Source organism: Oncorhynchus clarkii, chromosome 19, assembly GCF_045791955.1.
Source record: "Oncorhynchus clarkii lewisi isolate Uvic-CL-2024 chromosome 19, UVic_Ocla_1.0, whole genome shotgun sequence".
Taxonomy (NCBI): Eukaryota; Metazoa; Chordata; class Actinopteri; order Salmoniformes; family Salmonidae; genus Oncorhynchus; species Oncorhynchus clarkii.
The window spans coordinates 5073150-5142876 of NC_092165.1; the positions used below are offsets into that span (position 1 = coordinate 5073150).

The 69727-nt window shown below is 42.2% G+C and overlaps 2 protein-coding genes across 2 annotated transcripts in view; one reads left to right on the top strand and one right to left on the bottom strand.

Moving 5' to 3' along the window:
• Positions 1-6311, top strand: part of LOC139374629 (CD209 antigen-like protein C) — a 7517-nt gene extending 1206 nt beyond the window's left edge. The window contains exons 2-6 of the mRNA XM_071115662.1: positions 1497-1580; positions 1664-1936; positions 5119-5258; positions 5335-5444; positions 5907-6311. Of these exons, the coding sequence (XP_070971763.1) occupies positions 1497-1580; positions 1664-1936; positions 5119-5258; positions 5335-5444; positions 5907-6039 (740 nt within the window). The 3' untranslated portion in view covers positions 6040-6311. The remainder of the gene's footprint in view (positions 1-1496; positions 1581-1663; positions 1937-5118; positions 5259-5334; positions 5445-5906) is intronic.
• Positions 6312-16289: 9978 nt separating this feature from the next.
• On the bottom strand, positions 16290-59313 carry LOC139375512 (interferon-induced very large GTPase 1-like). Its single transcript, XM_071117344.1, is given in 10 exon segments — positions 16290-17284; positions 17287-20916; positions 22111-22380; positions 32501-32755; positions 43049-43318; positions 46423-46692; positions 47442-47708; positions 58555-58597; positions 58697-58994; positions 59264-59313. Coding segments are annotated over 10 exon segments (6348 nt in total).
• Between the last annotated feature and the right edge of the window lie 10414 nt (positions 59314-69727).

Below are 69727 nucleotides of genomic sequence, written 5' to 3' on the forward strand. Positions count from 1 at the left end.
TACCTACAGTACCCTCTGTTAATATTGAGACTACCTGCCTCTACCCTACCTACAGTATCCTCTGTTAATATTGAGGCTACCTGCCTCTACCCTACCTACAGTACTCTCTGTTAATATTGAGACTACCTGTCTCTACCCTACCTACAGTATCCTCTGTTAATATTGAGGCTACCTGCCTCTACCCTACCTACAGTACCCTCTGTTAATATTGAGACTACCTGCCTCTACCCTACCTACAGTACCCTCTGTTAATATTGAGGCTACCTGCCTCTACCTTACCCCTACCTACAGTACCCTCTGTTAATATTGAGTCTACCTGTCTCTACCTTACCTACAGTGCCCTCTGTCAATATTGAGACTAGCAGCCTCTACCTTACCCCTACCTACAGTGTCCTCTTAATATTGAGACTAGCAGCCTCTACCTTACCCCTACCTACAGGCACTCTGTTAATATTGAGTCTACCTTACCACTACATACTGGCCCAACACTCTAACCTAGAGGCTACCTGTCTCTACCTTACCCCTACCTACAGTGCCCTCTGTTAATATTGAGACTACCTGCCTCTACCTTACCCCTACCTACAGTACCCTCTGTTAATATTGAGGCTACCTGTCTCTACCTTACCCCTACCTACAGGCCCTCTGTTAATATTGAGACTACCTGTCTCTACCTTACCCCTACCTACAGTATCCTCTGTTAATATTGAGCCTACCTGTCTCTACCTTACCCCTACCTACAGTACCCTCTTAATATTGAGACTACCTGTCTCTACCTTACCCCTACCTACAGTATCCTCTGTTAATATTGAGACTAGCAGCCTCTACCTTACCACTACCTACAGTACCCTCTGTTAATATTGAGACTACCTGCCTCTACCCTACCTACAGTACCCTCTGTTAATATTGAGACTACCTGCCTCTACCCTACCTACAGTACCCTCTGTTAATATTGAGACTAGCAGCCTCTACCTTACCCCTACCTACAGGCCCTCCGTAGTTATTGGGACAGTGAAGCATGTTTTCTTCTTATGGCTCAATACTCCAAAAGTTTGGATTTTAAATCATGACTATGGGGTTAAAGTGCAAATCGTCAGGTTTAATTTGAAGGTATTGTCATCCATTTCAGGTTAGAAATAACAGCGTAATGAGTAATAAAGTTGTGAAAAGTTTAGTATTCTCAGAAAATCAGTCCCGGGATAGAAATCTACGTTTTTACAGTGCATTTATTTTAGGGGGCAGGAGAATTAACGGGGAGGAAACTCAAATTAACTTTGAGCTCTTTAATTCAAATTCTTTCATTGCAAACAGTAACAATTATTTTCTATGCCACGAGAGGTAGCGGATCCGACCAAATAGGTTGTGGAATCCATCAGTCCAAAACTGAGGTGCTGGTCCTGTTCCTGCAGAATCCAGCTCAAATAAAACAATGATACAATAAAACACATTACCACATTACCACATTACCAAAGATCTGACTTTAATAACTTGTTATTCAGAACATTTTCAGTGGTGGAAGAGACCCTCCACAGTTGCTGCAGTGTTTGTTCTACTGGCTGTGATCATAGGCCTGTGGGATTCCTGTAAGTGAACATTGTTTTTTACTAAAACATTTTTGTCAATGTTGTGACAGTTACACATTTTGATTGACTTTTCCATTTTACAGATGCAACTTCAGCGCGAGACCAGCTACAGAATAGTCTAAATACCAGGACCACAGAGAGAGACCAGCTACAGACCAGTTACAACACCCCGACTAAAGAGAGAGACCAGCTACAGATCAGTTACAACACCCTGACTAAAGAGAGAGACCAGCAACAGAGTAGTCTAAATACCAGAACCACTGAAATAGACAAGTTGAAGAAGAGTCTGAACACTACAACTATGGAGCGTGACCAGCTACAGAAGGAGATAGAAAGACTGAACTGGGAGAACAAAGGTAAATGTGTACAAAGGGCCCACCTTTTTATTTGCTTCCTGATCCACAGTTTCTGTAGTTGACCTGTTATCTCACACACAAGCATATTCAAGAAGTATTGTCAATGCTATCCATGACCATTAGGACCAGAAACAAATTAAATTGACTGGAGCTGTGTTCTGCCTTTGCGCTCAACACACGCCACAGGAGATCAGAGGTCATCAGAACTACCTAGAACTCAGATTGTATTATTTTTTTAGGGGGTAGGTCATCTTTAATGTTGCAGATTGTGGCTTCCTTCAATGTGGAGCAGCAGGGTAGCCTAGTGGTTAGGGTGTTGGGCCAGTAACCGAAAGGTTGGAAGATCGAATCCCCAAGCTAGCAAGGTAGAAATCTGTCGTTCTGCCCCTGAACAAGGCAGTTAAACCACCGTTCCTAGGCCGACATTGAAAATAAGAATTTGTTCTTAACTGACTTGCCTAGTTAAATAATTATATATAAAAACATGTAATTGTCTGCACCATTTCCAATCCCCCATTTATATATTTTCTGTAAAGGGTTTTTCTTTATTTGTACTATTTTCTACATCGTAGAATAATAGTGAAGACATCAAAACTATGAAATAACACATATGGAATCATGTAGTAACCAAAAAAGTGTTAAACAAATCTAAATATATTTTATATTTGAGATTCTTCAAATAGCAACCCTTTGTCTTGATGACAGCTTTGCACACTTGGCATTCTCTCAACCAGCTTCATGAGGTAGTCACCTGGAATGCATTTCAGTTAACAGGTGTGCCTTGTTAAAAGTGAATTTGTGGAATTTCTTTCCTTAATGTGTTTGAGCCAATCAGTTGTGTTGTGACAAGGTAGGGGTGGTATACAGGAGATAGCCCTATTTGGTAAAATACCAAGTCCACATTATGGCAAGAACAGCTCAAATAAGCAAAGAGAAACCACATTCCATCATTACTTGAAAGAATCTCAAATATAAAATATATTTTGATTTGTTCAATAGCATGTGTTATTTCATAGTTTTGATGTCTTCACTGTTATTCTACAATGTAGAAAATAGTCAAACTAAAGAAAAACCCTTGAATGAGTAGGTGTGTCCAAACTTTTGACTGGTAGTATATATATTTAAAAATATATATTTTACTTATTAATTCCACTAACCCTACCGTTCCCTAATTGTTGTAAACCAACTGAAAACAACACTGAGGCTTCTACTTCCAGCTTGTGCTGGAACCTTTCTAGTCTCACAGATTCCACATATTGTAACAAAGTAAAAACGTTTTGCTAGGAGTATTATTATAATATTGATCGATTGACTATGGCTTTTTAAATCACCCAGCAGTGCTATCTGCAGAGTTAGCTCGGGGAAAATGTTGCAATTCTTCAGTCATTCCTGAACCTGCGACCAAAAACAAGCTACATATGGACAGTACCAAAAGAATTGATCTAATGATTCTTTCTCTAAGCAGCTAAATCTGTGGAGCTGGGATGGTTGTATCCCCCCATATACAATGCATTCAGAAAGTATTCAGACCCCTTCACTTTTTCCACATTTTATTAAGTTACAGCCTTATTCTAAATTGGATTTTAGAATGGCTATCCTCATCAATCTACACACAATACCCCACAATGACAAAGCAAAACAGTTTTTTGGGGGGTGTGCAAATGTAATAAAAAACAGATACCTTGTTTACTTAACCTCTGAAGTGTCGGACCTTTTTCTTGTTAAATGTTTGCCTAAAATGACATTCCCAAATCTAACTGCCTGTAGCTCAGGACCTGAACAAGGATATGCATATTCTTGATACCGTTTGCAAGGAAACACTTTGAAGTTTGTGGAAATGTGAAATTAATGTAGGATAATATAACACATTAGATCTGGTAAAAGAGAATACTAAAAAAATATGTTTGTTTTTTCCATCTTTTATAATGCAAAGAAAGGCAAATATATGACTACGGAATTTAGATTGTGTCCACTAGATGGCAGCAGTATATGTGCAAAGTTTTAGACTAATCCAATGAACCATTGCATTTCTGTTCAAAATGTTGTATCAAGACTGCCCAAATGTGCCTAATTGGTTTATGAATACATTTAAGTTCATAACTGTTCACTCTCTTTAAACAATAGCATGGTATTATTCAGGACCTCAGACTGGGGGCGAAGGTTCACCTTCCAACAGGACAACGACCCTAAGCACACAGCCTAGAAAACGCAGGAGTGGCTACGGGACAAGTCTCTGAATGTCCTTGAGTGGCCCAGCCAGAGCACGGACTTAAACCCGATCCAACATCTCTGGAGAGACCTGACAATAGCTTTGCAGCGACACTCCCCATCCAACCTGACAGAGCTTGAGAGGATCTGCAGAGAAGAATGGAAGAAACTCTCCAAATACAGGTGTGCCAAGCTTGTAGCGTCATACCCAGGAAGACCTCAAGGCTGTAATCACTGCCGAATGTGCTTCAGCAAAGTACTGAGTAAACTGTCTTAATACTTATGTAAATGTAATAATTCCGTTTTTTATTTTTAATACATTTGCAAAAATGTTTTTTTAAACTGTTTTTGCTTTGTCATTATGGGGTATTGTGTGTGGATTGATGACGGGGGATTTATTTTTTACATTTAACACTTTCTGAAAGCACTGTATATAACCTTCTATTGGTTGCAAGAATGGTGTGTAATAATTTTAACCTTTTTTTAATCCAGGGTCGTTTTGTGTATCAGTTCATAAACCATGTACCATGGAATAGGTACATGGAAAATCTCTTCCCCAACGTTGGTTTTCATTTAGAGTAGAACAGACATTTCCATATATTTTTGTTAGCTGCATGTGTAACAACTCTACCAGTCCTATTTCTAGAACGTAGAAAGATTATAACGCTTTACATAAAAAATAAAGTTATTCTTAAATCAATTAGTGTATTTGAGTTTAACCATAATATTTGGAATAAACTGAAATTGCAACCAACTTTTTATGGCTTGTTTTAAAAATAACAATATTTTTGAGATTTTTTTTCATTTTAAAATAACCAAAAGTGAGAGGTTGTAATCTGAATAAAGGGAAAAATGTCATTTTTGAACATGGGGTGAGACATTTATTACTAATCTGATGGAGAACCACTTCAGATTTAAGTATAACTTTAGTATGACTGAAGCCTTTAGTGAGAGGTTTAATGTGAAACTTCTAGGGTCCTGTCCTGAAGGATGGAGAAGGTTTGGCTGCAGCTGTTACTACCTCTCTACTGAGAAGAAATCCTGGGAGGAGAGTAGACAGGACTGTCTGGAGAGAGGAGCAGATCTGGTGATCATTAACAGTGAAGAGGAACAGGTGAGAGACAGAGAGAGATACTTTATTTATTATTCCATCATGTGTTAGTAACAATGATTTTTCTGTGTCACAACAGACATTCATCAATGGGTTTAAATCAGTCAAATATGCCTGGATTGGTCTGACTGACTCTGTTACTGAGGGGACCTGGAAATGGGTGGACGGCTCCCCACTGACCACCCCAAGGTAAGAGACTACTGATCTATAAAACACTGACCACCCCAAGGTAAGAGACTACTGATCTAATAACACTGACCACCCCAAGGTAAGAGACTACTGATCTATAATAACACTGACCACCTCAAGGTAAGAGACTACTGATCTAATAACACTGACCACAGTAGAAGGTGTAGGACTGATTATCTGTTTTGTTCATACTCTTTCTGAGAGAGTGGTCAGTCTAACTCTGTTGTTCATACTCTAGGTTCTGAGAGAGTGGTCAGCCTAACTCTGTGTTGTTCATACTCTAGGTTCTGAGAGAAAGGTCAGTCTAACTGTGTTGTTCATACTCTAGGTTCTGAGAGAGAGGTCAGTCTAACTCTGTGTTGTTCATACTCTAGGTTCTGAGAGAGTGGTCAGCCTAACTCTGTTGTTCATACTCTAGGTTCTGAGAGAGTGGTCAATCTAACTCTGTTGTTTCTACTGCAGGTATTGGTGGAGTGGAGAGCCTGGTGGTGGTACGTACCAGAACTGTGGGGAAATCTATTACATATCGTCAGGCCAAGGCGTATGGAGGGATTTGGGATGTTCATTTTCACAAGAATGGATCTGTGAGAAATAGGCTTCTCATAGGTACTTTTAATGAACTCTACTGTATGTTAATGATGGTCTGAAGACTGGTGTGATTTGAAAGAATGGTACTCTGAACTACAGGTAGGAGAGAAACAAATGTTCACATTCAGACAGACACACACACACACACAAAGACACTGATCTGAACCTGAGTCTCCCACAGGAGAAACCAACTTCTTCATTAGATAAGGAGGTAATTCCCTCTTGGGCCGAGAGCTGACACTGATTGTTGAAGTCGCAGGTGGGGCTGCCGCATCACGTGACCAGGAGCAACATGACTGACTAATGTCTGCTGCACAAGCTGACACAATCATGTATTCATACTGTGTGTCAAAAAGTGTGAATAAATAGGGGCATAACATCTGTAATCTAGAAGGATAAGACATCTCCCTGCCTCTTTAGGACAGTGAATTTTACAGTGTACATTTTAAAGGTCTACTCCTAAACTTGAAGAAAGAAGAACTGGTGTAAATAAGACATTGTGCCTTTTAAGACAGAGTGAATGTTACTGTTTACATTTTAACTCATATCTTGTTCACTTCCTGTTTGTGGAGGCAACACCAGAATGTAGGGTTGGATCATAAATAACCATCAGTTATCAAAACAGTGTCTAAGGTTTTGTTACTAAACTAACTGGGACTAATCATTGACTACAGTAAGACAGGTTGCAATGACTGTCAGTGCAATAAACCCCTGGTGACCTTTAATACAGGTAGTGATTAGATTCAACTGTTTTGAAAAGCAGATATTATTTAGCAAGTGAATGTAGTTGTTTAATGGTTGTATTATATTTCAGAGGGAGGGAGAGAATCCCAAATGATACCCTATCCCCTTTGTATTGAATTCCTTTTGGTGAGTAGTGCACTATAAAGGGAATGGGGTGTCGTTTGGGATTCTCTCACAGCCAGAGAGTTAGGCAGAATACAGGGAGAGACAGCTTACGCACGACTCACCGTGGCCCAATGGAGGCCCGTTGAGGCTCTTCAGTTGGCCATCCCAAGAGCTCAACAAAATCACAACAAGGAAAACAAAAAGACTATCCAGACCAACCTGGTTGGGAGGCTACGTTCATATAGCTTCTCTGATCAGTAATTACCTGTCAATCATCCATGCCTGAGAGCAACAGGGTTGGGAGTCTGCTTTCATATAGCTTCTCTGATCAGTAATTACCTGTCAATCATCCATGCCTGAGAGCAACAGGGTTGGGAGGCTACTTTCATATAGCTTCTCTGATCAGTAATTACCTGTCAATCATCCATGCCTGAGAGCAACAGGGTTGGGAGGCTACTTTCATATAGCTTCTCTGATCAGTAATTACCTGTCAATCATCCATGCCTGAGAGCAACAGGGTTGGGAGGCTACTTTCATATAGCTTCTCTGATCAGTAATTACCTGTCAATCATCCATGCCTGAGAGCAACAGGGTTGGGAGGCTACTTTCATATAGCTTCTCTGATCAGTAATTACCTGTCAATCATCCATGCCTGAGAGCAACAGGGTTGGGAGTCTACTTTCATATAGCTTCTCTGATCAGTAATTACCTGTCAATCATCCATGCCTGAGAGCAACAGGGTTGGGAGGCTACTTTCATATAGCTTCTCTGATCAGTAATTACCTGTCAATCATCCATGCCTGAGAGCAACATGGTTGGGAGGCTACTTTCATATAGCTTCTCTGATCAGTAATTACCTGTCAATCATCCATGCGTGAGAGCAACATGGTTGGGAGGCTACTTTCATATAGCTTCTCTGATCAGTAATTACCTGTCAATCATCCATGCCTGAGAGCAACAGGGTTGGGAGGCTACTTTCATATAGCTTCTCTGATCAGTAATTACCTGTCAATCATCCATGCCTGAGAGCAACAGGGTTGGGAGGCTACTTTCATATAGCTTCTCTGATCAGTAATTACCTGTCAATCATCCATGCCTGAGAGCAACAGGGTTGGGAGGCTACTTTCATATAGCTTCTCTGATCAGTAATTACCTGTCAATCATCCATGCCTGAGAGCAACGGGGTTGGGAGGCTACTTTCATATAGCTTCTCTGATCAGTAATTACCTGTCAATCATCCATGCCTGAGAGCAACAGGGTTGGGAGGCTACTTTCATATAGCTTCTCTGATCAGTAATTACCTGTCAATCATCCACACCTGAGAGCAACAGGGTTGGGAGGCTACTTTCATATAGCTTCTCTGATCAGTAATTACCTGTCAATCATCCATGCCTGAGAGCAACAGGGTTGGGATCAATTCCATTTAAAAAAGGAAACGCCACATGTATGTTTAACCATTTCTTAGAAAAGATTACAATGCATAGACTTGGAGGTTGGCAGTGAGCTACCCTGAAGGAGCAGAGCCTGAGTGAAGTGTCATATTAAGTTAATAATATAGAACTGTTCTGTAGAATAGACCACATGTAAGTACAGTGTGAATCCAATTGGCACAATATCTGCTGATGCGATCAAATGATGTCACCACACTCGGGTTTCTTTCATGAACTGGCTTCGCTTCATATCCATTCAGTCATTTCAAGAAATAAACAGAAATTCCTATTTAACATTGTTTCTCATAGACAACTCCAACTTCCAATTTCAACATTCTCATTACATAGACAACTCCAACTTCCAATTTCAACATTCTCATTACATAGACAACTCCAACTTCCAATGTCAACATTCTCATTACATAGACAACTCCAACTTCCAATTTCAACATTCTCATTACATAGACAACTCCAACTTCCAATTTCAACATTCTCATTACATAAACAAGCTTTGAGGAAAATGTATTTCAGTTTATTCACTGTATTGAAATGGAATGGACCCTAAACCTGGTGCGAAATCACTTTCTTAAAGGCCCAGTCCAACAAGAACTTGGCCCTGGCTGCTGCTGCCCCCTAGTGGTAGGATGTGAGATGTGGAAATAGACTTGATTCGTCCCAATCTCTCTCTCCTCCCGACAAGTTTAAAAGCATTGGATTGGTTTAGGCATAGGCCATGGAAGAAGTTTCCATACCTGGCATTTTCTTTCCAATTTTACATTTTATTTCACCTTTATTTAACCAGGTAGGCCAGTTGAGAACAAGTTCAAATTTACAACTGCGACCTGGCCAAGATAAAGCAAAGCAGTGCGACACAAACAACAACACAGAGTTACACATGGAGTAAAACAAACATACAGTCAATAACACAATAGAAAAGTCTATATGCAGTGTGCGCAAATTAGGTTTCCAAGAAGGGAAGTGAACACGTGCACACTACAGGAGAAGGGAGATATTGGCCCGCAACCTGTCGCATAATCCACATATCTACTTCCATTCCTAACATCATTACACTGCGTCTCATACTAAATGTTTATTTTTTATGACAATTACAAAATGCAGAAAAATGGTTTGAAAGCATTTCTGTTGTGAAATGTTAACTAAAAAAGTAGACTCAGCAATATGACGTAGATGCAGAAAGTAAACCGCATAGTGGGTCAATTTCAACAACAACTAAGAGTGTTTTGGTGCCCTGGATACCACACTTTAAACAGCGTGATGCGAACCTGTGCACATGCGCAAGTACTGTGTGTGACTGCGAAGTGCTGCATCTCGTTAATCTCAATATCTCCGGTGCGGCCCGTGGCATCGTCTTTTCGCGGAGTCTACCTGGATGTGTTATATTTTCCTTGTGCCAAAATGACAGGTATATTTATCCATGGTTTGAGCAGGGAGGTCTGGATTGGACTTCAGCCATACAGAGGGAGTTTGGGAGTGGGTTGATGGCACCAGTGGTGTAAAAAGTACCCTATTTTCATACTTGAGTAAAAGTAAAGATACCTTAATAGAAAATGACTCAAATAAAAGTAATCCAGTAAAATACTACTTGAGTAAAAGTAAAAAAGTAGTTGGTTTTGAATATAGTTAAGTATCAAAAGTAAATGTATAAATAGTGGGTTGATGGGACATCTCATCTTATGGAGTTGTGTTGGATATACATTTCAAGTTAAGCAGTTTGTTTTTATTTGTAATTAAACTGGCATATCAGAAATGTATGTAATCTAGTGCACTAAATATATAATAGAAGTTAGCAGGTGTTATAGTAGTAGTGAAGAATACATGTACACAATTGTGTAATGTATTGTAGTGACTAGTCCCTCATCCAGCAACTGTCAACCCAACACCTTAGTAGTTACACCAAGAGATATGAAACCATTGATGAGGTTGCTAGGTGTTGGGTTAAGGTCACTATAGTATAAACTCAGTATATACCAGGTTATGAGGTTGCTAGGTGTTGGGTTAAGGTAACTACAGTATAACCTGGTCTATACTGAGTTTATACTGTAGTGACCTTAACCCAACACCTAGCAACCTCATAACCTGGTCTATACTGAGATTATGAGATTGCTAGGTGTTGGGTTAAGGTCACTACAGTATAAACTCAGTATAGACCAGGTTATGAGGTTGCTAGGTGTTGGGTTAAGGACACTACAGTATTAACTCAGTATAGACCAGGTTATGAGATTGCTACAGTAGTTGTTGGGTTAAGGTCACTACAGTACCAGGTTATGGGGACTGTATGGTAATTAGTCAAATGTTAGGCTGAATGTACTATAAACATTGTAATGTTAAAACAAGTTAATTTAGTTAATAGCATAAACACAGTGTGCTGCAATCTGTTCATTATGTTTATTTAAACCAGTCTTGCTGTCTGTGGAACATGTCTATGGCTGAATATGGAACAGAACACTAGTGTGATTCAGGAAGGATTCTGGAATGTTAACAGAATGATTCACCCATTTTCAATGTTATTATGTTTGTGTTGAGCCCAGAGATGTGTGATGAATAGTTGAGATTAAAGAGAGTTGAACTAGTAGTAGAATTATTCTGCCTTTGAGTTGCGTTCCCATGCAAAACTAGACAGAAAGCTAACAACTAAGTCTTCAATAAAACTCCCAAGGCGTGACTTTTCTTGAATGAATATATTGAAAACGTTTATGTTGTGAAACTGCAAAATACAGAAAATAATATACTTTAGTATTCAATTCACACCGACCTACTGTAACTGTACATTATACATTTGAAGTTGCATAAATACAAGGTACCATGCATCTGGCATGATGCCAAATCATATAGTTAATTGTTACTCATATGGTAATTGCCTTTCATTACTCTAATAATGTACAACCATCTATGTAGAATAACAAAACATATTACACTATAAACAGTAACAAAACTACAGTATTGGATATTTTACAATTCGTTGCATGACGCACGAGCAAAGTAATACAGCTAACGACATATATGAAAGGCATTGCAATTTGTGAGTAAATGCAACCAACCAACATTGATATGTAAGCAACTCTATCAATAACAAGATTATAATCATTAGCTAAATGCTTGAATCGAACTTACAAACAAATATTTTCCAAGGCTGAAGCGAGACAAGAAATAACTACACTGAAAGACCTGCACCGTAGCATTGTTTGTAGCTGCTTCTATGCGTGCAAAACAAATTCTGTACTTCCTGTTTGCGTTATCTTTCTAAGTAACAGAAAGCTCCACTAGGGGGCGAATAACACCATGGAACACAATGAAAATACATCTTAACCATTGTAATAAAATAATATGTTACCTTCTAACAGGATGGCAGCACAAGAATAGTGAGGGTGTTAAACCCAGAGATGTGTGATGACTATTTCAGATTAATGAGAGTTGAACTAGTAGTAGAACAAGTGGCAGGGACACAGTTTTTTTTTTTCAAATCCTAGAATATTAGCTTTAATTATTAAACCAAGGACTACTTCTGTAAATCTGATTTCATGTCAGATTTTATTTTTTTCATCCCTGCCGGCCAAACCCTCCCCTAACCAGGACGACGCTGGGCCAATTGTGCGCCGCCCCGTGGGTCTCCCAGTCGCTGTGACAGTGCCTGGACTCGAACCCAGAATCTCTAGTGGCCTTAGGCCACTGCGCCACTCGAGAGGCCCCTACTTCTGTAATTCAAAGACACCACATATACTTGTGCTCTTTCTCAGTCGTCTACAACTCTGTTCTCTCCTTCACTGATCTGAAATAGGAGACCAGGTGAAAGTTAAGCCAGTCTAATTTTGAGCTTCCTTCCACCATATTGTTTTCAAGTTTTTCCAAGCAGTTGAATGGGAGAGACAGATTTTTAAGCAATTGGTCTGGTTACAATTCCACATATGCCATACCCACACTGCCATCTATTGGTCAATTCTGATGTTTATGATCACCAGGAAAAGAATAATGTATTAAGAATCTCAGAGTAACATTGCTGATTTGTGATCAGTTTAGCCTTTTAGATCTCATTGAATAAGACTACATGGACAGGGAGGACCTGATCCTAGATCAGCACTCTACTCTGAGACACATGATGCTCACATTGTGGGCAATTCTCTTTTGACGAAATCTCTCCTTTGACGAACATATCAAGACTGTTTCAAGGATAGCTTTTTTCCATCTACGTAACATTGCAAAAATCAGAAACTTTCTGTCCAAAAATGATGCAGGAAAATGTATCCATGCTTTTGATACTTCTAGGTTAGACTACTGCAATGCTCTACTTTCCGGCTACCCGGATAAAGCACTAAATAAACTTCAGTTAGTGCTAAATACGGCTGATAGAATCCTGACTAGAACCAAAAAATGTGATCATATTACTCCAGTGCTAGCCTCCCTACACTGGCTTCATGTTAAGGCAAGGTGTCACGCCTCTCGTCGTCAGTGGAAGAAGCGGACCAAAGCGCAGTGTTGTAAGTGTTCATGATTTATTTTCAAAAAACACTTGAACAAAATAACAAAGAGCAAAACGACAACGAACAGTTCCGTCAGGTTCAGAAACACAAAACAGAAAATAGCACCCACAAAACACAGGTGGGAAAAGGCTGCCTAAGTATGATTCCCAATCAGAGACAACGGTAGACAGCTGACAGCCCGACCAAAACATAGACATACAAAAACCTAGACATAAAGAACATAGAATGCCCACCCAAATCACACCCTGACCAAACCAAAATGAGACATAAAAAGGCTCTCTAAGGTCAGGGCGTGACACAAGGGCTGATTTCAAGGTTTTACTGCCCATTACATGGGCTTGCTCCTACCCATCTTTCCAATATGGTCCTGCCATACATACCTACACGTACACTACGGTCACTAGACGCAGGCCTCCTAATTGTCCCTAGAATTTCTAAGCAAACAGCTGGAGGCAGGGTTATCCTATAGAGCTCAATTTTTATGGAAGGGTCTGCCTACCCATGTGAAAGACGCAGACTCGGTCTCAACCTTTAAGTCTTTACTGAAGACTCATCTCTTCAGTAGGTCATATGATTGAGTGTAGTCTGGCCCAGGAGTGTGAAGGTGAATGGAAAGGCTCTGGAGCAACGAACTGCCCTTGCTGTCTCTGCCTGGCCGGTTTCCCTCTCTCCACTGGGATTCTCTGCCTCTAACCCTATTACAGGGGCTGAGTCACTGACTTACTGGTGCTCTTCCATGCCGTCCCTAGGAGGGGTGCGTCACATGAGTGGGTTGAGTCACTGACGTGATCTTCCTGTCTGGCGGAGATCTTTGTGGGCTAAACTCGGCCTTGTCTCAGGATGGTAAGTTGGTGGTTGAAGATATCCCTCTAGTGGTGTGGGGGTTGTGCTTTGGGTTATATCCTGCCTGTTTGGCCCTGTCCGGGGGTATCATCGGATGGGGCCACAGTGTCTCCTGGCCCCTCCTGTCTCAGCCTCCAGTATTTATGCTGCAGTAGTTTATGTGTCGGGGGCTAGGGTTAGTCTGTTATATCTGGAGTACTTCTCCTGTCTTATCCGGTGTCCTGTGTGAATTTAAGTATGCGCTCCCTAATTCTTTCTTTCTTTCTCTCTTTCGGAGGACCTGAGCCCTAGGACTATGCCTCAGGACTACCTGGCATGATGACTCTTTGCTGTCCACAGTCCACCTGGACGTGCTGCTGCTCCAGTTTCAACTGTTCTGCCTGCGGCTATGGAACACTGACCTGTTCACCGGACGTGCTACCTGTCCCAGACCTGCTGTTTTCAACTCTCTAGAGACAGCAGGAGCGGTAGAGATACTCTTAATGATCGGCAATGAAAAGCCAACTGACATTTACTCCTCAGGTGCTGACTTTTTGCACCCTCGACAACTACTGTGATTATTATTATTTGACCATGCTGATCATTTAGGAACATTTGAACATCTTGGCCATGTTCTGTTATAATCTCCACCCGGCACAGCCAGAAGAGGACTGGCCACCCCTCATAGCCTGGTTCCTTTCTAGGTTTCTTCTTAGGTTTTTATCCTTTCTAGGGAGTTTTTCCTAGCCACCGTGCTTCTACACCTGCATTGCTTGCTGTTTGAGGTTTTAGGCTGGGGTTTTGTACAGCACTTTGAGATATCAGCTGATGTAAGAAGGGCTTTATAAATACATTTGATTTGAATTCTGGTGTTTATTATCACCAGGGACCGAATAATGTATCAAGCGTCTCAGAAAATATTGCAGATTTAGGATCAGTTTAGCCTTTCAGATAACATTGAATAAGACTACATGGACAGGCAGGACCTGATCCTAGATCAGCACTCCTACTCTGAAATGCTTGATACATGCTTGAACAAGCAAATACTGGTGTTCTATTGATGGAAAGTATTTCTCATGACACCAAATAATTATTTTAAACCAAACAATGTTTTTCACCAAATAGTGTTTTTAACCAAATAATGTTTTAATCCAAATAATGTTTTTAATGATTTGGTTTTTATTCATTATCATCTAATAACAAGATAATACAAAATGGAAAGTTTTTTTTTACTTTCAATGTCAACAATATGTCTACAAACTACAGTAAATATACTGTGTGTGGATGTTCACTGCAATGAAAAATAACATTTGTAAGAGATCATAAACAATATCAATATTTGTTAAATACAATGAAACTTTTTTGGTCTTCATCATGCTGATAGTTTTGCCAACTGAAAGCCATTTCCTGCAGGCCTTAGAGAGTTTAATCTCACACCATCATCATCATCAACTACAAAAACAAAATAATCAACAATCTTCATCAACTGCCATATTTATAAATCACCATCATCAACAAACATCATCATCACAAATAAATGCAAACAGCATCATCAATACCATTATAATCATTAGCATCCAAAACAACAGTCACAGTGCAGGACCTCAAAACATACTATATACCTCAAGCACAACTGAATAGAATGAATTAAGTTACATTACTGATGGTCTCTAAGCATTACTTCAAAACTTACTACATACATCAAGCATACCTGAAGAGTATTAATGAAGTTACATTACTGATGGTCACTAAGCAGTACTTCAAAACATACTATATAAATCAAGCATACCTGAAGAGTATTAAGAAGTTACATTACTGATGTTCACTGATTATGAATTATACTGTATCCAAACTAACGTCTTCAAAGCAATGAAGTCATTGAACAAATCACTATTTGAAGGTGTGATCCATTAAAAACATTATCTTTTAAGTCTACTTAGCAATGATTCTTGTTGAAGTAAAAAAATTTTAAAGACCAGTAAATGTGTAAAACCTGTATATGAAACAACATATTATTCTCTAAATAAAAAATGACATCAAGAGGTAAAAGGTCAAATAACAAAAACAAAGGCCAAGCCAATCGTTCACCACTGAACCATCCAGCCCGTCATAATCATTGATCTGTGATTAAGGCATATCAAGCCATTGGTTGGATGGTAAGTACATGAGAGAAATATAATTATTATTATTGAAACTAAATGAACAATGTCAGACTAGCTTCTTAGTTACCTGTGTATTGTGTTTGTTTATTTATGGACATTATCAAGTCACAAAAATCATGTTGGTTAACCTGCTGGTGTTCATGATCACTTCTCTTACATTTTGTCTGATTTCTGAATTTGCTCAAATCTCTTTGTTAACATCATCAAGATTTGAATTTTGTATTGATTATAATATTGTATTAATTTCCCATAAAACTCAGTTTTAGCTGTTTCGTTATGGAACATCAGATCTGTAAATTGCCAAGAATTCATATCATTTATCAATGTATTTGAAAATATGACTGTCATGCTGCAGTTCTTCTTTTCAGAATTGCATTGGGTTTTGCCCATTCTGCACATTATTTCCTCATGTTTGATTCTGTGATATATCAATGTCATTAGTTATTTCTGGTTCTCATGTCTGACATCTTTAAATCGTTGAATGTCGAAAACTAGAAACTAATCTTTCATGTTGAATGAGCCCTTCAAGCCCTTCATTGCATCATCACTTGTTAATGCCTTCCAGTCCTCTGGGATATCAGCAGGAAGTGTTGAGTCTCCTCTGTCTTCAGCGATTCTCTCATTGAATGTGGCCATCACATACTTCCAGTAGTCTGAAGCCTCCATACTGGAATCTCCAGTTATGATCCAGTCAGGGTAATATGTCTGGTAGTCCTTGTAGGGGTGAGGTTTGTCTCCTGTCAGGGAGGTCCTGAATTTTTTGTCACTATTCACTTTGGAGGAACATATGTCAGTTAGTAACACATTTGTATCCGTCTTCCTCCAGCCATCGACACCCTGTGGACGGTGAATGAAGGTAAAGTGTTTGGTATGTTCCTTACTTCCTGCTTCACAGGGTGCACTGCAGAAGGGACATACTTCCCCACAGCCAAACAGACTGGTGAACATCTTGTCCTGAGGCTTGAATGGCAGAGATCCGAGTCTCTCTTTGATGTCTCCTCCCTTGTTGTACTCAGCTACCAGTGACAGCTCCATTTCTCTCACATAATTTGTTAGGTAGTCAGCAAACTGTTCTGTATTTTCAGAGTAGTTCAGAGTCATGATCAAATCCAGACCATCCTTGGGGTAGACGAGCTTCTTTCCAAGGGCACTGCAGATGTTCTGAATGAAAGTATTGATATCTTTTACAGTGCTATGTGATTTTCTGATGTTAGAAATTGTATCAGTAATTATTTTGACTATCTCTGAAAGATGTTTCTTCTCCAACTTTTCCAGACTGTTCTCCTTTGACAGTTGTTGGACAATCTGGTCAAACAGCCAGTCCTTCACAAACTTTTCATTATGGTTTATGTACCTTTTATATTTATCATATTTTCCATCTGTCAGGAGTTGTTTCAAAATGGAGAACTGGAAGGACGTCCGTGTGCTGTAATCCTCTGACCCTTCACCCGTCTTCACTTCATCAACCACATCAGGACCAATCATTTTGGTCCATAGTCCAGTACAGCTGGCTGCAAACAGAGCTTTGAGAACTCCTCAGCTTTCTTTTGGCACTGGTCTCGGTTATTAAATAAGTATTTGAAATCAGTAAGGTACTTGTTCTTAGACTGTTCCAGACATTTCCGGGGGTCGTTGACTGTAATTAAATCATCATGCTTCTTTTGAAATGTTCTCACTGCTCTGCCACAGATGTGCAGCTTCAGTTTAATCTCACATTCCTCAGAAACTTTACGTTTCTTGTTTTGTTGCAATGTTTGATCAATTATTTCAAGAAGCTCTTTGATGTAAGTATCATGGTAATCTGTTTTGCTTCCCACCTTCTGTGTTATAAACTCCTGACACTGTGTTATGATGTCATCACAGAAGTCTTGTGGTTTCTTCCTGTCATCTCTATTCCATAACCTCACGATGTCCTTAGTCTTCTGCCACAGATCCCCTGACTCTACAACAAATGGGTTCTTGCCACAGTCACCCAAACTTTTTCCATGCAACAAACTTTGGACATAACCCGACCTCGTAGATAAATGGTCTTGTAAAATGCTGAAGGCATCCTGAGCAACATGTCTTCTTGGGAGTCCTCTGAATTTGATATCAGACAGAGTTTTCTTCCACATTCTTTCAAACTCTTTTATGAGGACCTGTTCTGATAAATCAGATTTATTCTGTTTACAGGTTTGTAGCAAAGCCAGCACCATCTTCTCCATTGTATTTGCCTGAGAACTCTTGATGTCATCCAGTTGGGCCATTCCCTCTTTGATTTCAACAGCTCCATGTAAAGTGTTACTGATTGTGTTTTCTGTCTCTCGTCTCAGTGTTTTGGCACTGGACACAAAGCCTTCCCTGTATTTTTCCACCAGATTGACATGGCCATCTTGCTTTTCAAAGTATTTTACTAGATTGTCTTGGATTTCCTTTTCTCCCTCTGCAAGCTTCTTGGATGCTTCTGCCATCAAGTCTTTTAGCACATCTCTTATGGTGATCTGGTGATTAAGAACTGTCATGCCAAAATTTGAAATGTTGGTTTCAGCACCAATCATCCAGTTGTACATCTCCTTCTGGAAGGCCCGTTCCCAACCATTGTACTCAGAGCACAATCTGGCGTATGCATCTGCAACCAAGCTGTTTTTGAAACTGAAAATGAAGTTCTCAAATTTAACAGACTCCCACAAGCTTTGTGTCCACTTCATGAAATGTGTCAAATCATCATTTTTTGGGCATATTCTAAAATCTTTCATCAAGCTCTTTTTTAAATCATACACAGCCTCACTGTAGCCAGCATTGACTGGAGCCATAGGGGGAGTCCCATGCCAGAGTCCTGGGATGTAGCAGCTGCTTGTGTCTGGATCATACTCCATCACATCAGTGAACTTGGTGATATTCTCCTTCTTCTCCATTCTGGCTGCTGCCTGGGTCATTTCATTCAACTGTTCCAACAACTTATTTCTGTCCCTCATGTTGTTGTCATGAGCAGACATGTCTGACACATTCTGGTGCACAAAATGACATATCGGCTTCTTCCCCACTTCCTTCATCCTGATAAAAGCATGAACAACAATCTGTAGAATGTCTTTCATCTCTGTGGAGTTCTCCATGGACATGTTGATGATAGTGACATCACTGAGTCCTATCACCAGTGTTGCCAGTTCATTGTCATGTTCATAGCTATGATCTAGTTGGGCCAACTCTGGTGATTTCAACCCCTCTGTGTCAATCACCATGATGAAGTCACATTTCAATTCCTCCTTGAGGTCTTTGTTGACTTTAATCAGTAGCATGAAGGCCCCTCTGGTGCATCTTCCACTGCTGACAGCAAACTGGGCCCCAAACATGGTGTTGAGGAGAGTGGACTTCCCAGTGCTTTGAACCCCTAAAACTGTCACAACACGAATCTTGCTGTTAGAGTCCACAAGATTATGCAGCCGAGTCAGAACAGCTGATATCCATTTCAGAGGGATATTTGATGCATCTCCATCCACAAGCTCAATGGGGAAACCATCCAACAGCATCTGAGCACACAATCCAGGGAGATGCTCCATCTGTTTCCTTTGAGGGCTGTCTTCAGGGAGGGAGCAGGCAGCTTCATATAACTGGCCCAACTCACGTAGGAAGTGTTCAAGTCCCAGGGAACCGTCAGATATTTGCCTATCCAACTCTGTAATGTCTTTTTTATCTGCAGATTCTTTTTTCTGGAGCATTTTATACTTTTCTCGTAAACCAGACAGATTCTTCCGTGACATATTGTCCAAATATATCCGCATCCATTTGATGAAATAGGATCGCTCCACTTCTGAACTTGACATGCCAATTAGAAAATGTGTCATTGCCTCTGTCATCTCAAAGCTTTGTTGCTTTTCTCTGAGTTTTATTTCCTTTTTCTTCAGAGAGCTCCTGTAGTGTTCAATGTCTTGATCCCCTTGTTTTCTCAGCCTACACCTCTCTTTCTCCAACTGGGAAATCTCTTTCCAGACTTGCCCTTGTAAGGGTAGTTGTTTGTCTTTGAATTTAATTGTGTCTGTGATGTTGCTGGTGATTTTATCTGCCATCTTCCTGGCACTCTGACACTCATCATTGTCTTCATCAACCAGAATCCCACTCTGACGAGCAATAACATCCATTTTTTCAATTGGCAATTTGTTTTGGCAATTTTCAATTACATCACCCACAGATGACTGCAGGGTTTTTACAAATGCTGCTTCGTTCCTCCCCTTCTTTTCTATTACATGTGTTACTTTGTCTCCTGTGAAGGTTTTTCTCTGAGAGTTAACAACCAGAAATAACTCTGTGTTTATGTCTTTCAAAACCTCAGAATCAGCCTCTAATTCATCACTAAACACGTAAATTGCTGCTGATGTTTGACACAGAAAGGAAAACTGTGTTTTAAAGGACCTGATGTCTCCTCTCAGATTGGCAAAAGCCACAGGCTTGGTGAACCTGTCTATGTTTCTTTTCCCACATGGGAGGTACCAGCTGATTTCAACTAGACCATTTGAAATCTTCCGAGGTACATCACCACAGTCCATATCACGATGGACAAATGTGTCAGGATTACTTAGCAGTTTGTTCAACATATTAGACTTGGACAAGCTGCTTTCTCCTAACCTAACAAAGGACACCATGGGAATATCAGAGAGTACAATTCTCTCCTCTATGAAGGACTTGGTGTCTACTTGTGAAGAGGGTCTAAACTTCCTCACTATGTCCCTCAAGGCCCACAGCATCAAAGTGCTTTGTTCTGTGTCACAGTTGGGCAGCAGCAGAGGAACAGCAAACTGACAGATGGACATTTTCTGGACCATCTCCTGCTGCAGGAAACCATCTGAACACAGAAACAGGGCAGTGATCAGGTCTAGTGGATTAATGACATTACTAGTATCAGAGTCAGTGTCCAGGTTGTCTACACCACAATAGGAAACCTCATGGTCAGTGGTCAGACATTTAACACTCCTTGCATTCAGATTTGCCATCATTAATTTCTTCAGGAAGGCCCCTGGAAGTGACTGCATAGTGGTAAGAGGTTCATCTGATGTAGTATCAGCATTTATCTCAAGGACAGTACTTAACATCAGCTTGTTTTCATAATGATCTTCTAGTCCAGCCTTGGACAACAGCTCCTTGAGACAGGATCCTGTAAATAGAAAGGAAGATCAGGAAAAAGAAATGATCCAGGGAATTCACCATCAAATATATATATATTTTCTATGCCACTCCGACATTCCCGTCAAAACAACAGTTTGTTTTTTTTCAAATCCAATGTATTTTCCACGTAGATTCCATGTCGCAATACGCTGACAAATTAAGTTTAAATATACAGTGGGGCAAAAAAGTATTTAGTCAGCCACCAATTGTGCAAGTTCTCCCACTTAAAAAGATGAGAGAGGCCTGTAATTTTCATCATAGGTACACTTCAACTATGACAGACAAAATTAGAGAAAAAAATCTCGAAAATCACATTGTAGGATTTTTAATGAATTTATTTGCAAATTATGGTGGAAAATAAGTATTTGGTCACCTACAAACAAGCAAGATTTCTGGCTCTCACAGACCTGTAACTTCTTCTTTAAGAGGCTCCTCTGTCCTCCACTCATTACCTGTATTAATGGCACCTGTTTGAACTTGTTATCAGTATAAAAGACACCTGTCCACAACCTCAAACAGTCACACTCCAAACTCCACTATTGCCAAGACCAAAGAGCTGTCAAAGGACACCAGAAACAAAATTGTAGACCTGCACCAAGCTGGGAAGACTGAATCTGCAATAGGTAAGCAGCTTGGTTTGAAGAAATCAACTGTGGGATTATTAGGAAATGGAAGACATACAAGACCACTGATAATCTCCCTCGATCTGGGGCACCACGCAAGATCTCACCCCGTGGGGTCAAAATGATCACAAGAACGGTGAGCAAAAATCCCAGAACCACACGGGGGGACCTAGTGAATGACCTGCAGAGAGCTGGGACCAAAGTAACGAAGCCTACCATCAGTAACACACTACGCCGCCAGGGACTCAAATCCTGCAGTGCCAGACATGTCCCCCTGCTTAAGCCAGTACATGTCCAGGCTCGTCTGAAGTTTGCTAGAGAGCATTTTAATGATCCAGAAGAAGATTGGGAGAATGTCATATGGTCAGATGAAACCAAAATATAACTTTTTGGTAAAAACTCAACTTGTCGTGTTTGGAGGACAAAGAATGCTGAGTTGCATCTAAATAACACCATACCTACTGTGAAGCATGGGGGTGGAAACATCATGCTTTGGCGCTGTTTTTCTGCAAAGGGACCAGTTTTCTCCCAGACAATACTTAAGTAGGCTACTTCCTTACCTGTGGTGAGGGTTGTTGACACCAGTTGACTTTGCTTTCCATTTTCCAGCACAGTGCAGACAGTGACAGAGTACTGAGTACCACCTTGCAGGTCAGAGAGAGTGATGCTGTGTGTAGATGTGGTAGTGATGTGTGGTTCTGTCCCTGGACAGCGGTAGGAGATCTGGTAATGATGTTGGGTTTGGTTCAATCCTGGTGGCTGGTTCCAGCTAACAGCAGCTGATGTGATGTCCACTGAGTCAACAGTCAGCTGGTCTGGAGCAGGAAGTACTAGGGGAAAATATATTATTGTCAGGGCTATAGTTTAACTCCAGAAATATACTACAGGAGGAACAAGTTTAATAGTAGTCAAAGAGTAGAAAAGTTTTGTTTTGAAATGGGAAGATAAAAGCTTAAAACATAAGTTTGATTTGTAAACGAGTGAACGTTATTCATAATAATGTGGATAGGAGTGTCACGGATGTCAAATTAGATTTTCCTTTATTATTATTATGACGCCAACAATAAACAATCCAAAACAACCGTGACGCTAAAGGGCTATGTGCCACAAACAACGTTAACCTCCCACACAGAAAGGAGGTAAAAGGGCTACCTAAGTATGGTTCCCAATCAGAGACAACGATAGACAGCTGTCCCTGATTGAGAATCATACCCGGCCAAAAACAAAGAAATACAAAAACATAGAAAATAGAACATAGAATGCCCACCCAAATCACACCCTGACCAAACCCAAAATAGAGACATAAAAAGCTCTAAGGTCAGGGCGTGACAAGGAGAGAACCGTTTACCCTCAGTTATTGGACAGATCATAGAGCCATATATGCCGTTTTAGAAACTGTTCTTCTTTAAGCATTGCATGTCAATGGAGGAATCATGATATCACACAGGGCTGTGGGCCAGAAGGTTGTGGGTTCACGGATAAGAGTATGGGTGGAAAGATCTCCTTTATAGTAAAAGCATTGCATGAATCTAGCATCATATTTGCAGGCCTTAAAAAATGTGGCCTGTTAAAAAAATGTCATGCAATTCTACCTTCTTGTACATACAGCAGAATCATTTTCAGTACCACACAAATTACAGAATTGACATTCAAAGAATAGACAGATAGGCCTATCTATGTGTTCATCTTATGATATTTTTCCAATGCCAAATCAATGTGTCTTGTTTGCAAATCATTAAATCTGAGACGTCATTAGGAATCTGAGCATGGTACTTTCCAAAGTTAGGCCTACCTTTCCACCCCAGACAGAGTAGGCCTACCTTTCCACCCCAGACAGAGTAGTCCTACATTTCCACCCCAGACAGATTAGGACTACCTTTCCACCCCAGACAGAGTAGGCCTACCTTTCCACCCCAGACAGAGTAGGCCTACCTTTCCACCCCAGACAGAGTAGTTCTACCTTTCCACCCCAGACAGAGTAGTCCTACATTTCCACCCCAGACAGATTAGGACTACCTTTCCACCCCAGACAGAGTAGGCCTACCTTTCCACCCCAGACAGAGTAGGCCTACCTTTCCACCCCAGACAGAGTAGGCCTACCTTTCCACCCCAGACAGAGTAGTCCTACATTTCCACCCCAGACAGATTAGGACTACCTTTCCACCCCAGACAGAGTAGGCCTACCTTTCCACCCCAGACAGAGTAGGCCTGCCTTTCCACCCCAGACAGAGTAGTTCTACCTTTCCAACCCAGACAGAGTAGGCCTACCTTTCCACCCCAGACAGATTAGGCCTACCTTTCCACCCCAGACAGATTGGGCCTACCTTTCCACCCCAGACAGAGTAGGCCTACCTTTCCACCCCAGACAGAGTAGTCCTACCTTTCCACCCCAGACAGAGCAGGACTACCTTTCCACCCCAGACAGAGTAGTCCTACCTTTCCACCCCAGACAGAGTAGTCCTACCTTTCCACCCCAGACAGAGTAGGACTACCTTTCCACCCCAGACAGAGTAGTCCTACCTTTCCACCCCAGACAGAGTAGGCCTACTTTTCCACCCCAGACAGAGGAGGCCTACCTTTCCACCCCAGACAGAGTCGTCCTACCTTTCCACCCCAGACAGAGGAGGCCTACCTTTCCACCCCAGACAGAGTAGGTCTACCTTTCCACCCCAGAAAGAGTATGCCGACCGACAGGCAAATGTAAGCTTTAACTGCAGGCTACTCTTCTTCCATGGCTTAACCCAACGAGAGAAGGTCATAAGTGTTTCCCTAAAAACTGTCTGGGTTTAAACATATTCTATTGTACAGAAAGTGAATAGCTTAATCAATTGATAGGGAAATAATTTGATTACTTCCCTAGCAAAGTACATTTTTTGTGTCCTCGGTGATAGAAGGTTGTAGCTCTGTCTATGAATGTCAAAGTAACAAAACAATGATATCCCCTTTTGCATTGGCGTCACGTCTTTCCCGGGTATTGTACAGCTTGTTTCAAGCATAAAGCATCGCGGACCAAAGCACTGTTATAGATCACTTTATATAATCAGATCCGATTTACTGTTTTCAAAATATTACGATTTTCTTTAATAAAAGGTAGGCCTATGGAATACCCTCTCATACACCCTCAATTAGAGTCTTGGTTTTAACTTAACAGCCCTACACTGTTACAGAGGTAGACTATATGTGTGTTTATTTTGGTACTTTTTACCCCTTTTTCTCCCCAATTGGGACTTACAGCCTTGCATGCATGCGCCCGGTCGCCACAAGGAGTCGCTAGAACGCGATGGGACAAGGACATCCCAGTCGGCCAAAGCCTCCCCTAACCCGGACGACACTGGGCCAATTGTGCGCCGCCTCATAGGTCTCCCGGTCGTGACCAGCTGCAACACAGCCTGAGATCGACCCTGGTTCTGAAGTGACGCCTCTAGCACTGTGATGCAGTGCCTTAGACTGCTGCACCACTCGGGAGGCCACAGAGGTAGATCATTTAAAGAGTGCATGGTGGGTGGAGGAATTGAACGACAAATATATGGATATAGCATTCTATAGCCTAAATCAGTCTGTCAAACAGGTAGGCCTACCTCTTATTTTTTAAATAGGAAGAAAAAGGCACCAACACAAAGCCCTCTTGTTGTTAGTAAAGTCTAATTAAATGAAGACGTTGAAATGACTTATGCCTACTGGAATTTGCCTACTTTCAGCACCATGAGCTGTCCACTTCAGATTGAATTTGCAGCGGCTGCTGCATCAAGTTTCAACACCAAAATGTAAGTTACTCGAATCTGGCTTATTGGGAGGTCAGTAACTCTGATAAATACATCATGGGACAGAAACATATTGTTAAAAAAATACATCTATAAAAGTAGTTTCAAGCTATCAAAGTTGACCTTTGATCCTCCTCATATTTGCGCTCTCCTTCTCAAACTGAACAGAACATAGGCTAGTGCAGCCTAGTTTTATTTACACCATCCAAGCAGCTATCTTCGAAATATCACTTTGCTCTCTGCTTCTCTGAGCATGCAGTTTAACGTATAGCCTATAGGCTATTGATAATTTGATTGAGACCACATTAAAGAGCCTATAGGTGCACTTGATATTGCAAGCCCAGCGGAGAATCAGACATGAGGGGCAGCATCCGCCACACATTGATACTGTATATAGCCTAAAGCAACCAAAACCTAAACCCTTCCTTTAACTGAAAAAGCATGACCCCATTTTCCTCAAGGGAACCATTCTGTACATTTTGATCCGTCCTGAATGTTATAAGAAATTAAGAATTTCTGCTGTATACATTTAGTAACAGTGCTGAACAGGTTCTAAATTGTTGTCACCACAACCCCCTCCCACACAATGTTTGTAAAAATATAAATGAAAAGAATGCAGTGATTCTAATTCCTATCCACAACAAAACTGATACAATTAAAGCAATCAGAGGAAGATCAACTCCTTGACTTAATGACTCAGAGGAATGGAAGAAAACATGAATTCAGAGTTTACTAAAATGTTTATTAATTTCAGCACCAAACTGCAACGTGAGAACTGGGGAATTCGCCATCATATATTTCTCATCAGGGAAGATACTGTACCTTTACATCCCATGCTGAAACATTCATTATGATTAGTTTACAGAATCATTTTGATAACGAGTTAAGGTATAATAAACTTCGACACCAGATATAATACTTAAGTAGGGTAATTCCTTACCTGTGGTGAGGGTTGTTGACAGCAGTTGACTTTGCCATCCATTTTCCAGCACAGTGCAGACACTGACAGAGTACTGAGTAGCAGGTTTCAGGTCATGGAGAGTGATGCTGGGTGAAGATGTGATAGTGATGTGTGGTTCTGTCCCTGGACAGTGGTAGGAGATCTGGTAATGATGTTGGGTTTGGTCCAATCCTGGTGGCTGACTCCAGCTAACAGCAGCTGATGTGGTGTCCACTGAGTCAACAGTCAGCTGGTCTGGAGCAGGAAGTACTAAGAGAAAATACATTATTGTCAACGCTATAGTTTAACTCTAGAAATATACTACAGGAGAAACAGTCGAAGAGTAGGTGAAAAATAGAAAAGGTCAGCTTGCAATTCCTTTTGATATGGGAAGAAATAAGCTGAAGCAGAAGTCACACAATCTGGGATAGATATGTAAAGTTAAAAAAGTTTACACTTTATGCATTTATGATCTTCACTGTGCCACTGCAAAGATGTTACCGCCATGGCAACAAAAAAGGTCATTATACTCTCCACAATAACAAATGTTTTATGTGGTCCTTTGGATAACTGCATCCCACTGCTGGCTTGCTTCTGAAGTTAAGCAGGGTTGGTCCTGGTCAGTCCTTGGATGGGAAACCAGATGCTGCTGGAAGTGGTTTTGGAGGGCCAGTAAGAGGCAAACTTTCCTCTGGTCTAAATAAATACCCCAATGCCCCAGGGCAGTGATTGGGGACATTGCCCTGTGTAGGGTGCTGTCTTGTTCGGATGAGATGTTAACGGCTGTCCTAACTCTTTGTGGTCACTAAAGATCCCATGGTACTTATTGTAAGAGTAGAGGTGTTAACCCTGGTGTCCTGGCTAAATTCCCAATATGGCCCTCATACCATCATGGTCACCTAATCATCCCCAGCTTACAATTGGCTCATTCATCCCCCCTCCTCTCCCCCTGTAAATATTCTCCAGGTTGTTGCTGTCAATGAGATTGTGCTCTCAGTCAACTTAGCTGGTAAAATAAATAAAACCATATCAGTCCAGAGAACCCAGCACAATGTGGCTTTTCATGTAATTTTCTTCCAATTATCGGAATGTCCAGACCTGATATTTCGCCACTGCAATGAAGTGTTTAACCATTGTCTTTTCAGGACAACCAGGGCTTCAAGTAGAACACAACATTTTTTACACAAACCGTTGCATTCATGAGTGTTGTTGACAAATGTTGTCGGCCAAAGCAAAAACCCCTGATATAAATGTATTTATATGAATGCTGTTTGTACAGATAGTGTTTGCTCGTTGGGAAATGAATATCCCCCTCATCAGTGACAACTGTGTGGAATTTTGAGTTTGTGACAGCAACTATGTGAGCTCATCACAGTATTGTAGACACTATGTCCTGGGATTTCCTATAATCTTCTACGTAGAAGAACTCCTCACCTTCTAACAACTCATGTGTAGCTTGTGATTGTCATAGAGCAAAACTTTATGTGTGCTTGTTCGTGTTCGTGAGAGTCTCAGATTTTCATAGATAGCGTTTCATATTTGTAGCTCAAAACATTCGGACTCAACAAACATTTCTGTTAAATGGCCCAGCCCCAGGCTCATTCGTGATCCACCCTTGTCTCACAAACACTGCTCCCCATTCGGTCTCTGTTAGCAAGTCCAGTTTCAACTGTTCTGCCTGCGGCTAGGGAACCCTGGCCTGTTCACCGGATGTGGTGCCTTGTCCCAGACCTGCTGGTTTCGACTCTCTCTTTCACTCTACCGCACCTGCTGTCTCGACTTCAGAATGCTCGGCTATGAAAAGACAACTGACATTTTACTCCTGAGGTACTGAACTATTGTACCCTATACAACCACTAATTATTATTTGACCCTGCTGGTCATCTGCGAACGTTTGAACATCTTGAAGAACAATCTGGCCTTAATGGCCATGTACTCTTATAATCTCCAACGGGAACAGCCTGAAGAGGACTGGCTACCCCTCAGAGCCTGGTTCCTCTTTAGGTTTCTTACTAGGTTCCTGCCTTTCTAGGGAGTTTTTACTAGCCACCGTGCTTCTACATCTGCATTGGTTGCTGTTTGGGGTTTTAGGCTGGGTTTCTGTATAGCACTTTGTGACATCTGCTGATATAAAAAGGGATTTATAAGTACATTTGATTGAAATGTAATTGTTACATCCCACAGACTAATAGTTGATACCAACGGATGCAGAAGAAATAGACGAATTCAATGGTACAATCTAGAAGGATGTACACAATGGTTAAAGAGTTTAAAGTACTAAATCATGCAGGTGTGACGTTGGGACTCACTGGGTTAAAGCAAGCAGAGGCACACCTGGTCCTTGACATAATGACTCACATGAGTTGAAGAAACCACCTTTTGTGACTAGGGGGCAGTATTTTCATTTTTGGAAAAATAACGTTCCCGTAGTAAACGGGATATTTTGTCAGGACAAGATGCTAGAATATGCATATAATTGACAGATTAGGATAGAAAACACTCTAAAGTTTCCAAAACTGTAAAAAATATTGTCTGTGAGTATAACAGAACTGATGTTGCAGACGAAAGCCTGAGAAAAATCCAATCCGGAAGTGCCTCATGTTTTGATAGCGCTGCGTTCCAATGCGTCCCTATTGAGCAGTGAATGGGCTATCAACCAAATTACTTTTTCTCCGTATTCCCCAAGGTGTCTACAGCATTGTGACGTAGTTTTACGTATTTATGTTGAAGAATACAAGTAAGCGGCTACATTGCGCAAGTGGTCACCTGATGCTCCCAGAGTGATTCTCGAGTAAAATACAGAGGTAGCCATTATTCCAATCGGTCCTACTGAAAAACTAATTGTCCCGGTGGATATATTATCGAATAGATATTTAAAAAACACCTTGAGGGTTGATTATAAACAACGTTTGCATGTTTCTGTCGATATTATGGAGCTAATTTGGAATATTTTTTGCCGTTTTCGTGACTGCAATTTCCGGCCGATTTCTCAACCAAACGTGAATAACAAACGGAGCTATTTCGCCTACAAAAATAATATTTTTGGAAAAAGGAACATTGGCTATCTAACTGGGAGTCTCGTGAGTGAAAACATCCGAAGCTCATCAAAGGTAAACGATTTAATTTGATTGCTTTTCTGATTTCCGTGACCAAGTTACCTGCTGCTAGCTGGACAAAATGCTATGCTAGGCTATCGATAAACTTACACAAATGCTTGTCTAGCTTTGGCTGTAAAGCATATTTTGAAAATATGAGATGACAGGGTGATTAACAAAAGGCTAAGCTGTGTCTCAACATATTTCACTTGTGATTTTCATGAATAGGAATATTTTCTAGGAATATTTATGTCCGTTGCGTTATGCTAATTAGTGTCAGTCGATGATTACGCTCCCTCATGCGGGATGGGGAGTCACTATTAATTTAAATAATATATATATTTTTTTAAGATCATTAATTTCAGCACCAAACTGCAACGTGACAACTGGGGAATTGACCACCATATATTTCTCATCAGGGAAAATACGGTACCTTTACATCCCATGCTGATTCATTCATTATGATTAGTTTACAGAATCATTTTGATAACGAGTTAATGAGGTATAATACACGTTGACACCAGACATCATACTAGAGTAGGGTAAATCCTTACCTGTGGTGAGGGTTGATAACAGCAGTTGACTTTGCTTTCCATTTTCCAGCACAGTGCAGACACTGACAGAGTACTGAGTAGCAGGTTTCAGGTCAGAGAGAGTGATGCTGTGTGAAGATGTGGTAGTGATGTGTGGTTCTGTCCCTGGACAGTGGTAGGATATCTGGTAATGATGTTGGGTTTGGTCCAATCCTGGTGGCTGACTCCAGCTAACAGCAGCTGATGTGGTGTCCACTGAGTCAACAGTCAGCTGGTCTGGAGCAGGAAGTACTAAGAGAAAATACATTATTGTCAAGGCTATAGTTTAACTCTAGAAATATACTACAGGAGAAACAGTAGAAGAGTAGTTGAAAAATAGAAAAGGTCAGCTTGCAATTCCTTTTGATATGGGAAGAAATAAGCTGAAGCAGAAGTCACACAATCTGGGATAGATATGTAAAGTTAAAAAAGTTGACACTTTATGCATTTATGAACTTCACTGTGCAAAAATGTTACCGCCATGGCAACAAAAAAGGTCATTATACTCTCCACAATAACAAATGTTTTATATGGTCCTTTGGAAAACTGCATCCCACTGCTGGCTTGCTTCTGAAGTTAAGCAGGGTTGGTCCTGGTCAGTCCTTGGATGGGAAACCAGATGCTGCTGGAAGTGGTTTTGGAGGGCCAGTAAGAGGCAACCTTTCCTCTGGTCTAAATAAATATCCCAATGCCCCAGGGCAGTGATTGGGGACATTGCCCTGTGTAGGGTGCTGTCTTTTTCGGATGAAGTGTTAACTGCTGTCCTAACTCTTTGTGGTCACTAAAGATCCCATGGTACGTATTGTAAGAGTAGAGGTGTTAACCCCGGTGTCCTGGCTAAATTCCCAATATGGCCCTCATACCATCATGGTCACCTAATCATCCCCAGCTTACAATTGGCTCATTCATCCCCCCTCCTCTCCCCCTGTAACTATTCTCCAGGTTGTTGCTGTAAATGAGATTGTGCTCTCAGTCAACTTAGCTGGTAAAATAAATAAAACCATATCAGTCCAGAGAACCCAGCACAATGTGGCTTTTCATGTAATTTTCTTCCAATTATCGGAATGTCCAGACCTGATATTTCGCCACTGCAATGAAGTGTTTAACCATTGTCTTTTCAGGACAACCAGGGCTACAAGTAGAACACAACATTTTTACACAAACCGTTGCATCTATGAGTGTTGTTGACAAATGTTGTCGGCCAAAGCAAAAACCCCTGATATAAATGTATTTATATGAATGCTGTTTGTACAGATAGTGTTTGCTCGTTGGGAAATGAATATCCCCCTCATCAGTGACAACTGTGTGGAATTTGGAGTTTGTGACAGCAACTATGTGAGCTCATCACAGTATTGTAGACACTATGTCCTGGGATTTCCTATAATCTTCTACGTAGAAGAACTCCTCACCTTCTAACAACTCATGTGTAGCTTGTGATTGTCATAGAGAAAAACTTTATGTGTGCTTGTTCGTGTTCGTGAGGATCTCAGCTTTTCATAGATAGAGTTTCATAGTTTGTAGCTCAAAACATTCGGACTCAACAAACATTTCTGTTAAATGGCCCAGCCCCAGGCTCATTCGTGATCCACCCTTGTCTCACAAACACTGCTCCCCATTCAGTCTTTGTTAGCAAGTCCAGTTTCAACTGCGGCTAGGGAACCCTGGCCTGTTCACCGGATGTGGTGCCTTGTCCCAGAACAGCTGGTTTCGACTCTCTCTTTCACTCTACCGCACCTGCTGTCTCGACTTCAGAATGCTCGGCTATGAAAAGACAACTGACATTTTACTCCTGAGGTACTGAACTATTGCACCCTATACAACCACTGATTATTATTTGACCCTGCTGGTCATCTACGAACGTTTGAACATCTTGAAGAACAATCTGGCCTTAATGGCCATGTACTCTTATAATCTCCAACGGGAACAGCCTGAAGAGGACTGGCTACCCCTCAGAGCCTGGTTCCTCTTTAGATTTCTTACTAGGTTCCTGCCTTTCTAGGGAGATTTTACTAGCCACCGTGCTTCTACATCTGCATTGCTTGCTGTTTGGGGTTTTAGGCTGGGTTTCTATATAGCACTTTGTGACATCTGCTGATATAAAAAGGGCTTTATAAATACATTTGATTGAAATGTAATTGTTACATCACACAGACTAATAGTTGATACCAACGGATGCAGAATAAATAGACGAATCCAATGGTACAATCTAGAAGGATGTACACAATGGTTAAAAGGGTTTAAAGTACTAAATCATGCAGGTGTGACGTTGGGATTCACTGGGTTAAAGCAAGCAGAGGCACACCTGGTCCTTGACATAATGACTCACATGAGTTGACGAAACCATTAACTTAAATAATATTATTATTATTTTTAAAGATAATTAATTTCAGCACCAAACTGCGACGTGAGAACTGGGGAATTCACCATCATATATTTCTCATCAGGGAAGATATTGTACCTTTACATCCCATACTGACACATTTACTATGATTCATTTATAGAGTCCTTTTGATAACTAGTTAAGGTTTAAACAAACTTTGACACCAGAGATATCTTAATACTTAAGTAATGTAATCCCTTACCTGTGGTGAGGGTTGTTGACACCAGTTGACTTTGCTTTCCATTTTCCAGCACAGTGCAGACAGTGACAGAGTACTGAGTACCACATTGCAGGTCAGAGAGAGTGATGCTGTGTGAAGACGTGGTAGTGATGTGTGGTTCTGTCCCTGGACAGTGGTAGGAGATCTGGTAATGATGTTGGGTTTGGTCCAATCCTGGTGGCTGGTTCCAGCTAACAGCAGCTGATGTGGTGTCCACTGAGTCAACAGTTAGCTGGTCTGGAGCAGGAAGTACTAAGGGAAATACATTACTTAATAAATGAAGGGTTTCCACTATATGTATTCAGCAACTTCTCTCTGCCACTGTAACATTTTTGCCACCATGGCAATAAAACAACAAAAAACAAAGTAATTATAATTTCTCTCCACAATAACAAGTGTTTTACACTGAACTTTGAATAAACGTAACGCTATCAGTCCAGAGAAACCAGGAAAATGTGGCTTTTCATTTCATTTACCTTCATTTGTTTGCATGTCCAGCCCTTATATTTAGCCTCAAAAAGAAGTGTTTAACCATTGTCTTTTCAGGACAACCAGGGCTTCAAGTAGTACACAAAAAAACGACATAAACCGTTGCATCCATGAGTGTTGTTGACACATGTCAATACAATAAATGTGGTCTGTGGTAACAAAAACCCTGATATAAATGGATTTATATTCATGCTGTGTGTACAGAAAGTGTTTGCTTAATGGGAAAATAATACCAAATTCTTCAGTGACAATTGTGTGGAATTTGGAGTTTGGAGGATGTTGTATTTATATAATAATGCTTATGTGAGATATTTGTCATTAGAATGTCTTCTTTTGTATAATACTGTTGGCAGTTTGCAGTTATCTCTTCTCTGCTAGGGCTGAGTCACTTGGGCCCCAGAGAGGGGAGAGGTCAGGCCTGTCTTCTTATGGGAATGTGTCTGTAACTATTACATGTCCCCTCTGAGGTTGCCCTTATCTTGATTTAGTATATGACCTAAGAGGCTCACTGTCTTTTCTGATCTTGTCCAGGAGGGGGTGTATTTGATATATGCCATTGGATGAGGTAATGTTTTGTATTCTAAGTGGTACCAAGAACGAGATAAGAAACTAGTTTAGGAGATCAAACTGAACGATCATTTATAGCCAATGCTGTCTGGCTATGTGCGTCTTTGCTATAAAGGATCTCAGTTGCCAATATGTAAGCACTCTCAGAGAATTCATTTATAGACACTGAATTGATCTGAGAGTCACAGGGCTATGGTGAAGCTCATATATAATTAAAGATGGACTTCATGATAACTCTGACTTGTGTGTGGTTTGCTCTCTCATGATTTGGAAATACAGGAAATTTCCACGACATATTATAGACACTATGTTCTGGGATTTCATATGATCTTCTATAAAGACCTCCTCTCCAACTAACAACTCTTGTTTAGCTTGTGAGCATCATAGATCAAGACATGTTACTTGTGAATGTTCGTGAGTCTCAGCTTTTCATATATAGTGTGTCATTGTTTGTAGCTCAAATAATTCGGACTCAACAGATGTTTCTGAAAAAAGACCCAGCCCCAGGATCCTTCGTGATCCACCCTTGTCTCACAAACACTGGTTGATGGGTCCTCAGATCCTCAAAAGGTTCTACAACTACACCATTGAGAGCATGGTTGCCTCACTGCCTGGTTTGGCAACTGCTCGGCCTCCGACCTTCAAGGCACTACAGAGGGTAGTGCAATCGGCCCAGTACATCACTGGGACCAAGCTTCCTGCCATCCAGGACCTCTATACCAGGCGGTGTTAGAGGAAGGCCCTAAAAATTGTCAAAGACACCAGCCACCCTAGTCACAGACTGTTCTCTCTGCTACCGCACGGCAAGAGGTAACGGAGCGCCAAGTCTAGGTCCAAGAGGCTTCTAAACAGCTTCTACCCCTAAGACATAAGACTCCTGAACGTCTAGTCAAATGGCTCCCCAGACTATTTGCATTGCCCCCACCCCACACCTCCCCTCCCATCTCCACACCACTGCCACTCTCTGTTGGCATCTATGCATAGTCACTTGAATAACCCTACCTACATGTACATACTACCTCAACTAATCGATGCCCCCGCACATTGACTCTGTACCGGCACCCTCCTGTATATATTGTTATTTTTTACTGCTGCTCTTTAATTACTTGTTCATTTTATCTCTTATTCTTATCCGTTTAAAAAAAAACTGCACTGTTGGTTAAGGGCTTGTAAGTAAGCATTTCACTGTAAGGTTGTAAGGTTGTATTCGGCGCATGTGACTAATACAATTTGATTTCATTTGATTTTGACTTGATACCAACGGACGCAGAAGAAATAGACAAATCCAATGGTACAACCCAGAAGTCTGTACACAATGGTTGAAAGGGTTTAAAAGTACTAAATCAGGCCGGTATGACAATGGGACTCATTGGGGTAAAGCAAGCAGATAAACACACCATGTCCTTGACATAATGATTCACAGGAGTGGAAGAAACATTGAACTCAGATATTATTACATATATTTTAAAAAAAATATTTCAGCACCAAACTGCATTGTGAGAACCGGAGAATTTACCATCATATATTTCTCATCAGGGAAGATATTGTACCTTTACATCCCATACTGACACATCTACTATGATTTGTTTATAGAGTTCTTTTGATAACTAGTTAAGGTTTAATAAACTTTGACACCAGAGATAATATTTAGGTAATGTAATCCCTTACTTGTTTTGAGGGTTGTTGACACCAGTTGACTTTGCTTTCCATTTTCCAGCACAGTGCAGACAGTAACAGAGTACTGAGTACCACATTGCAGGTCAGAGAGAGTGATGCTGTGTGAAGATGTGGTAGTGATGTGTGGTTCTGTCCCTGGACAGTGGTAGGAGATCTGGTACTGATGTTGGGTTTGGTCCAATCCTGGTGACTGGCTCCAGCTAACAGCAGCTGATGTGGTGTCCAATGAGTCAACAGTCAGCTGGTCTGGAGCAGGAAGTACTAAGTGAAAATACATGAATTAATAAATGAAAGGTTTCCTCTATATGCATTTAGCAATTTCACTATGCCACTGCTCAATTGTTGCCACCATGGCAAAAAAACAAATAAAACAATGCTGTAATTATAATTACTCCACAATAACAAGTGTTTTACACTAAACTTTGGATAAACTTAACACATTCAGTCTAGAGAACCCAGTAAAATGTGGCTTTTCAATTTCTTGACATTCACTTGTTTGCTTGTCCAGACCTTATATTTAATCTCAAAATGAAGTGTTTAACCATTGTCTTTTCAGGACAACCTGGGCTACAAGTAGAACACAAAAAACCGCCATAAACCGTTGCATCCATGAGTGTTGTTGACAAATGTCAATACAATAAATGTGGTCTGTGGTAACAAAAACCCTGATATAAATGGATTTATATTCATGCTGTTTGTACAGAAATTGTTTTTTTAATGGGAAAATAATACCAAATTCTTCAGTGACAACTGTGTGGAATTTGGATTTTGTGACAGCAGCTATGTGAGTATTATAGACACTATGTCCTGGGATGTCCTATGATCTTCTATGAAGACCTCCTCACCTTCTAACAACTCGTGTTTAGCTTGTGAGCATCATAGAGCAAAACATGTTACTTGTGAATGTCCGTGAGAGTCTCAGCTTTTCATAGATAGTGTGTCATACTTTGTAGCTCAACAGACGTTTCTGAGAAAAGACCTGGCCCCAGGATCCTTCGTGATCCACCCTTGTCTCACAAACACTAGTTGATACCAACGGACGCAGAAGAAATAGACAAATCCAATGGTACAACCCAGAAGTCTGTACACAATGGTTAAAAGGGTTTAAAAGTACTACATCTGGCAGGTGTGACGTTGGGACGTTGGGTGTGACGTTGGGACAGAGACCAAGTCCTTGACATATTCACTCACAGGAGTGGAAGAAACAAAGAACTCAGATATTATTATTATTATTAATTCATTTCAGCACCAAACTGCATTGTGAGAACTGGGGAATTCACCATCATATATTTCTCATCAGGGAAGATACTGTACCTTTACATCCCATGCTGACACATCCATTGTGATCAATGTTCCCTCTAAGCTGTTACTGGCACAGAAGAATTGAACGCATCCCGCACAGAGATGCAAAGCACTGAGCTGAAACCTGGTCTCAGAGCATTCCGTATGAAGTAAATCTGAGACAAGCCATTTAGTATGACACGTCACGAATTTGCTAAACATAAATGTCATGAATTTGTCAAAAGTACAATATGTTACGAACTTGCAAAACAGGATACTACAAATTCCAATTAGTTGTTGCTAACGTTAGCTAGGTGGCTAAAATCAAATCAAATCAAATTATATTTGTTACACGAATACAACAGTGAAATGCTTACTTTACAAGCCCTTAACCAACAATGCAGTTTTAGGAAAAATAAGTTAAGTTAAGTAAAAAATAGATTAAAAAATACGTAAATAAATAAAATTAACAAATAATTAAAGAGCAGCAGTAAAATAACAAAAGCAAGGCTATATACAGAGGGTACCAGTACAGGGTCAATGTGCTGGGGCACCGGTTAGTCGAGGTAATTGAGGTAATATGTGCATGTAGATAGAGTTAAAGTGACTAAGCATAGATAATAAACAGAGAGTATCAGGAGCGTAAAAGGGGGGGAGTGCAAATAGTCTGGGTGGCCATTTGATTAGCTGTTCAGGGGCCTTATGGCTTGGGGGTAGAAGCTGTTAACTTTTTTGGGATAGGGGGCAGCATTTTCACTTTTGGATGAATAGCATGCCCAGAGTGAACTGCCTCCTACTCTGTCGCAGATGCTAATATATGCATATTATTATTACTATTGGATAGAAAACACTCTGAAGTTTCTAAAACAGTTTGAATGATGTCTGTGAGTATAACAGTACTCCTATGGCAGGCAAAAACCTGAGAAAAAATCCAACCAGGAAGTGGGAATTCTGAGGCTGGTTGATTTTCAACTCATCGCCTATTTAAATCCCAGTGGGATATGGATCTGTTTGCACTTCCTACGGCTTCCACTAGATGTCAACAGTCTGTAGAACGTTGAATGAAGCTCCTACTGTGATGTTGAGCCGGATGAGAGGGAAATGCGTCAGTGGTCTGGCAGAGTGCCAAGTCCTGGTTACGCGCATTCCACATGATAGCGACTTGCGTTCCGGCTACTTGGATATAAATAATGGACATTATCGATCAAAACAACAATTTATTGTGGAACTGGGATTCCTGGGAGTGCATTCTGATGAAGATCATCAAAGGTAAGTGAATATTTATAATATTTATAATGTAATTTCATATTTCTATTGATGGCGGAGAAATGTTGTTTCCATCTCTGAGCGCGTCTCAGATTGTTGCATGGTTTGCTTTTTCCGTAAAGTTTTTTTGAAATCTGACACAGCGGTTGCATTAAGAACAACTGTATCTTTAATTCTATTTAAAACATGTATCTTTCATCAAAGTTTACGATGCGTATTTATGTTATATGACGTGGCTCTCTGCAATTTCTCCGGATATTTTGGAGGCATTTCTGAACATGGCGCGAATGTCAACTGAGGTTTTTGGATATAAATATTAACTTAATCGAACAAAACATATATGTATTGTGTAACATGATGTCCTATGAGTGTCATCTGATGAAGATCATCAAAGGTTAGTGATTCATTTTATCTCTATTTCTGCTTTTTGTGACTCCTGTCTTGGCTGGAAAAATAGCTGTGTTTTTTTGACTTGGTGGTGATCTAACATAATCATATGTTGTGCTTTCGCTGTAAATCATTTTTGAAATCGGACACGATGGGTAGATTAACAAGATGTGTATCTTTCATTTGCTGTATTGTACTTTTTAATGTGTGAAAGTTACATATTTCTCAACAAAACAAAACAAAATTCCCACGCTGCCTTTCCAGCAGGGGGGGTGGAGGGGTTCCGCTAGTTTGTTGGTGATGTGGACAACAAGGAACTTAACCTGGTTCACTACAGCCCTGTCGATGAGAATGGGGGCGTGCTCTGTCCTCTTTTTCCTGTAGTCCACAATCATCTCCTTTGTCTTAATCACGTTGAGGGAGAGGTTGTTGTCCTGGCAGAACACGGCCAGGTCTCTGACCTCCTCCCTTTAGGCTGTCTTATCATTGTTGGCGATTAGGCCTAACACCGTTGTGTCATCGGCAAACTAAATGGTGTTGAAGTCGTGCGTGGCCATGCAGTCGTGCTTGAACGGAGTACAGGAGGGGACTAAGCAGGCACCCCTAAGGGTCCCCCATGTTTATGGTCAGCGTGACAGATGTGTTGTTGCCTACCCTTACCACCTGAGGGCGGCCCATCAGGAACTCCAAAATCCAGTTGAAGAGGGAGGTGTTCAGTTCCAGGATCCTTAGCTTAGTGAAGAGCTTGCACTATGGTGTTGACAGCTAAGCTGTAGTCAATGAACAGCATCCTCACATAGGTGTTCCTTTTGTCCAGGTGGGAAAGGGCAGTGTGGAGTGCAATATAGATTGTGTCATCTGTGGATCTGTTGGGGTGGTATGCAAATTTGAGTGGGTCCAGGGTTTCTGGGATGATGGTGTTGATGTGAGCCATGACCAGCCTTTCAAAGTATTTCATGGTAGTCATTTAGGAAGGTCATCTTGGCGTTCTTGGGCACCGGGATTATAGTTGTCTACTTGAAACTTGTAAGTATTACAGTCTGGGTCTGGGAGAGTTGGAAAATGTCAGTGTAGACACTTGCCAGCTGGTCAGCGCATGATCTGATTACGCATCCTGGTAATCTGTCTGGCCCTGAGGCCTTGTGAATGTTAACCTGGTTAAAAGTCTTACTGACATCGGCTACGGAGAGCGTAATCACAATTGTCCAGAACAGCTGGTGTGCTCACGCTTGGTTTAGTGTTGCTTGCCTCGAAGCGAGCATAGAAGGATTTTAGCTCGTCTGGCTCGTGTCACTGCGCAGCTCGCAGATGGGTTTTTCTTTGTAATCTGTGATAGTTTGCAAGCCCTACCATATCCAAAGATCATCAGAGCCGGTGTAGTAAGAACCAATTATAGTCCTATATTGACACTTTGCCTGTTTGATGGTTCGTCGGAGGGCATAGCGGGATTTCTTGTAAGCATCTGGATTTGTGTCCTGGTCCTTGAAAGTGTTAGCTCTAGCCTTTATCTTAGTGTGGATTTAGTGTGAAATGTGTCTGATTTGCTTACTAGGAATTGATTGATGGTGAAATGTCAGTATTGATTGTCTGACTGTTCTAACACATACCTGTTCATTCTGAGTGAAAAATGAATCACACATGGTATAAATATTTTTGGCATGCATTCACCATCATATGTGCTGGAAATGATATTGTGAAATACATTTTCATGAATGCTATTGAAATTGTAAAATTATTCCAATGTCTCGAGTACCACATACCTTTTTATGAAACTGTGCATTACTAGATATTAAGTCAACATTGAATGACCATAATTGAAACTGTACAGCCTATGGACTTTCCTTGATGTCAGTCTTCGTTAGAGAGTACCTGTACTAGGTGACATTTGCAAGATGGTTCTGGCAGGCTTTAATAATAAATGAATGTCAAATCAATTGTACTAAGTTGTTGTCCTTTTGGTTTGCCAAACTACATTTGTAACTAGTACTTAAGTAGTTTTCAGACCGGATACTTTTTTACACTTGAGTAGTTTCTTAAGGCTAATTTTACTTGAGTAAATTACAATCTAAGTAACAGTACTTTTATTTAAGTACAAATTGTCAGTACTCTACCCACCTCTGCAAATTATACATAGCCTAACTATAAAATGTGGGTGAGCATCCACACTGGAGGAAAGTTATTCGTTCTACAGTAGACCAACATCTGGAGGGCAGAAATTATTAAATATTTGTCTCTCACTAAAGGCTTAAGTCATACAAAAGCTGTACTTACTGTAAATAGGAACTGGTACTCTACCAGATTAGTAAGAATGGCTCACCCAGTGTTCAAGAATGGCTTTTTACCCTTTATTCAGATTACAACCCTTCACTTTTGGTTATTTTAAAAAGAATATCTCTAATATTGATATTTTAAAACAACCCATAGAAAGCTGGTTGCAATTTCAGTTTAATCCACCAGAAAATCCAAATATTACAACAAATAGTATGGTTAAATGCAAATATACTAATTAATAAAACAAATATTTGTATAATTTATTATAATAAATATTTTTTTACCCCCCCTCTCCACATTTTTTTTTGATCTTGGTTAATCTTTGCAACTCCCGAACAGGCTTGGGAGAGGCGAAGGTGGAGTCATGCGTCCATCGAAACATGACCCGCCTAACCACGGTCCTTAACATCCGCCAGCAGAACCCAGAAGTCAGCCAGTCGGGAAGAAACACTGTTCAACGGGACACCAGAGTCAGCCCGCAGGCACCTGGCCCGCCACAGGAGTCGCTAGAGAGCGATGAACCAAGTTAAGCCCCAAACCCTCCCCTAACCCGAATGACGCTGGGCGCCGTCCTATGGGACTCCCGGCCACGGCTCTTTTTTTTCTTCTCTTTTTTTTAACTCTCTTTGTAAATGATTACATAAATAGGACTGGTGGTCATAAATGCAGTTAACAAAAATATATGGAAATCCAATTACAACCAACTGGTGGCAGCATTATCACAGAGATTTGCGATGTACCAATTCCATGGTACATGGTTTATGAACTGATACACAAAATGAAGCCGGATTCAAAACTTAGGGTTTTTTCTATTTAAATTATACAAATTTCTTGCAACCAATATAATTTTATGTATGTATGTATGTATGTATGTATGTATGTATATACAGTGCATTCAGAAAGTATTCAGACCCATTGACCTTTTCCACATTCTGTCACAGCCTTATTCTAAAATTGATTAAATTCATTTTTACATCAATCTACACACAATGCTCCATAATGACAAAGCAAAATCATTTTTAGAAATTTTTGCAAATGTATTATAAATTAAAAACAGATACCTTATAACTATTCAGACCCTTTGCAATGAGACTTGAAATTGAGCTCAGGTGCATCCTCTTTCCATTGATCATCCTTGAGATGTTTTTACAACTTTATTGGAGTCCACCTGTGGTAAATTCAATTGATTGGACATGATTTGGAAAGGCACACACCTGTCTATATAAGATTACACAGTTGACAGTGCATGTCAGAGAAAAAAAACCATGAGGTTGAAGGCATTGTCCGTAGAGCTCCGAGACAGGAGTTTGCCAAAAGGCAACTAAAGACTCTCAGTCCATGAGAAACAAGATTCTCTGGTCTGATAAAACCAAGATTACTCTTTGGCCTGAATGCCAAGCGCCGCGTCTGGAGGAAACCTGGCACCATCCCTACGGTGAATCATGGTGGTGGCAGCATCATGCTGTGGGGATGTTCTTCAGCGACAGGCACAAGGAGACTAGTCAGGATCGAGGGAAAGATGAACGGAGCAAAGTACAGAGATCTTTGATGAAAACCTGCTCCAGAGCGCTCAGGAGCTCAGACTGGGGCGAAGGTTCACCTTCCAAAAGGACAACGACCCTAAGCACACAGCCAAGACAGCGCAGGAGTGGCTCCGAGACAAGTCTCAGGGAATGTCCTTGAGTGGCCCAGCCAGAGCTCGGACTTGAACCCAATCAAACATCTCTGGAGAGACTTGAAAATAGCTGTGCAGCGACACTCCCCATCCAACCTGACACAGCTTGAGAGAATCTGCAGAGAAGAATGGGAGAAACTCCCCAAATACAGGTGTGCCAAGCTTGTAGCGTCATACCCAAGAAGACTCAAGGCTGTAATTGCTGCCAAATGTGCTTCAAATTGAATCAAATCAGATCAGATTTTATTAGTCACATGCCCCGAATACAACAGGTGTAGACGTTACAGTGAAATGCTTACTTACTCAACAAAGTACTGAGTAAAGGGTCTGAATACTTATGTAAATGTGATATTTAAACCTGTTTTTGCTTTGTCATTATGGTGTATTGTGTGTAGATTGATGAGAAAAAAAATATTTTAAGAATAAGGCTGTAATGTAACAAAATGTGGAAAAAGTCAAGGGGTCGGAATACTTTCTTAATGCACCCGTCAATAGTTTTGGACACACTTACTCAGTCAAGGCTTTTTATTTATTTTTACTATTTTTTACATCGTAGAATAGTAGTGAAGACATCAAAACTATGAAATAACACATATGAACCATGTAGTAACCAACAAAGTGGTCAACAAATGAAAATATATTTCAGATTCTTCAAAGTAGCCACCCTTTGCCTTGATGACAGCTTTGCACACTCTTGGCAATCTCTCAGATATCATTAAAACGTTTTTGATTTCAGCATGAAACTCCATTATGAGATATATATTTCTCATCAAGGAAGATACTGAACCTTTACATCCCATGCTGACACATCAGTTATGATTAGTTCATTTACATTAGAGACACTTTGATAACTACAGTAGTTAGAGTGTAATAAACTTTGACACCAGACATAATACTTAAGTAGTGTACTTTCTTACCTGTGGTGAGGGTTGTTGAAACCAGTTGACTTTGCATTCCATTTTCCAGCACAGTGCAGACAGTGACAGAGTACTGAGTACCACCTTGCAGGTCAGAGAGAGTGATGCTGTGTGTAGATGTGGTAGTGATGTGTGGTTCTGTCCCTGGACAGTGGTAGGAGATCTGGTAATGATGTTGGGTTTGGTCCAATCCTGGTGGCTGGTTCCAGCTAACAGCAGCTGATGTGGTGTCCACTGAGTCAACAGTCAGCTGGTCTGGAGCAGGAAGTACTAAGGGAAAATATATTATTGTCAGGGCTACAGATCAAAGTGATTTAATATGCCCATTGTTTCCATAGAATTGTAGACTGACTATGCTTAGATGCAACATTATTTGTGGATGAATTGATGACATGTTGTTGGTGGTAGCCTACCTGACTGCTGGCCTATAAAAGGCAGGCGGAAAGGGACTGGAGTCCACAACATCGAAAGCCAAGTGTAACCTGTTCGGGAACAACGATAGTAACATTTTTACATCGAAAATTATTTCACTAAACTGTTGACAGCCCCCCTCACTGCACACTCAAGAAAGTAATGAAGGAGAGAGAGAGGAGATGGAAATGCATGGTGGAGAGATAATCTGTAGCTAAAGGTAATGTCAGCCTGTTAATTACCATATTTAGGTAGCCTGATTCTACTCACAGGAATAGAATCAACCATGACTTCAGATAAAAACAATTAATTTAACACCAGGCATAATAGCTAAGTAGAGTAATTCCTTACCTGTGGTGAAGGTTGTTGACACCAGTAGACTTTTACTTCCATTTTCCAGCACAGTACAGACAGTGACAGAGTACTGAGTACCACCTTGCAGGTCAGAGAGAGTGATGCTGTGTGAAGATGTGGTAGCGATGTGTGGTTCTGTCCCTGGACAGCGGTAGGAGATCTGGTAATGATGTTGGGTTTGGTCCAATCCTGGTGGCTGGTTCCAGCTAACAGCAGCTGATGTGGTGTCCACTAAGTACACATTCAGCCCTACTGGGGCAGGGATAACTAGAGGACGGGTTTAGTATAGTTAATAGTAGCTGATCATTTGTAGCCCTGCTGACTTCCATTCTACTGTTACTATTCCACCAAAGGAGAATATCCTACTTGTCACGTTCTGACCATCGTTCGTGTGTGTTTTCCTTGTTTTAGTGTTGGTCAGGACGTGAACTGGGTGGGCATTCTATGTTGGATGTCTTGTTTGTCTATTTCTATGTCTGGCCTGATATGGTTCTCAATCAGAGGCAGGTGTTAGTCATTGTCTCTGATTGGGAACCATATTTAGGTAGCCTGGGTTTCACTGTGTGTTTGTGGGTGATTGTCCTTAGTGTTAGTTTGCACCAGTTTAGGCTGTTTCGGTTTTCATTACGTTTATTATTTTGCACTGTTTGTATTTAGATTCGTGTTGCTATAGTCACAATAAACATGGATCGTAATCTACACGCCGCATTTTGGTCCGACTCTCCTTCTCATAAAGAAAACCGTTACACTACTACTACTTAGAGTCACTACTCACTACTACTTTCACACTAGCCTACATTTAATAACACTAGGCTCTAACAATTACAATTCTAAACACTACTTCTATCACACTAGCCTACATTTAGTAACACTAGGCTCTAACAATTACAATTCTAAACACTACTACTATCACACTAGCCTACATTTAGTAACACTAGACTCTAACAATTACAATTTTACAACTTCTTAGACTGCCATAAAAATACTTTTTGGACAGTTGAAACAAGCACACAATTTCTCTTCAGGAAAAAGGTTCAGTCTAGTTTATATTTGTCCAATTCCGCCCCCCAGAAATGAAGTGAGTCGGTATGAGGCTTTCCTTATACGGGGTAAACCGTCCCCGAAAAGGGCTCCACCGATAGAGGCGAATCCACATGGGGCGGGAGGAACCGTCCGTCCGAACACCGGCCAGTGGCCTGCCGACAGGGGCCATCCCAGGTGGATAACGGATGCCAATCGGTAATTTGCTCTGTTTCTGTATGGACCTCGCTATGTGCCAGGGGACATTGTCATGCTGAAACAGGAAAGGGCCTTCCCCGAACTGTTGCCAAATAGTTGGAAGCACAGAATCGTCTAGAATGTCATTGTATGCTGCTGTGTTAGATTTCCCTTCACTGGAACTAAGGCACCAAGCCCGAACCATGAAAAACAGTATTCCTCCTCCACCAAACTGCACTATGCACTATGCATTCGGGCAGGTAGTTCGAAGTTCGAGTTCTCCTGGCACCCGCCAAACCCAGATTTGTCCGTCAGACTGATAGAGTCCAATGGCGGCGAGCTTTATACCACTTCAGCCGACGCTTGGCATTGAGCATGGTGATCTTAGGCTTGTGTGCGGCTGCTCAGCCATGGAAACCCATTTTATGAAGATCCCGACTAATAGTTATTGTGCTGAAGTTGCTTCCAGAGGCAGTTTGGAACTCGGTAGTGAGTGTTGCAATCGAGGACAGACGATTTTTACGTGCTTCAGCACTCTGCGGTTCCGTTCTGTGAGCTTGTGTGGCCTACCACTTCGCGGCTGAACCATTATTGCTCCTAGATCTTTCCAATTTACAACAACAGCACTTACAGTTGACCGAGGCAGCTCTAGCAGGGCAGAAATTTAACGATCTGACTTGTTGGAAAGGTGCCATCCTATGACAGTGCCACATTGAAAGTCACTGTGCTCTTCAGTAAGGCCATTCTACCACCAATGTTTGTCTATGGAGATTGCATGGCTGTGTGCACCCGTCAGCAACAGGTGTGGCTGAAATAGTCGAATCCACTAATTTGAAGGGGTATTCAAATACTTTTGTATATATAGTGTAGCTTTCACCCGGATTCACCTAGTCAGTCCATGTCATGGAAAAGCATAATGTTCATATTGTCTTGTACATTCAGTGTATACAGTATGATGGATGTCCGATGTCCGTTGCAACAAATATGTATTTTCTATTTACTGGTGCACAGATTGTCACGCCCTGAGCAGAGAGAGCCCTCAGGGTTCTCTATGGGGTTTTAGGTCAGAGCATGACTAGGGGGTTTCTTGTTATTTTATTTCTATGTTGGTGTGTGTGTATGGTTCCCAATTGGAGGTAGCTGATAATCGTTACCTCTTATTGGGGATCATACTTAGTGTGTCCTTTTTCACACCTGCGATGTGGGATATTGTTTTGTATGAGTGCCTATGTGCGCTATGTATTTCACGATTGTTATATCTTTGTTTTTATTTTATTTTAAAGTTTCACTATTATTAAAATGTGCAACTCTACTCATGCTGCGAATTGGTCCAATTATTTATTCAACGGTCGTGACACAGATGAACTGCCATAATAAGGTAGATTACTTACTAGTGTAAATAGCTGTAGAGACAGGTTCACTCTCTTCCCCATTGTTCAGCACAGTTGAGACACTGATGGTGTACTGACTACCAGGTCGTAGGTCAGAGAGTGTCTTGTAGCAGTTCTCAGTGTAGGCTGCCTGAGTTTCTGTTCCTGGGCTGCAGTAGGATATGAGGAAGTGTTGTGGGATTCCCTCCATTCCTTGAGCCTTGGACCAGCAAAGGTCCAGGGAGGTGGTTTGCAACTTTTCTATTGTTAAGTCCATAGGGGCTTGGACCACTAAGATGAAAATAGGATTTGTTTGAGTAAAGAGGATGGAAATATGAAAGAAAACACCAGTAACATCTCTATAAACAACAGTCTAGAAAATAAACACCAGTAACATCTCTAGAAACAACAGTATAGATAATAAACACCAGTAACATCTCTAGAAACAACAGTCTAGATAATAAACACCAGTACCATCTCTATAAACAACAGTCTAGATAATAAACACCAGTACAATCTCTATAAACAACAGTCTAGAAAATAAACACCAGTAACATCTCTAGAAACAACAGTCTAGATAATAAACACCAGTAACATCTCTAGAAACAACAGTCTAGATAATAAACACCAGTAACATCTCTAAAAACAACAGTCTATATAATAAACACCAGTAACATCTCTAGAAACAACAGTCTAGATAATAAACACCAGTAACATCTCTATAAACAACAGTCTAGATAACAAACACCAGTAACATCTCTAGAAACAACAGTCTAGATAATAAACACCAGTACCATCTCTAGAAACAACAGTCTAGATAACAAACACCAGTAACATCTCTAGAAACAACAGTCTAGATAATAAACACCAGTAACATCTCTAGAAACAACAGTCTAGATAACAAACACCAGTAACATCTCTAGAAACAACAGTCTAGATAATAAACACCAGTAACATCTCTAGAAACAACAGTCTAGATAATAAACACCAGTAACATCTCTAGAAACAACAGTCTAGATAATAAACACCAGTTACTCTACCTGTGAATATAGATGCAGAGACACATCTGCTTTGTTTTCCATCTTCTCCTTCTGTGGAAACGTTGAACTTGTACTTTTCACCAGGTTTAAGTCCACTTATTTCAACTTTATGCAGATCTTTCACTCTTAGTTTGCGCTTTTCTCCTTCACGTTCCCAGGTTACTCTGAACTTCTGTGGTCCGGTCAGACCCTCAGGAGAACCCCAGTTCAGAGACACAGAGTCTGACGTCAGTGACGAGAACTGGATCTCACCAGGAGGTTGCGGCACTGGTGAAGAAATAATAAAAGAAAAAACACTTTACATACCAAAATGAACAAAGCATACTTATCATACTAGCATTTAAGGGGTAAATTATACAGACAAAAAAGTATCCTCTTATTTAAATCTTCTTGCTTGAGTAAGATCGAGACAGCCTAGCAAGCAGCCACTGAAAACTGAGCCAGGCTGCCAAGAGTTAAACTTTCTCTATTGAATTACTAAAGGAAAGTGCTTATTTCTGGTGTGTGAGTATTACTCCAATTGTTGACCAGTACATGCTCTAATTGTATGTTTCGTGTCCCCAGTGACTAGAAGCGGGTGACACGCCCAGCGCAGCTGCGAGAGGCAACAGCCAACACTACCACACAGCTGTGAGAGGCTGCACCAACACTCCCACACAGCTGAGAGGCTACACCAACACTCCCACATAGCTGTGAGAGGCTACCCCAACACCACCACACAGCTGTGAAAGGCAACACCAACACTACCAGCTGTGAGAGACAACCCCCAACACTACCACACAGATGTGAGAGGCAACACCAACACTACCACACAGCTGTGAGAGGAAACACCAACTCTGCTCGGGAGGAAGAGCCAAACGAATCAACTGCTGTGTTAGTTTGCCCCGGTGCTCATAGTTAATCTATAGCCCTACAGTGGTTCCTCAATTAAAAGCTACGAGCTTATGCTGCGACCGTTCGTGGTAGATGGTGTCATTCTGTCATTGCACCACACGATCACAAGGGGGAGTTAGAACGCTGATCTATCAGTAGGCTAAACTGTGGCAATTAATAGAGGCGTTTTCAGTCTGAGTCTCTCTTTTCTGGTACTAGAGTCCTGCATCAGGCAACAACAAGAAAAACTGTCGGTGATCCTGGAGTTAAGAGACAACTTGGGTAAATACAATGGGGGAATTACACTTTACCAAAAAATAGGCTTTTGTTCTCTCCCTCTAAAAACAGAAATACATCATTCTTAATAACAAACTGGCTTTATTTACAAATTAGTAAGAATGTCTCAACCCATGTTCAGGAATGGCCTTTTTCCCTTTCAGATTACAATCGTTATTTGAAACGAACAAAATCATCTCCAAAATAAAAAAGAAACAAAGCGATTATTATTGTATCGTTACGGATAAATGTTTTCAAGTTCGATCAGGTTTAAATCAGGAGACCTATATGTAGAGATGAAAAATCTATTTTAGATATACTGTAGGCCTAACATAGGTGTTGTAGGTCTTTTATTGATTTTATTTTTTGGTGCTACACGTTCCAGGTTTAGGACTGTAACCACTAGAGGACTTGAAAATGAGCCGGAGCTGAGAGGATCACCAAAACTAAAAAGGTATTTTGGTTTCAGTGCATTTTCTTAAAAAACATATGTACAGTTGAAGTCGGAAGTTTACATACACCTTAACCAAATACATTTCAACTAAGTTTTCACAATTCCTGACATTTAATCCTGGAAAAAATGCCCTGTCTTAGGTCAGTTAGCATCACCACTTTATTTTAAGAATGTGAAATGTCAGAATAATAGCAGAGAGAATGATTTATTCAGCTTTTATTTATTTCATCACATTCCCAGTGGGTCAGAAGTTTACATACATTCAATTAGTATTTGGTAGCATTGCCTTTAAATTGTTTAACTTGGTCAAACGTTTTGGGTAGCCTTCCACAAGCTTCCCACAATAAGTTGGGTGAATTTTGGCCCATTCCTCCTGACAGAGCTGGTGTAACTGAGTCAGGTTTGTATGCTGTAAGTATGCTTGGGGTCATTGTCCATTTGGAAGACCAATTTGCGACCAAGCTTTAACTTCCTGACTGATGTCTTGAGATGTTGCTTCAATATATCCACATAATTTTCGTGCCTCGTGATGCCATCTATTTTGTGAATTGCACCAGTCCCTCCTGCAGCAAAGCACCCCCCACAACATGATGCTGCCACCCCCGTGCTTCACGGTTGGGATGGTGTTCTTCGGCTTGGAAGCCTCCCCCTTTTTTCTCCAAACATAACGATGGTCATTATGGCCAAACAGTTCTATTTTTGTTTCATCAGACCAGAGGACATTTCTCCAAAAAGTACCATCTTTGTCCCCATGTGCAGTTGCAAACCGTAGTCTGGCTTTTTTATGGCGGTTTGGGAGCAGTGGCTTCTTCCTTGCTGAGCGGCCTTTCAGGTTATGTCGATATAGGACTCGTTTTACTGTGGATATAGACACTTTTGTACCTGTTTCCTCTAGCCTCTTCACAAGGTCCTTCGCTGTTGTTCTGGGATTGATTTGCACTTTTCGCACTAAAGTACGTTCATCTCTAGGAGACAGAATGCGTCTCCTTCCTGAGCGGTATGACGGCTGCGTGGTCCCATGGCGTTTGGAAATTGCTCCCAAGGATAAACCAGACTTGTGGAGGTCTACAATTTGTTTCTGAGGTCTTGGCTGATTTCTTTTGATTCCCCCATGATATCAAGCAAAGAGGCACTGAGATGGAAGGTAGGCCTTGAAATACATCCACAGGTACACCTCCAATTGTCTCAAATTATGTCAATTAGCCTATCAAAAGCCATGACATCATTTTCTGAATTTTTTTTAAAGGGACAGTCAACTTAGTGTATGTAAACCTCTGACCCACTGGAATTGTGATATAGTGAATTATAAGTGAAATAATCTGTCTGTAAACAATTGTTGGAAAAATGACTTGTGTCATGCACAAAGTAGATGTCCTAACCGACTTGCCAAAACTATAGTTTGTTAGCAAGAAATTTGTGGAGTGGTTGAAAAACACGTTTTAATGACTCCAACCTAAGTGTATGTAAACTTCCGACTTCAACTGTATATAGCCTATCAATATGTAGGCATACTGTGTAATAAAATCGATAATTGTGAATGTGAATGTGCTTTTGCAGATCATACAACCATGCCGACGACCATTGGTGGAGATCAGTAGACAAAGGGCTGGACAACGGGCCGCACTGAAAAAACGCATGGTTCTACAGAATACCAACTGGGATGGATCCCGAGGCAAATGTGGCCTCTTTATCAACATCTTCATGCATTTGTTAATAAAATGATGATACAAATACTCTCGCCAGTTTTGATCCTGCCTGGGCCTGCAGGATGCAAATTTCTTAGTTTGTCAGATGAATCATTGGATCAAAACTACAGAACAGTACAAAACAAGAGAACACACATGGTTAATGTTGTGAAAAAAAAAAAAAAATATATATACATGGATGGCACCACCCGTATGTATAAATAAAATATATATGGTTCCCGAGTGGCGCAGCAGTCTAAGGCACTGTATCTCAGTGCAAGAGGCATCACTACAGTCCCTGGATCGAATCCAGGCGGAGTCACATCCGGCCGTGATTGGGAGTCCCATAGGGCGGCGCACAATTGGCCCAGCATCATCTGGGTTTTGCCACTGTTCCTAGGCTGACATTGTAAATAAGAATTTGTTCTTAACTGACTTGCCTAGTTAAATTGTCACGACTTCTACCAAAGTCGTTGCCTCTCCTTGTTCTGGCGGTGCTCGGCGGTCGACGTCACCGGTCTTCTAGCCATCATTGGTTTTGTCTTGTCTTCTTACACACCTGGTTTCAATCCCATTCATTACCTGTTGTGTATTTACCCTCTGTTTCCCCTGTTTGTTATTCAGTATTGGTGCGCGACAGGTCCTCATACCCACTTTGTTTATCGTTTTATTAGTGTTTGATTCTCCTGCGCCTGACTTCCCTGCCACCTATACACACGACTCTGACAGAATCTGACCAAATAATGAAGTCAGCAGGAGAAGATACCCCGGCCATGGAGGTGGAGGAGCGCGGCATGGAACACACGGAGATGATTGACAATCTGAGTGCCGCCATGGATTGCGTTGTCCAGAACATGGACCGCTGGGAGAGACAGGGAGTTTTTCCAGCACCTCCACCAGCACAACCGGGGTCTCCCCTGAGCACCCTTTTCCCGCCTGAACCCAGCAGGATCCATTTATCCGTGCCTAAGGGGTACGACGGAGATACTGCCGGCTGCCAGGGTTTTCTCCTCAAACTAAGCTTGTATCTGGCCACGGTCTTCCCAGTTCCATCTGACCGTGAGAAGAGTTACGCCCTCGTCTCTTGCCTCACCGGGAAAGCCCTGGAATGGGCCAGCGCGGTGTGTAGAGAGGAAGATGCAGCGTTGGACCATTTTGAGGAGTGCACCTGCCATTTCAGGACAGTATTCTACCACCCACCTGAAGGCAGATCGGCGGGTGAGCTCCTCTATCATCTGAGTTAGGGGACGAGGAGTGCACAGGAGTTTGCTCTGGAGTTTAGGGCCCTGGCTGCCGGCGCTGGATGGAGTGACAGGGCCCTGATCGACCATTACCGTTGTAGTCTACGCGAGGACGTCCGTCGGGAGCTGGCCTGTAGAGACACCACCCTCACCTTCGACCAGCTGGTGGACATGTCCATCAGGCTGGACAACATGCTGGCTACTCGTGGACGTCTAGATCGGAGTCTGGTTGTTCCATCCTCTCGCACCCTCTCTCCCGAACCTATGGAATTAGGAGGGACGGTGCACAGGGAGAACGGAGGGGGTTCCCGCTCGAGCACCATCTATGGTTGCAGAGGGCACACTGCTGGTCGGTGCCGGGTTGGTTCCTCTGGGAATAGAGAAGGCAGGCAGGGCACTCTGGCATCACCCCAGGTGAGTAAGCACCATTCTCATCCCGAGCCCTCTGTTGCACTAATGTTTGTCTCTGTCACTTTTCTGGATTTTTCCCTGCATTCCCAGTATAAGGCTCTAGTAGATTCAGGCGCAGCTGGGAATTTCATTAATAAAAGTTTAGCTCATATCTTAGGGATCCCTATTGTTTCTGTGGATATGCCTTTCCCTGCTCATGCCTTAGTCAACCATTAGGGTCAGGGTTTATCAGGGAGGTAACCGCACCTTTGTGTATGATAACGCAGGAGGGTCACAAGGAGAAGATGAGTCTTTTCCTTATTGATTCTCCTGCGTATTCTGTGGTGCTAGGCCTACCCTGGTTAGCTTGTCATAACCCCACTGTTTCTTGGCCACAGAGGGCTCTCACGGGGTGGTCGCGAGAGTGCTCAGGTAGGTGTTTAGAGGTTTCCGTTGGTGCTACTACGGTGGAAAGTCCAGACCAGGTCTCCACCGTGCGCATTCCCCCAGAATATGCCGATATGGCTCTCGCTTTCTGTAAAAAGAAGGCGACTCAATTACCACCCCATCGACGGGGGGATTGTGCGATGGATCTCCTGGTAGATGCTGTATATCCCACGTTTATCCCCTGTCGCAAGCGGAGACGGTATGTCTCTGAATCCCTGCGCCAGGGGTACATTCAGCCCTCCATTTCACCCGTCTCCTCAAGTTTATTTTTTGTGAAGAAGAAGGATGGCAGTTTACGCCCGTGCATTGATTACCGAGGTCTCAATAAAATCACGGTGAAATATAGTTACCCGCTACCTCTTATAACTACAGTTATTGAGTCAATGCACGGGGCACGCTTCTTCACAAAATTGGATCTCAGGAGTGCGTACAATCTGGTGCGTATTCGGAAGTGTGATGAGTGGAAGACGGCATTTAGCACCACCTCAGGTCATTATGAGTACCTTGTCATGCCATATGGGTTGATGAATGCTCCATCAGTCTTCCAATCATTTGTAGATGAGATCTTCAGAGACCTGCATGGGCAGGGTGTAGTGGTGTATATCGATGATATCCTGATATACTCAGATACACGCGCTAAGCATGTGTCCCTGGTGCGCAAGATGCTTGGTCGCCTGTTGGAGCATGATCTATATGTCAAGGCTGAGAAATGCTTGTTCTTCCAACAATCCATCTCTTTCCTAGGGCATAGGATTTCCACATCAGGAGTGGCGATGGAGAGCGACCGCATTGCAGCCGTGCGTAATTGGCCAACTCCAACCACGGTAAAGGAGGCAGCGCTTTTTAGGATTTGCCAATTACTACTGGAGGTTTATCCGGGGTTTTGGTCAGGTAGCTGCAACCATTACGTCACTGCTAAAGGGGGGCCCAGTGCTCTTGCAGTGGTCTGCTGAGGCGAACAGGGCTTTTAGGCACCTGAAGACTCTGTTTACCTCGGTGCCTGTGTTGGTGCATCCGGATCCCTCTTTGCCATTCATAGTGGAGGTGGACGCATCTGAAGCTGGGATAGGAGCAGTGCTCTCTCAGCGTTCGGGTGTGCCACTGAAGCTCCGCCCCTGTGCTTTCTTTTCGAAGAAGCTCAGCCCGGCGGAGTGAAACTATGATGTGGGGGACCGGGAGCGGCTAGCTGTCATAAAAACCTTGAAGGCATGAAGGCATTGGCTCGGGGGGCTAAACACCCTTTTCTCATCTGGACTGACCATCGCAATCTGGAGTACATCCGGGAAGCGAAGAGACTGAATCCTCGCCAGGCAAGGTGGGCCCTGTTTTTCACTCATTTTGTGTTTACTCTTTCTTACAGACCAGGCTCCCAGAACGTTAAGGCAGCCGCATTGTCCCGGCTGTATGACACAGAGGAGCGGTCCATGGATCCCACTGCCATACTCCCAGATTCGTGTTTGGTGGCGCCAGTAGTGTGGGAGCTGGACGCGGACATTGAGCGGGCGTCAAGTGCAGAGCCCTCTCCCCCTGAGTGTCCAGCTGGTCGTCTGTACGTTCCGTCTGCTGTCCACGACCGATTGATCTATTGGGCACACACGTCACCCTCCTCTGGTCATCCTGGGATAGGTCGGATGATGCGCTGTCTTGATGGGAGGTACTGGTGGCCCACTTTAGCTAAGGACGTGAGGATTTATGTTTCCTCCTGCTCGGTGTGCGCCCAGTGCAAGGCTCCTAGACACCTGCCCAGACGTAAGCTACATCCTTTACCCGTTCTACAACGGCTGTGGTCGCACCTGTCGGTGGATTTTTTTAACTGATCTTCCACCTTCAGGGTGTCACCACGATCCTGGTCGTTGTGGATCGGTTTTCGAAGTCCTGTCGTCTCCTCTCTTTGCCCGGTCTCCCTACGGCCTTACAAACTGCGGAGGCCCTGTTTCCACACGTTTTCCGGCACTATGGGGTGCCTGAGGATATAGTGTCTGATCGGTGTCCCCAATTCACATCAAGGGTCTGGAAGGCGTTCATAGAACGTCTGGGGGTCTCGATTAGTCTTACCTTAGGTTTTCACCCCGAGAGTAATGGGCAGTTGGTGGGATGTGGGTAGGTTTCTGCGGTCTTATTATCAGGACCGGCCTGAGGAGTGGGCGAAGTTCGTGCCCTGGGCAGAGATGGCCCAGAACTCGCTACGTCACTCCTCTACTAACCTTACTCCCTTTCAACGTGTTTGAGGGTATCAGCCGGTTCTGGCTCCTTGGCATCAGAGTCAGACCGAGGCTCCTGCGGTAGACAGTTGGTTTCGGCGTGCTGAGGAAACCTGGGAGGCAGCCCACGTCCACCTTCAGCGCACCATAATGCACCAGAAAGTTGACGCAGGCCGTCACCGCAGTGAGGCACCGGTGTTCGCACCAGGGGACAGGGTCTGGCTCTCGACCCGAAACCTGCCCCTTCGCCTGCCCTGCCGGAAGCTGGGTCTGCGGTTTGTGGGGCCGTTTAAAGTCCCGAGGAGAGTGAACGAGGTATGTTATAGGTTACAACTGTCCACTAATTACCGTATTAACCCCTCATTCCATGCGTCTCTACTCAGTCCGGTGGAGACTGGTCCGCTCCAGGAGGCTGAAGTGCGTGATGTTCCTCCGCCTCCTCTAGACATCGAGGGGGTCCCGGCTTACTCTATTCGATCCATATTGGATTTGAGACGTCGGGCGAGGGGCCTTCAGTACCTCGTGGACTGGGAGGGTTACGGGCCGGAGGAGAGATGCTGGGTTCCGGTGGAGGACGTGTTAGATCCTTCCATGTTATCAGAATTCCACCGTCTCCATCCGGATCGCCCTGTACCTCGCCCGCCGGTGTCGTCGCACTGCTTGAGCCGCGCGTGGGGGGGGGGGGGGGGGGGGGGGGGGAGTACTGTCACTCCTTTTTCGGGCGGTGCTCGGCGGTCGACGTCTAGCCAACATTGATCCATTTTTCATTATCCATTGGTTTGTCTTGTCTTCTTACACACCTGGTTTCAATCCCATTCATTACCTGTTGTGTATTTACCCTCTGTTTCCCCTGATTGTTTGTTATTCAGTGTTGTGTTGGTTCTGTATTGGTGCGCGACGGGTCCTCGTAACCACTTTGTTTATCGTTTTATTAGTGTTTGGAGTATACTTAGTTTATTTGTTATTAAATATTCCATCACACTCCGTTTGATTCTCCTGCGCCTGACTTCCCTGCCACCTATACACACGACTCTGACATAAATAATCTTCTTTATTTGTAATGTGTTTTGTTTGGTCAATTGTTTTGTTAATATTAATTCACATTTGTGGTGCCACTAAATAAACAATTAATTATTTAAATCCAAATTGTCAATATTTTTATTATTATTATTAAAATATTTGTTATAATGGAGGGAGGGTGGACAGGAAGTTAAAAAAATTAACCCCAAAGGGTTCTTTGAGGAACCATTATAAGGGGTGCTCCGAATAACCTTTTTCAAGGGTTCTATCAAAGAACCTATAGGGGTTCCCCCTCAGTTTCAATTTGAAGAACCCCTAAAGCATACTACAGGAACCTTTTCTTTTTAGAGTGTAGGTGTCACGGCATTCATCGGGAGAAGAAGAGGAATCGTCAGACCAAAATGCAGTGGGGTACGTGTTCATATACGCTTAACTGACTGAACACTGAATACAAAATAACAAAAAGAATAGCCGAAACAGTTCTGCAAGGTGCAACCAACACTAAACAGAAAATAACCACCCACAACTATCAGTGGGAAAACAGGCTACCTAAGTATGGTTCTCAATCAGAGACAACAAAAGACAGCTGTCCCTGATTAAGAACCATACCCAGCCAAAACATAGAAATACAAAACCTAGACATACAAACATAGAATGCCCACCCAAATCACACCCTGACCAAACAAAAAATAGAAACATACAAAGCAGTCTACGGTCAGGGTGTGACAGTAGGAGTAAATGTCAGTTGGCTTTTCATAGCCGAGCATTCAGAGGTCAAGACAGCAAGTGTGTGAGAGAGAGTGAGAGAAAATATTGAAACACACACAGTAAAGCGTGTTAATGAGTTCCGAGAGCCGATCTGTTATCCAACGATTAGTTTAATAGCCCGGCTACTGTGTGAAAATCCCCGCCAACAAGCAATAGCCTACCTGCGTGTGGTCAACTATTTCAGCACTGTTTCGCGCTGCTCTGACACAAGCAAGACTACTTAATAAACATAAACATTTCAAAACAGTTTTTTTTATTAACCCTGCATCTTAATTGTGTAAAAGCCCCTTAGATATTAATTTAGAATCCTCAAAATGTAATTAGATCTACTACTGTGAAATAAATGTGTATGTAGAGGGGTAACTTTCTTCACCAGTTCCCTTACCATTTTGTACAATTGTGTGATTAGCCTAGTTAGTGTAACTGTAATTTTGGTCTTCACTATCACAAAATGTAAAACTTTTAATTGCATTCATGAATTAAATCTCTTTAGCCGACATGTTGCGGTTCATCTGATAAAGGATTGACTCCATCTATAAGCCCAGGACGGTAGTAAAACAGGCAGTAAGATACACTAAAAGAAAGGGAACACATATATAACCGTAGAAAATGGCTGCAGGTCGGAGGGCCATCTAACAAGTGCAGATCAGAGGGCCATAAAGCGAAACAGACCAAATAAATACTCCCGCACGGATAAACGGCGGGAGTATCTATGACTCTCTGAGGACTGGGTAGGGTAGGGGGCCCACACCCTCCGCTTCTCCCTTCCCTCGGCACAGGGTTCTTGACCGGGAGGGTGGCTTCGGCTCTCGCCCAAGCTCGGATCCCTGCATCTCCATGTCGCCTGGGTTACGCCGGACCGGCTCCTTCCCCCCTTTCCCCGTTAGGCACGGCTGCGTGGCGCATCCCCAATATCAAGGTGCACATGGGCCGATTTATATAATGAATATGAATTCGGAGGGAATAAATGATTAAATATTAAAGCATTCGCGTTTTAAGAATTGCGTGTGTTCAATTATTTGTGACATTGTGGCATTTAAAGCATATTGAAGTTAGAAGCAATAGAATTTGAAGCAATAGCCTACCCGCGTGGTCAACTATTTCAGCACCATTTTGTGCTGCTTTGAGACAAGCATGGGGACTGGTCTTCATACATCAATGAGACTTTTATTTTCATTGAATCTCCATTTGGGTATTGGTTAGACTACAATTAGGGTGTGGAAATGTTAGGATTATTTTGCTTATAGAACTGTAGCCTACTCCCGACCGGTCACGTTGTATAGCGCCATATTTTCCTAAAGGAAACCCTGAGGGTTTCGTTTTAGTTTATTCTTGGAAAGAAACACCATAATATTAATCAAATTAATTAAGCTACATTTCTTAAAATCAATCTCTTTCCTATGCTCTTTCAAAAAAGGTTTTAAATTCTCTAGTACAGCCAATATTGAAGACTGTCAAATGCTCCGCTGGTGGTCAAACTAGCACTAACTAGCATTAATGGCAATAATGGCTGACAATTAAATAACATGCCATAGAATTCTGTGGCAGCTCGCAAGGTGTGCTGCAGTATGACACAACTTTTACAGGAAGCACTACTGTAAATCCTGGCCCTTTAAATGTTCTAATCAGGCTGCAGTGATACTGGGTATTGTCATTGTTGAAAAAGCTGAATTTATAATAAAACACCTTGTATTGTACTTTGGCCTGTCTCTGTGGTTGCCATGCGATCTTAGAACTGCTTGTGAAACATAAACCTACCATCATATGAGGTAAGTGTTTGGTCTTGGTCTCCATCACAACTCTTGGTCTGTGAAAACAAAGCAAGACTGCTTTAACCCTTCTTTATCAAGCAAATAATGCACATTCTGAAATAAAGAAAACAGAGGACACCAGTAGCTACCTGTGTTCCAGCTTTCTTTTTCTCATGGATGGTGGTATCATGTCCTTTGTGGATTGTCTCTGCACACTGACTACAGATCATCATCTGGTATGTCCTGCAGAACACCTCCAGAGGACTGTAGTCATGTTGGCAGAGTTTCTGCACCTGGTCTCCAGTCACATCCACCAGTGTGTGTCTCTGCAGTGCTGCTATTGTATAGTGCTGTCTGATGTGGGTCTCACAGTAGGACACACTGCAGGTCAGACAGAACTTCACAGCTTGGACCTCAGAGCAGATATCACAAGGTACCTCTACTGGCCTGGTGGGAATTGGAAATAACAGTTATCAAATATATTGATCAAAATAACCTGATCCATTCAGTTTAACACATAATGTCCTGATAATATAACACATGGTAACCTATCTATCTGTTATCATGATAATATAACACATGGTAACCTACCTATCTGTTATTATGATGTGTATTTTGTTTTACATTAAGTCACAGATCTTATATTTCATGAGGTCAGCATTATTATGACATATGGTGTGGTTTTATTTACAGCTGGGTGCAAATCAGAATCTCACCCTTTGTTTCGTAGAGAGACCCCTCCTTTGAAACTAATAGGAATATCCATGGATTCGCCACTCTTCATTGATAGATTACCAGAGGAAATGGACTCTTCTGTCTCTGGAGAGCCCCTAGTAGTACAAGACAGTCACGCAAAACACACACAAAAAACGAATAACACACTAAATACTAAACACAAAAAAATACAATAAAACAATACTTTTTTCCCCCTCTTCTCCAAATAATAATTATCTGAATCACCACAATGTGAATTTTAACTTCTCTTCTCCTAGCCAACTAACATAATCATTATCGGCACTAATGGACTTTTCCAGGTAGAACATAGAACATAAAATCACACCCTTCATTTTGCTGTTAGGTCCCCTCTTTGAAATGAATAGGGATATTCATTGATTGGTTACTCTTCGTTGATATACAACCAGAGGAAATAGACTGCTCTTTCAACGTGGCACTGTCATAGGATGCCACATTTCCAAAAAGTCAGTACGTCAGATTTCTGCCCTGCTAGAGCTGCCCTGGTCAACTGTAAGTGCTGTTATTCTGAAGTGGAGACGTCTGGGAACAACAACGGCTCAGCCGTGAAGTGGTAGGCCACAAAAGCTCACAGAATGGGACCGCCGAGTGCTGAAGCGTGTAGCGAGTAAAAATCGTCTGTCATCACTACGGAGTTCCAAACTACCTTTGGAAGCAACATCAGCACAACAACTCTTCATGAAATGGGTTTCCATTACTGGTGGTACTAGTACTCCCTGTATATAGCTCCATTATTGTGTATTTAATTGTATTCCTTGTGTTACTATTTTATTTAATTATATTAAATGTTTTATTTTGATAATAATTTTTTATAAAAGCATTTCACGGTAAAGTCTACACCTGTTGTATTCAGCGTATGTGACAAATACAATTCTATTTCATTTGAACTACCACTGGCTGTTACGGTTTTCTTCCGTCGAAGGAGAGTCGGACCAAAATGCAGCGTGGTATTCTTGATACATGTTTTAATGAAGACAAAAACATGAACTATACAAAAACATACAGTGAAAACCGAAACAGCCTATCTTGTGCAAACAAACACAGAGACATGAACAATCACCCACGAAACACTCAAAGAATATGGCTGCCTAAATATGGTTCCCAATCAGAGACAACGATAATCACCTGCCTCTGATTAAGAACCAATTCAGACAGCCATAGACTTAGCTAGAGAACCCCACTAAGCCACAATCCCAATACCTACTAAAACCCCAAGACAAAACACACCACATAAATAAACCCATGTCACACCCTGGCCTGACCAAAATAATAAAGAAAACACAAAATACTAAGGCCAGGGCGTGACACTGGCCCTTGATCTGTACTCACAGTCATTTAAACTTACCAAATGTATTGGTTAGAATTAAAGCAATTATAACATCTCATCATACTTAGGGTCATTGTAGTGGCGGCAGGTAGCCTAGCGGTTAAGAGTGTTGGTTTGAATCCCCGAGCCGGGAAGGTGGAAAAATCTGCCGTTCTGCCCTTGAACAAGGCAGTTAATCCCCAACAACAACTGATCCCTGGGCACGGATGACATGATGTTGATTAAGGCAGCCCCCCACACCGCTCTGATTCAGAGGGGTTGGGTTAAATGTGGAAGACATATTTCAGTTGAATGCATTCAGCTATGCAACTGACTAGGTTCTGCCTAGAATAAGATGTCCTGTTTACTATGCTGTAATTCAGCATCCTTCATATAATTCATACAAACATATATGGTATATATTTGAGAGGTGGGTTGTATTTTCGGTCAAAATCCTACTCATGTTAATCTATTACATAATTATAACATAGGATCTAAAAGTGTTCAACAAGAACACAAACACACCTCATATCAGGGTTCACGGTCTCATCAAGATCCTTGTTTGGTGATCCATCTCTATGTCTTTCTTTCGTGATGGCTCCACCCTCAGCCCCCTGATGATAACTCATTATAACTCTCAGAGAGGAGGCCTCACAATCCTGAAGAGGACTGGTCTGGTCCCATATCAATCTGTAAATAAGAAGAGTGAATACCATTATATTAAATCGTTTCAGCACAAAAGCAGAGTAGGCCTACTGTCTGCCTGCTGTAATGGGGATTTAAATTGACATTATAAGGATATTCTGTAAAGTATTTTGTACCGAATGCAATTGTGAAAAACACTATAGGCAGAAAAGGTGTTTATGAATAATATCACTGTGTAAATAAGTTTAATAAATACAATATTTAACCCAGCAATATAGACTACGTTATCTAGTAATAGTTTAGCCCACTTGATATGCATAATTATAGGAATTATCGTCATATTTAGTCTATTTCGTGGCGGTCCTCTTTTAGGAAATTTTATTGGCCTAGGCTGAACACAAGTCACCCCAACCTGGTCATGGCTAGATGGGTTATAGTTTGTCAAACTTTTTTTTTAAATTTTTTTTTTAACTAGGCAAGTCAGTTAAGAACAAATTCGTATTTTTCAATGATGGCCTACCCTGGATGACGCTGGGCCAATTGTGCGCCGCCCTATGGGACTCCTGATCACGGCTGGTTGTGATACAGGCCGAAATCGAACCAGGGTCTATAGTGACGCCTCTAGCACTGATATTCAGTGCCTTAGACCGCTGCGCCACTCGAGAGCCATAAGCCTAACCCTTTTCCTAACCTTAATCTAATTCTCATAACCTACTACGTTAATTATCCTGCCTAACCTGCTGTGTAATTTCTCCTAACCTACTGTGTAATTTCTCCTAACCTCTACGGGATCGGTGTCCCTATGCCTGGACCGTTGTTGCTAATGTGCGCTATCCTAACCTGCTGTGTAATTTCTCCTAACCCACTAGGTGAGGGCCCTGGCAGAGTCAACAAAACGAAGGAGCTGATCGTGGACTTCAGGAGACAGCAGGGGTAGCTCACCCACATCCACATCGAAGGGGCCTCGGCGTACACATCACTGACAATCTGAAATGGTCCACCCACTAAGAAAGTGTGGTGAAGACAGCGCAACAGCGCCTTTTCAACCTCAGGAGGCTGAAGAAATTTGTCTTGGCCCATAAGACCCTCACAAACTTTTACTGATGTACCATTGAGAGCATCCTTTCCTGCTGTATCACCGCCTAGTATGGCAACTGCACCGTCTGCAACTGCAGGGCTCTCCAGAGGGTGGTGCGGTCAGCTCAACGCATTACCGGGAGCATACTGCCTGCCTTCAGGACAGCTACAGCACCTGGTGTCACATGAAGGCTAAGAAGATAATCAAGTACCTCAGCAACCTGAGCCACGGCTTGTTCACCCCGCTATCATCCAGAACATGAGGTCAGTGCATCAAAACTGGGACCAAGAAACTGAAAAAAGCTACTATCTCAAGGCCATCAGACTGTTAAATAGCCATCACTAGCCGGCTACTACCCTTGCTTACTTATCCCTGCACCTTAGTGGCTGCTGCCCGATGTACATAGACATGGAACACTTTAATAATGTTTACATACTGTTTTACCCATTTCATATGTACAGTGGGGCAAAAAAGTATTTAGTCAGCCACCAATTGTGCAAGTTCTCCCACTTAAAAAAGATGAGAGAGGCCTATAATTTTCATCATAGGTACACTTCAACTATGACAGACAAAATGAGAGAAAAAAAATCCAGAAAATCACATTGTAGGATTTTTTATGAATTTATTTGCACATGATGGTACCATGTTAGTGTTTTTGCGTGCGCTCTTCGTTCTTTTCCTTTTCTATTGAACGCATTATTCTCTGGTTGAAATATTATCGTTTATTTAGATATTAGACAACCTGAGGATTAATTAGAAACATCGTTTGACTTGTTAGGACAAACTTTACCTGTAACTTTTTGGATTCGTTTGTATTCATGTTGAAGGAGTGGATTACTGAGTCAAGCACTCCAACTAAATGGACATTTTTGGGATATAAAGAAGGACTTTATCGAACAAAACGACCAATCATTGTGTAGCTGGGACCCTTGGGATTGCAAACAGATGAAGATCATCAAAAGGTAAGTGATTTATTTTATCGCAATTTGTGATTTTGTGACCACTGTCCTGGTTGAAAGATAATTTTGGTGTGGGGCGATGTCCTCAGATGTCATTACGCTTTCGCCGTAAAGCCTTTTTGAAATCTGAGATTCTAAGCTTTTGAACCATGCAAGACACTTGTATTTTCATGAATGTTTAATATCACGATTTTGTATTTTGAATTTCGCGCTCTGCAATTTTACCGGATGTTGACGAAGCTAGCATCCCACCGATCCCAAAGAGGTTTTAAAGTAGCCATCCTTCGCCTTGATGACAGCTTTGCACACTCTTGGCATTCTCTCAACCAGGTTCACGAGGTAAAAACCCGGAATGCTTTTCATTAACAGGTGTGCCATGTTAAAAGTTAATATGTGGAATTTCTTTCCTTCTTAATGCATTTGAGCCAATCAGTTGTGTTGTGACAAGGTAGGGGTAGTATACAGAATTTGGTAAAAGACCAAGTCCATATTTTGTCAAGAACAGCTCAAATAAGCAAAGTGAAACGACAGTCCATCATAACTTTAACACATGAAGGTCAGTCAATACGGAAAATTTCAAGAATTTTTAAAGTTTCTTCAAGTGCTGTCGCAAAAACCATGGCTCTAAAAACTGTCTCTAATAAATAAAAAAAACTGGCTCTAATGAATACCGCCAAAGGAAAGAAAAACTCAGAGTTACCTCTGCTGCAAAGGATAAGTTAATTCGAGTTAACTGCACCTCAGATTGCAGCCCAAATAAATGCTTCACAGAGTTCAAGTAACAGACACATCTCAACATCAACTGTTCAGACGAGAATGTGTGAATTAGGCCTTCATGGTCGAATTGCTGCAAAGAAACCACCACAACGAAACTACCGCTTTCGAGTATATTACTCGCTAATGTCAAGGTAGATGAAATTAGGGCAATGGTTGCTTTCCAGAGACATCAGGGATTGTAACATACTCCGTTTCACGGAAACATGGCTCTCTCGCGATATGCTGTCGGAGTTGATATAGCCACCTGGATTCTTTGTCGCGCCGAAAGGAATACACATCTCTCTGGGAAGAAGAAGGGCGGTGTCACGCCCTGACCTTAGAGATCCTTATTATTCTCTATGTTTGGTTAGGTCAGGGTGTGACACAGGTGGGAAATTCTATGTCTTCAGTTTCTTTGTTTTTGGCCGCGTGTGGTTCCCAATCAGAGGCAGCTATCTATCGTTGTCTCTGATTGGGGATCATACTTAAGCAGCCCTTTTCCCACCATTAGGTTGTGGGATCTTGTTTTCTGTAGCCTGACAGAAATGTGCGCTTTCGTTTTTTGACTTTGTTATTTTGTTTGGTGTCATCAATAAAGATATGAAGTACACCTACCACGCTGCGCCTTGGTCTCCTTCTACCAACGAGAGCCGTAACAGTATGTTACATGATTAACGACTCATGGTGTAATTGTAAAAACATACAGGAACTCAAGTCCTTTTGTTCACCTGACCTAGAATTCTTCAATTTCAAATAGCGACCGTATTATCTCCCAAGAGAATTCTCCTCCTCTCGGTTGGATAACCTACTGGTCCCCCGCGGACGTTAAGAGAGGGCTCTGTCGATTCCCTTTCCCAACCTCAACACTCCGGGGCCTATGGAGCTGGGAGGAGCTGCGCACAGGGAGACTGGAGGAGGGGCTTTAACATGTACCATCTGTGGCCGCAGAGGTCACACTGCTGGTCGGTGCCGTGTTGGTTCCTCTAGGGTTCGAGGCAGCAGGCAGGGCTCTCCGGCATCATCCCAGGTGAGAAGGCACCATTCATCCAGAGCCCTCTGTTGCACACATGTTTTTGTTTGTTACTTTTTCTGAGTTTTCCCCGCATTCCCAGCATAAGGCGCTCGTCGATTCAGGCGCGGCTGGGAATTTTATTGACAGATCATTTGCCCATAGTTTAGGGATCCCCATCGTTGCCATGGATGTGCCCTTCCCCGTTCACGCCTTAGATAGTTGACCATTAGGGTCAGGGTTGATTAGGTAGGTCACCGCTCCTTTGGGCATGGTGACGCAGGGGGGTCATACGGAGAGAATTAGACTCTTCCTTATTGACTCTCCTGCGTTTCCCGTGGTGCTGGGCCTACCCTGGTTAGCGTGTCATAACCCCACTGTTTCTGGGCCACAGAGGGCTCTCACTGGGTGGTCGCGAGAGTGCTCAGGTAAGTGTTTAGGGGTTTCCATTGGTGCTACTACGGTGGAGAGTCCAGACCAGGTCTCCACCGTGCGCATTCCCCCAGAATATGCCGATTTGGCTCTCGCCTTCTCCAAAAAGAAGGCGACTCAATTACCACCTCATCGACGGGGCGATTGTGCGATAGATCTCCTGGTAGATGCTGCACTTCCCAGAAGTCACGTGTATCCCTTCTCACAGGCGGAGACGGAGGCAATGGAAACATATGTCTCTGAATCCCTGCGCCAAGGGATATATTCGGTCCGCCACTTCATCTGCCTCCTCAAGTTTTTTTTGTGAAGAAGAAGGAGGGAGGTCTGCGCCCGTGTATTGACTATCGGGGTCTGAATCAGATCACTGTGAGGTATAGTTAACCACTACCGCTCATAGCCACAGCGATAGAGTCAATGCACGGGGCGCGCTTCTTCACCAAACTAGATCTCAGGAGTGCTTATAACCTGGTGCGTATCCGGGAGGGAGATGAGTGGAAGACGGCTTTCAGAACCACCTCTGGGAACTATAAGTACCATGTAATTTCATTCGGGTTGATGAATGATCCATCAGTCTTCCAAGCCTTTGTATACAAGATTTTCAGGGACCTGCACGGGCAGGGTGTATATTGATGACATTCTGATAAACTCCGCTACACGCGCCGAGCATGTGTCCCTGGTGCGCAAGGTGCTTGGTCGCCTGTTGGAGCATGACCTGTACGCCAGGGCTGAGAAATGCCTGTTCTTTCAACAGTCCGTCTCCTTCCTAGGGTATCGCATTTCCACCTCAGGGGTAGAGATGGAGAGTGACCGCATTGCAGCCATGCGTAATTGGCCGACTCCCACCATGGTAAAGGAGGTGCAGCAGTTATTCGGGTTTGCCAACTACTACCGGAGGTTAATCTGAGGTTTTGGCCAGGTAGCGGCTCCCATACCTCACTGCTGAAGGGGGGCCCGGTGCACTTCCAGTGGACAGCTGAGGCGGACAGGGCTTTTAGTCACCTGAGGGCTCTGTTAACCTCGGCTCCCGTGCTGGCTCATCCGGATCCCTCTTTGGCGTTCATAGTGGAGGTGGACGCGTCCGAGGCTGGGATAGGAGCTGTGCTCTCTCAGCGCTTGGGTATGCCACCGAACGAAACTAGACGTGGGGGACCGGGAGTTGTTGGCTGTCGTCAAGACTCTGAAGGCATGGCAACATTGGCTTGAGGGGGCTAAACACCCTTTCCTCATCTGGACTGACCACCGCAATCTGGAGTACATCCGGGCGTCGAGGTGACTGAACTCTCGCCAGGAAAGGTTGGCTATGTTTTTCACCCATTTTGTTTTCACCCTTTCTTACAGACCAGGTTCCCAGAATGTGAAGGCAGACGCACTGTCCCGGCTGTATGACACAGAGGAGCGGCCCATGGATCCCACTCCCATACTCCCGGCCTCCTGCCTGGTGGAGCCGGTAGTGTGGGAGCTGGACGCGGACATTGAGCGAGCATCGCGTGCGATTTCTTGACCGATCTACCCCCATCACAGGGAAACACCTTGATCCTGGTCGTTGTGGATTGTTTCTCTGAGTCCTGCCGTCTCCTCCCTCTGCCCGGTCTCCCTACGGCCCTACAGACTGTGGAGGCCTTGTTTACGCACGTCTTCCGGCACTACGGGGTACCTGAGGATATAGTGTCTGATCGAGGTCTGGGGGTCTCGATCAGCCTTACCTCAGGGTTTCATCTCGAGAGTAACGGGCAGGTGGAGAGAGTAAACCAGGATGTGGGTAGGTTTCTGAGGTCCTATTACCAGGACCGGCCAGGGGAGTGGGCAGCGTTCATGCCCTAGGCAGAGATGGCCCAGAACTCACTCCGCCACTCCTCCACTAACCTTTCCCCCTTCCAGTGTGTATTGGGGTATCAGCCGGTTCTGGCTTCTTGGCATCAGAGTCAGACCGAGGCTCCTGTGGTGGACGATGCCGCCCATGTCCACCTTCAGCGCGCCGTGCTGCGCCAGACAGTTGGCGCAGACTGTCACCGTAGTGAGGCCCCGGTGTTCGCACCGGGGGACTGGGTCTGGCTCTCGACCCGAAACCTTCCCCTTCGCCTGCCCTGCCAGAAGCTGAGTCCGCGGTTTGTGGGGCCATTTAAACAGCTTGGAAAAATCCAGAAAATGATGTAATGGATTTAGAAGCTTCTGATAGGCTAATTGACATCATTTGAATTTCCAAACGCCTGAAGGTACCACGTTCATCTGTACAAACAATAGTACTCAAGTATAAACACCATGGGACCAAGCAACCGTCATACCGCTCAGGAGGGAGACGCGTTCTGTCTCCTAGAAATGAACGAACTTTGGTGCGAAAAGTGCAAATCAATCCCAGAACAACAGCAAAGGACCTTGTGAAGATGCTGGAGGAAACAGGTACAAAAGTATCTTTATCCACAGTAAAACGAGTCCTATATCGACATAACCTGAAAGGCCGCTCAGCAAGGAAGAAGCAACTGCTCCAAAAATGTCCTTAAAAAATTCAGGCTACGGTTTGCAACTGCACATGGGGACAAAGATTGTACTTTTTGGTGAACTTTTCTGATTAACAAAAATATTACTGTTTTGCCATAATGTCCATCATTATGTTTGGAGGAATAAAGGGGAGGCTTGCAAGCCGAAGAACACCATTCCAAACGTGAACCACGGAGTTGGCAGCATCATGTTGTGGCGGTGCTTTGCTGCAGGAGGGACTGGTGCACTTCACAGAATAGATGGCATCATGAGGGAGGAAAATTATGTGGATATATTGAAGCAACATCTCAAGACATCAGTCAGGAAGTTAAAGCTTGGTCGCAAATGGGTCTTCCAAATGGACAATGACCCCAAGCATACTTCCAAAGTTATGGCAAAACGGCTTAAGGACAACAAAGTCAAAGTATTTGAGTGGCCATCACAAAGCCCTGACCTCAATCCTATAGAAAATGTGTGGGCAGAACTGATAAAGCTGGTGCAAGCAAGGAGGCCTACAAACCTGACTCAGTTACACCAGCTCTGTCAGGAGGAATGGGCCAAAATTCAACCAACTTATTGTGGGAAGCGTGTGGAAGGCTACCTGAAACTTTGACCCAAGATAAACAATTTAAAGGAAATGCTACCAAATACTAATTTGGAAATGCTACCAAATACTAATTGAGTGTATGTAAACTTCTGACCCACTGGGAATGTGATGAAAGAAATAAAAGCTGAAATAAATATTTCTCTCTACTATTATTCTGACATTTCACATTCTTAAAATAAAGTGGTGATTCTAACTGACCTAAGACAGGGAATTTTTACAATTATTAAATGTCAGGAATTGTGAAATACTGAGTTTAAATTTATTTGGCAAAGGTGTGTGTAAACTTCTGACTTCAACTGTACATCATCCCTACTGCTTCTGATCTGGCGGACTCACAAACACAAATGCATTGTTTTAAAATTATTATTCATTTTCAAAACAAGAAAGTTGTGCTGTCTGCTTTGCTTATTAAAAGGAATTTGAAATGATATATACTTTTACTTTTGATATTTAAGTATATTTGATCAATTACATTTACTTTTTATACTTAAGTATATTTAGAACCAAATACTTTTAGACTTTTACTCAAGTAGTTCTTTACTGGGTAACTTTCACTTTTACTTCAGTAACTTTCTACTAAGTTATTTACTCAAGTATGACGATTGGGTAATTTTTCCACCACTCCAAAAGCGGTATACCCTCTAGCCAAGTCCTTGCCCATGCTGGAACAGACGCTATAATGAATGGCATAGATACAAAAATGAGTCCTCTATCTATCTCTATGTCCCCAACGCTTTTTACGCATCCATTTTGTCAAGTTTGACGAGAAGCGACTCTGACAGGAAGTCACAGGCCTGTTCTGAAATCTGTATTGCCTACTACCTACATAATGTGTACTACTAATCGTGCTATATACGATTTAGAGACGTGCTGTTTAAAAAAAATGTATGCAGTAAGCAACAAATATCAACATACTTGTCTCATCGTTCATTTGGGTACAATGCGTCCTACCTCAAAGGTGTGCAGGGAATTATAGCCGAAATGAGTATAACATCCTGGCATTTAAAGAATACTTGAGTTTCCAAATTTCACATATAAAACGTTATATTTTAGCATACCTAAAATGCACACTATTTAGAACACAAGTATTTGGACACGGCAACTGTAAAAATGTAACGGGACTCAATTAGGCCTATGAAATAGCTGTATACAATACACAC